This window comes from Lygodium microphyllum, chromosome 7, assembly GCF_053477565.2.
Source record: "Lygodium microphyllum isolate KBCC chromosome 7, Lygodium_microphyllum_v1.1.10, whole genome shotgun sequence".
NCBI classification, from domain to species: domain Eukaryota; kingdom Viridiplantae; phylum Streptophyta; class Polypodiopsida; order Schizaeales; family Lygodiaceae; genus Lygodium; species Lygodium microphyllum.
In genome coordinates this window covers 151,991,448-152,063,536 of record NC_141141.1, presented here as the reverse complement: position 1 = coordinate 152,063,536, position 72,089 = coordinate 151,991,448, and positions in this window count along the sequence as shown.

The window sequence follows — 72,089 nt, the reverse complement described above, 5'->3', positions numbered from 1 at the left end:
GACTACTCAAGTTCACTTCTCGAGGTATGAAGGGGACCTTTAGCACTTACTTTGGAAGTGAGCATATTAGAAGTGTTGGCATAATCTCTTTTGCATCTATCTAACACTTTGAAAACACTTCTAAAGGTGTCCAAACAAGTGAGTTGAGTTGAGCTTCCCGTTAGTGAAGACTTGGTTACTCCTTCTCAAGTGCAATGGCCCTTGTGATGTGTCAAGGTGTAGGGAGTTTCTTTCACTAAGCTTTTAACCATGAAATGTCCTCTTGCATGACTATGGTATCTTTTTGTTTTTCTCTACCCCCTCGTATTTTCTTGTTCATTCTCCTCTCTCTCTCCCTCCCTCCCTCCCTCCCTCCCTCTCTCTCTCTTTCTCTCTTTCTTTATTATGCTTCATATTTATTCCCTCTCTCTCTCTCTCTCTCTTGTTCTTTCTTTCTTTTCCTTTCTTCTCCTCCCTCTCTTCCTCTCTTTCTCCCTCAATGCACCTCATTAATCTCAACAAAAAATAACAAAAGAAAAGGAGAAAGAACAAGAACAAAGTAAGAGGGAGCAATGTACTCACCGCAAAGGCTTGAAGATTGATTCTTTGTCTCCTCTTTGTGACGGCTCCTCTTCGTGATGGCACCTCTTCACCCTTCATACACTTCCTCCTCTTCTTTGCGAACGGCGGCACGGCGGCAGGGAGAAGCTCTCCCTCCTTCTCTTTCTCTCTTTCTCGCCCTCTCCCACCCTCTTTCGCTCTCTCTTTGGTAAACTCTTTCAGAAAATGTCGCACTCGGGTTTTGGCCGCATTTTTTTGTTTGAGTACCGTCATTATTAGCGACACCGCTAATTTTTGTCGAAAACCGGTGTTGCTATTCCCCCATTCCCTTGTAATGCATCCATTATGCATGGCTAGGCTTCCCCTTATATTATTAATACATAATTGCTCTTGAATCAAGCAACAAAAGTGCAAATGGTCCATACATACTAGCTAGTGTGACTGGCGTTGCTAGCCACGGCCATTGTTGCGCTTCACATGGTTGGCATCATTACAAAGCTCGCAAGACTATGCCTCACTCGCTTCGTATTTTTATCTTTATTTTTTGTGCACCTCCATTTATGGATGTTAAAATTACAAAGTAATGATTTTGATGTGAGCAACACAGTTTATCAATTTTTCGTGGTTATTGACCTATAAACCATTAGATATTATTCAAGTATGTCTTTCATAACATAGAACACATTAGACATATGCCTACATGCACAAAATGTATTTCAAACTTATGAAGCTCAATAAAAGATGCTTAAATTTCATGTAGAGTTTCTTAAATAAAATTTGGTCCACTATCAATATGTGAAATGATATGTAGCATTTAGAAACTTGAACCCTCATAGGTAGCAAATGCAATTACAATGTCTAAAAAGCCTAGTCTACCATGCTTGACCATTCTAATTTTCTTTTCACTCTAGCCTCCTCTATAATGTGCAAGAGATGCTTTAATAGTTATGCAATTAGTGTAATATTTTCTAAATCTTATTTTATGATCCCACCTTGCATACTTAGCATTGTAGATGACTCCTTCTACATGGTCTATGGTATGTTAAGAGTCCATGGCATATGTAATTATCTCAATCACCATGCCATGCAAATATTGATAGTGTGCTAAACACTCGGGGAGATTAATCATAAATATATGTATGTATCGTGTGGGTTCAACATAAGGGATTTTTAAAATATCATTTTTACACATTTTTTACAGACAAAAATGTCCCATATAAAGAGGTTACTTATAGATTGAATAGAAAAAAGTTATGTTTTATTAAGAAAAAATTCACAGATAAGGATATTTATAAATAGGCCTTGAATGCACGTAATATAGAGGGTATACATATAGTTTATTCCTCAAGACTAAACACTACACTAACCTTCTAGTATATACTACCCACCCTATCCCTAGTCCCATTCCTTGACAAAACAATGAAGTGCTTATCTCAGTAACACACCATAATGGCCATGGCCTCCAATCATGGGAGCCTTTAGCACCGCTTTTACCCCCCCCCCCCCCACCAAAACTGTATTGTGGTGCCTTATTAATGTTTCCTCCACATATGCACATTCCAATGTTAGGTGATCCAATGTTAGCTTTTTAGACTAGTATTATGGGGTCCATAGACAACCCAAAGGTTAGGAAAAAGATCATCCTCATGCAAATCCTAAGGGTTCACGAGAAGATCTATGCAATTTAACCATACACTAATGGAGCTAAATGCATCCAACTTGGTTCTACCATGCTGATGTGTCATGAAGGAGACCTAAAAGAGAGAGAGAGAAGGAAGAAGACTGCAGAAGAGAGAGAAGAAGAGAGCAAAGGAGAGAGAAAGACTAGGAAAAGAGAGAGAAAGACGGGAAAAGAGAGAAAGAGAGAGAAAGAGGGGGGAGAGAGAGAGGAAGCCATGGGAGCTAAAGGTGAAGGTGAGGAGACAGATTTGTATTTATCAAATGGTACCCTAATCAGGTCCTTGTACACCTTAAATACCCCATCAGTGTAACTAGGTATTCGCATGTGCTAACCTCGTGTTAACCCCGTGTAAGACCCTCTAATCCCATTCTTTACATTCCATCCCGACCAAGAAGGTTTTTGCCCTCAAAAACAACAAGAGGACGTATTGGTATGGCTGGGTGGGAGGGGGGGTGAAATCTTGTGGAACAGTAGCCTACGATCATGTATGCAATGTGAGCATGAGGGAAGAAGGTAACTCAATACAAGGATAGGCACCAATTCCAAACAACAAGGGCTAGACAACACTGGACCGAATGCTGTCCCGAACAAGCATGTAGTGGAAAACTGATCATAACTTGCCATGGGCAACTCCAAACGAGATGTTCCACATGTCAAAACGGAGCTCGTTGAGCGTACTTCTAGGCTAGGTAGGTAATGCATGGGTGCAATTAATACAAGCCCAAAATTGTTCAAAAACAGAAGGCTGTCTACTACAAAACATGTCCAAATCGAGTTGTCCTTCAGCCAAGGTTGCTGCCTCAAGGTGAGGGGACTGCAAAGGGGGAGTGCTGGTGTAGATAGAGCTTTTTTCAACCCTCGGGATCAAATGGATAACATGCATGGTAAGCATCACTGGCATATAGGTCATCCATGCAAGCGTGGGTCTCTACACTACCACTGAGGTTAAATGGAAAGTGGTTATCCTTTCCATGCATTGGGTTACCATCCACAAGTAAAGCTAGAATGGTCAATACCATTAGCTGTTTCATCGAGTCTGCCATAAGCATCATATGATTAAGCTTGGTCTGCACTTGGATGCTGTCAATAACACATGGGGTTGCATAAGCTCAAAAGTGTACTACATCAACCCTTATATGTGACATGTGTACAGACTGAAGGGTCTCCTGAAAGGACATGTTTTCTTGATCCGTAATATGAGCACGGTCTTTAAGATCTACATGATCTTCTTTCTTGAATGAAAGTTCATCTTGCTTTGGACCCATATCAAAATGGTCTTCAGCAAGCCTATCCTTGGCATAATGATATTCGAATACAAATAGGAGTTTTGCATTCTATGCTCTACATTTGTCTTGATGATCACAAGATATCGGCTTAGCACATTGATAGCATAAGCCCGCAGCATGCAGTTCCCGTATCGTATCACTTGTAAGGTGCTAATGTGTTTAGCCTTAGATAGCAATCTACACACATGCTCATCACCATTGGTCAGCTTAGTAATAGTTCTGACATGCTACTCATAGTCATCTTGCTGCTCATGTACAAAAAATGGCTGCCCATGACCATAATGCTCATGCTATCCATATGGAGGGTCATACCAATGTGGCTGCTGCTCATAATGATACTCATGCTATCCATACTGCATATGGTGATAATAGCCCTGCTCCTCATGTACATCTATTTGATGCTGACTATTACCAAAACTTTGGCCATATTGTTGCCCATAAACATACTGCCCAAGATTGCATAGTGATTGTCCAACATGACGACAATGGTGTTCTTGCATCCTAGACTGACCATAAATATGATGAGTGGCAAGTCCATGAGCATAGGTATCGGCATGATACTGGTCATAATCACTAGCTTGCTACTCTTGCATTGCATAAGAATCTCCATATGCATGTTGCTGACCAATGCTGTATGAGCAGAATTATGCCCAGAATTATTTCAGTGACCTACTGATCTCAGAACTTGATGGTGAGCAAGTAGCTGCATTGCATCTCTAGCCAACATGCCCAACACCACCAACTGTCATGAAAGGGTCTTCACACACCCTACGCTGGAAATGCCTTACAATTAGGCCTGTGCTGAATTATTCTTGCACCATGAAGGTCGAGCACCCTTTTGCTAAAGCTTCCACACAAGTCCACAACCAAATAAATAGGTTCTAACATTACTGAATCATAGGGTGAGTGGCTCCACAAAGATTCAATAGGACCCTGGGATGGTCATAACAAGGAAGGCAATAGTGATTTACACCTTGAACGAGTAAAAATCTCAAAAAAAAATTAATATCACCAAGCCACTAGGACAGTTATAGAATGATGAAAACCCTGTCCATAGTAGCAAATCATTGGGCATCCACTGTGGCTACTATATCTTCCACTGATACATCTTTGCAAGTTCTCTTTGACTGTGTTCATTACTCTGATGAACTTGCTTTCACATTGATCCATAAGAACAGTCCACAAGAGGAGAGAGCAGGGAGGGGAGAGAAAGACTAAAAATAGATCTCTTTGTTTAATGCATCAAATTCAGTGATTTTTGGAGCGATGATGGGCGATAAAATTCGAGGTCATGCGCCAAAGCATTCTTCCTAATTCCCATGATTAAAAAAATGCATTTTTAAAACATGAAAGGATGCGCCAAAAAAATAGCACTCCTCCCCAAAATTTTTCTTTTGTGTTTATGGCCCCCTTAATCAAGTTATTAAGGCTTAACATTAAAATATCTAGTTCAATCCTCAAGTTTTCACACTATAGGCAATTGGATTTTTCGCTTTTGAGGGGGCAAACGAGCTCGAATTCGAAATCCGTCTGGACAATGGCTTGGTAGCATTGAAATCCATGATTCTGGCCTCCATTGCGCAGTTTCCGGCTCTCAGATCATGTAGCTGCTTCATAATGCAAAATCTTGCGAGGATTAAATGGGGGATCAAATGGACTTTGATTGAGGAACCGAGACTTGCCTTGGCATCCTGGCATAAGACTCCATCTAGGAAAACTCCAGCTCTTCACAATCGTTTCATTTTTCATGAAAATTTGACCTTTTATGGCCTCCCGGGCTCTTTTTGTTCAAAAAATCCACTCTCAATGGTAGACATTCTCACATCTTACAACATGATAGACAAGTGGGACAGCTAGAGGCTCTTTTTGAACCAATTTTATGTAGGTCTATGAGGGTTTCTAGACTAATAGATAGATACATTTTGTCTTTAGACTATATCATGTTCACGAATTGTGTTGAATCTTCTTATTATGATGATGCTATGACTAGGGATGACAATCATATAGCTATGTAGTTAGAGATGGATTCTTTAGCAAAAAGAATGCTATGTGGAGTTAGTTTCTTTGCCTAAGAGAAAATATGCATTTTCATGTAACGAATCTACAACCTGAAGGTATCTCCATCTGATGCATTGCCTAATGTAAGATTGGTGGCCAAAGGATTTGACAAGGATAAGGGGAGTGACTTTGGTGAGATCTTCTCACTAGGAGTCAAGATGACCACCCTTTGTATAGTTCTTAGTTTGGTTGTAGAGAGCATATGGAGTTGATTTTGACGGATGTAAAGACTCCTTCCTTGCATGGGGAGTAAGATGATGATATTTACATGCAACACTTTGAGGGATATTAAGGCAAGGAGAGGTTATTTTGTAAGCTACATAAGAGCTTGTATGGTTTGAAACATGCTCTATGTGAATGGTTTCATAAGTTGAATGCCTTTATGTGGTCTCAAGTTACACTAGGAGTGAGAGTAATTACTACCTATACATGAAAAATGCTAGGGATGCTGTGCATATGGATGCTTTAAAGAAAAGGTTGCATGAAATCTTTGACATCATCAACTTAGGAAATGCTGATCACATCCTTGCTATGCACATTATGCAATGTTGAGATAAAAAGATACTATAATCTCAAAAGGAATATATTGGGAATGTATTAGGGTGTTGTGATATGGAGAGGGGAAAGGTTATCATTGTTCCATTGCCTTCATATTTGAAAATTATCCAAGAGAAGACGACCCCAAGTTAAATGAGTAGAAGGGTAAAATGGCTAAGCTTCCTTATGTATTTATAGTTTGTAGCGTAATGTTTTTATGGCAAACCTTGGCATGAAGCATTTGGGAGGTAGTAAAGAGCATTAATCTCGTCAATCTTTGCCTTGCTTTCTCTTTGCCATCATCCTCATTTTCCTTCTTGCCTTTTTTATTGTTCTTCTATTTAAAGCAATCCTTTTTTATGCATTCCTTCTTATTACAAAAGTAGCATACTACATTCCTTTTGCAATGTGACTTGCCTCTCTCACAGGAAGAAGGGTTTCCAACAATGAATATTTAATTACTTTATACTTTGCTATTTTTACTTTTGCAAAAATGACTCTTAAAAACAAAAAACTATGAACCCCATGATAGCAACTAAAGCAAATCCAAACAACAAACAAAGCATAACTAGTGGACCGCAAGTTTTAAATTAATTAGATTTTATATGGAGCTTCTAACTTTTGCAAGTTCAATATAATCCTCATTTTTCTTAATCAAAAGATGTTGAGGCAACAACTGAATCAAAAGCAAGATAGAAATTCACTAAAAAATTGGGCTTGATCCTTGCCTAGAATGAATGCTAGTGATATGATTAACATATATGACAAAGACAAACACCACTTGATTGAAAGGAAGAGGGGCTTCAGCCACTCAATTGAAGGTAAATTATGATATGGCTAAAGCTATTATTAGCAAAACAAAATATAAGAACTTGAAACCCAGGAAAATGTTGAGATGGCAAGCTCAACACATGTGGACATGGATGATGGACCGCCTGGTTAGATGGGTCCACACGTCTACACTTAGCACGTCGGTGGTCATTATGACTCACACATGGCCACTGACTCATTACTTATTGTATTCAGGTTGTTACACCTATTTACAGCTGGCATAGTTATAGCGCCAGTCGACTAGTGTAGTCGGTTAAGCATTGTTTGACTTAGTAGGCCACTTTCCTTTATGTTGCATCTTATCTATACTTTGTGTACATTGTAAAGAGTGTGGAAGAAGAAGAAAAAATCAGCAAGAAAACGTTTTGGCCTCCATCTCTCTTCTTGTCTCTTGAGTGAGCTTCTCCTTGTGCATTCTGTGTGTGTTCGGCGCAGCATCTTGAGCAACTCCCCCCACCACGCAATTCTTGACATGGTATCAGAGCCGCACCACTGAGAAAGGCTGATTTCGAAGGTTGAAGCAAAGGAGAAGAAGCAAGGTTCAAGCAAGCAAGCCACGGGTAAGAAGCTCTCCCATCCTTCCACTCTTTCTCTTGGATAGTGCCTGTCGAGGCACCGGAAGCAGGGCAGAGCAAAAATCTCGAATTGCAGTGAGATTTGGTGTGTGCGAAGAGCGCTGTATATTCTGCAGATTAAGCCCTATAGGGCTTGTCCGCAATTATTTTGGGCATTTGAGGCCGTTTTAGGGCCCGTTTTAGAGCCACAAGGTTGCGGACAGCAGTTTCAGGGTACGCTGTGACTTCGACTGTATTGACCAAAAGTGGGTGCGCAGGTTACAGATTTCAGATCTGTAAGTTCAAAGGCGTTTACCAGTGAGTAAACACAAGGTTTATCTACAAACTGGTTGCAGATTGCATGTATTGTTGAGCAGACAGTGAAAAAGGCTGTCTGGTGTATTGCTGTGCACTACAGGTCGAGGGTTGCAGAAGATTTGCTTGCTGTTTGGTATTAGTTTTGTGATAATGGCAAAGAATAGTGGAAGCCCCATCATTGAGAAGCTCGACAAGAACAACTACCCATCATGGAAGTTTCATGTCACGAACTTCCTTATTGGAAAAGGCCTCTACGAGTTTGTTTCAGGTGAAGAAAAGGAGCCGGAGGTGAGTGATCCTCCAACTGCAGAAGAGACAAAGGCACGAAAGGAATGGAATGCAAAAGACAAGAAGGTCATGTATTGGTTGTCTGCAGTAATTGACAATAATATGCTGGGACACATTAGAAATGCAGAGAATGCATATGCAGCTTGGACCATACTTGAAAGTATGTTTTCTATAAATACAAAGGCATGAAAGATTCAACTCAAGCAAGAGTTGAATACATTGAAGAAAGGGAAGATGTCTATCAATGAGTATGCATTGAAGGTAAGGAGCATTGCAGATGCATTGGCAGCGATTGATGCAATGCCCGATGATGATGATTTGGTGTCGTCTACCTTGGGTGGACTTAACAATGAAAAGGCTTGGAAGTCTTTTGTAACTTCCGTATATGTCAGAAAGCCAGATTTCGATGAGTTGGTCTCCCTTATGATCACTGAAGAGATCAACATGCAGAGTGAGACATCTAAAAGAAGTGGTGAACAGGTCCAAGCTTTCTACTCCAGTTCAGGAAGGGGACGTGGCATGTTCTCTTCAAGAGGCCGTGGTACAGTACATGGTAGTGACAACTAGCAAAACAGATTGAATCAGCAATTTGGCGATATGTAGGTTTCAGGAGGTCGTGGTAACTTTAGAGGCAGGGGGAGCTTTAGAGGTAGAGGTGGATGGCAGAACAGAGGTTCTAACAACTTTGGTATTGTGTGCCACTACTGTGGCAAAACAGGTCATATTGCAACCCAATGTTATGCTAAGAAAGATGATATCCGTAGTGGTAAGTTGCAGCAAGGAAACTATGCATCGTCTTCACGACAGAATGAAGACAAAAATGAACGTCTGTTTGTTATGTAGCATATGCTAAATGCTGTTACAGGAAAGGGAGCACATGATGATGTTTGGTATGTTGATTCAAGTGCATCCAATCATATGACCAGCCATGCAGAATGGTTTGGAGAGATGCAGAATTTGTAGAATGCAGGTTATATGCAGACGGGTGATGACTCATGCCACCCAATTTCACACATTGGAAAAGTTCCCTTGTCCTTGCATGATGGTAAGTCAAAGAGTCTTTCAGATGTATTACATGTGCCATCTATTACAAAGAACTTGGTGTCAGACGGTCAAATGGTAGAGCAAGGGCTGAAAGTCAGATTTAATGCAAAGGGCTGCTTTGTAGAAGATTTCAATGACAAGTGTAGGTTGGTAGCAAAGGGAAGTAGAGTTGGACGTATGTTTACTCTGGATGCTAGAATTCCTACTATGAATGCTGCTATGTATGCTAAAGGAAAAGGTGTTGTTGCAGATATTGAAATTTGGCACAAACGCATTGGGCATGCAAATGTACAAAGGCTGAAATTAATGCAGTCCAAAGGGTTGGTTACAGGTTTGCCTACATTTAAAGTTGCAGAATTTCATAAGGTATGCAAAGCATGTCAGTTTGGTAAGCAGGCAAGACAACCCTTTTCACATGACAGAGATGTAAGCAGAAATATCCTTGATGTTGTGCATACAGACATTTGGGGGCCTGCACAAAATGTATCTCTTGGAGGCAGTTCATACTTTGTCACATTCATTGATGATTGTTCTAGAAAGCTGTGGGTATATTTTATGAAGGAAAAGAGTGAAGCGTTTGAGCACTTTAGAACTTTCAAGGCTGCAGTTGAAAGAGAAATAGGCTTGAAAGTAAAGTGCTTGAGGTCAGATGGAGGGGGAGAGTACCTCTCAAATGAGTTCAGTGATTTTCTGAGGTCTCATGGGATAAAGAGACAGTTCACATGCAGGTATACCCCACAGCAAAATGGGGTTGCAGAAAGGAAAAACAGGCATATTGCTGAAGTTGCACGTGCCTTGATGGCTGAAAAGAATATGCCTAAGCATTTTTTGTCTGAGGCTATTCATACTGTTGTTTATATTATGAACAGAACTCCCACAGCTGCAGTTCATGGTATGACCCCCAAAGAATGTTTTACAGGTGAGAAGCCTGATGTTTCACACTTGAAAGTGTTTGGCTGCATTGCGTATATTCATGTGCCAGATGAGTTGCGGAAGAAACTAGATCCAAAGGTTGAAAAGTGTGTCTTTATTGGATACTCTTTAGAGCAGAAAGGGTATCACTGTTATAACCCTGCCACGTGTAAGTTCAGAGTGAGCAGGGATGTCATCTTTGATGAAATGAGCAGTTGGTATGCATCTAGTGGTGATGCATTGGCTGATGATGATGATCATGACACTCATGTGTAGGCTGAAAAGCAAAAATCACGGACTCTTAGTGAACCAGAGACATCATCTGGTAGTCCTTGGTCTGGGAGACTAAGGAGTACCTCTACATCTTCTGGTGCATCTAGTAGCACTACAGGTAAAGACAAAGGAAAGAATAAAGTGTTAAAAGGCATTGATGCAATTCTTGATGGAGACTCCAGTGGCTCAAAGAGCTTGGATGATGAGCTTGGCATTCCTTCAGTGAGGACTCCAGGTGTGCAGAGAGCACACGTTAATGCAAAGACTCCATTGACTGATCCAGTGGTACGCAGGTCTAGCAGGGTGAGATACCCTGTTAAAAGATTTGGTTTTGAAGGTTATGCAGCTCATCATTATGCTTATATGGTGAAACTAGTTGAGGATGTTGAGCCCACTTGTTTTAAGGATGCTGTTGGTCATACTCATTGGGATGCAGCAATGGATGAGGAGATGGCTGCATTAGAGGCCAATAAGACTTGGGATCTAGTATCATTGTCGAAGGGTAAGAAAGCTATTGGATGTAAGTGGGTTTACAAGATTAAGCACAATGCAGATGGTTCTATTAGTAGGTACAAAGCTAGGATAGTTGCAAAAGGCTATGCCCAGACATATGGCATAGATTATGATAAAACCTTCAGTCCAGTTGCTAGGATGGTAACTGTCAGATGTGTGATTGCTTTGGCAGCAGCCAAAGGTTGGAGGTTGCAGCAAATGTATGTGAAGAATGCCTTCTTGCATGGTGATTTGCAGGAAGAAGTGTATATGGATCAGCCAGCAGGTTATGAAGATTTAGAGCATCCCACGTATGTGTGCAGGTTGAAGAAGGCGCTCTATGGGCTCAAGCAAGCACCTAGAGCATGGTCTGACAAGATCAAAGAGTATCTTGTCAATATTGGCTTTTATGTTTCTGATGCTGATCACTCACTTTATGTGAGAAAGGGAGATGCAGGTTTGGTCATCATAGTCATCTATGTGGATGACTTGATTATTACAGGTGATAGTGATAGTGGGATTGCTGAAGTCAAGGGCTATTTGAAGATGAAGTTTGAGATGAAGGATTTAGGTGAGCTAAGGTACTTCCTTGGCATTGAGGTGATCAGATGTGATGATGGTATATGGCTGTCCCAAAGACAGTATGGCTTGGATATGTTGTCCAAGTATGGTATGACAGCATGCAAACCACTTTCAGTTCCGTTGGAGCAGAATGTAAAGTTGAGTGCTGATGTTGGGGATGAGATAGAAGACCCTACTATGTTCAGGAGGATAGTGGGGATTTTGATCTACATGACCATTACAAGGCCAGACTTGAGCTACATTGTTGGTCTGGTGAGTCAGTTTATGCAAGTACCTAGAAAGCCACATTTGGATGCAGTCAGACGCATATTGAGATATGTGAAGTCCACATTACATTATGGACTTTTCTATGAGGCAGGTACAGAGGTACAGGTGTTTGGATACACAGATGCAAATTGGGCTGGTAGTATGTCTGATAGAAGATCTACCAGCGGATACATGTTCTCTCTTGGTAGTGCAACAGTTGCTTGGAGCAGCAAAAAGCAATCTACAGTTGCTTTGTCGAGTACAGAGGCTGAGTATCGAGGTGCTGCTGTTGCAGCATGTGAGGTAGTATGGCTGCAAAAGTTATTGGCTCATTTGGATGTGCAGGTGGAAGGTCCAGTTGTCATTTATTGTGACAACATGAGCAATATACAGTTGGCTAGGAACCCTGTGTTCCATGCCAGGACAAAACATATTGAGGTACACTACCACTTTGTGAGAGAGAAGGTACTAGCAGGTGAGATTGACTTGGTGTATGTCAGCACACAGGATCAGATAGCTGACATCTTCACAAAGGCGTTGGGTACAGAGAAGCTTCAAAAGTTTCGAAGCTTACTTGGAGTTGCAGAGATGCAGTTGAGCTTGAGGGGGAGTGTTGAGATAGCAAGCTCAACACATGTGGACATGGATGATGGACCGCCTGGTTAGATGGGTCCACACGTCTACACTTAGCACGTCGGTGGTCATTATGACTCACACATGGCCACTGACTCATTACTTATTATATTCAGGTTGTTACACCTATTTACAGCTGGCATAGTTATAGCGCCAGTCGACTAGTGTAGTCGGTTATGCATTGTTTGACTTAGTGGGCCACTTTCCTTTATGTTGCATCTTATCTATACTTTGTGTACATTGTAAAGAGTGTGGAAGAAGAATAGAAAATCAGCAAGAAAATGTTTTGGCCTCCATCTCTCTTCTTGTCTCTTGAGTGAGCTTCTCCTTGTGCATTCTGTGTGTGTTCGACGCAGCATCTTGAGCAACTCTCCCCACCACGCAATTCTTGACAAAAAAGATACCAATATGTATAGGTGTAAAATCTATTTGTGTTTAAACCATCACCCAAAAGGGTTTTACTTATTAATTTGTATGTCCATGGGATTTTTTATTTATGGTTATGTTATAATATAGCTATTTTCTTGTCGGCTATTTTGATTTTATTTTTATTGTCAAATTGGTTACATCTACAAACATGTATAAAAACCATGTGCTTAATCCTTTTGCATGCTCAATTGATTAGAGCTATGAAACCAACTATAGGTAAATTAACAATTAATAGGTGTTTTGATATTTTTAAAACCAGGTTAACTTTAGCTTTTATATCTTTTTGTGGTTATACGAATCATAAATTTCCAAAGTTATTCAAATTCATTGAGATGGCCTATTGCCTTATGCAAAGACGTAAGTACAAAGCTTGCGTTGGCATAAAAAAAGATATGGTCTAAATTTATCTCTTAGAATCTAGAATATTGGATAAATTTAAAAGCTTTTTCACTTGACTACTTTTTGATTTGACCCTTTGAGGTACCCACATTGATTGTGATACTCAGAGTGTCATTTAGTGTTGGCATAGAACCATGTCTTTCATGCAAAGACAAAACACATTGAGGTGAAGTATTACTTCATCTGGGAGGTGCTTAAGGACAAGCACATTGAATTTCTGTCAATATCCATATAGAAGATAGCCCTAAAGAACTTCTTACAAAGAGTTTATGTTCTCTGCACTTTGCATACTATAGAGTGCTAATGGGCATTGGACAATATCTTCACTTTCTTCTTATACTCCCATAAAGGCACATTGGCCTTTAAGTGGGAGATTGATGGGGTAAAAGCTAATGGCCTATAGTCACGCAGGCACCCCTTGTATACATACACACTGTACAATCATATATACCTGAAGATAACTAATAATAAGTCCACCATTCATTTTGTACCCACATAACTCTCTTATGTTCTCAACCCTGTTGCATCCCATATCTTCTAACTTACATTCCACCATTGCTACCCCATTTACTATACACATAGCATGACCACACCACCTATACATTGTAGGTGTTGGACAACTGGACACCCATCTCACTGCCACTTTATTGTTTATTCTTTCAGTGACTATTGAATAAGGGAATGATGGTCACACATTTTGATTGTTGGAATTCCTACATCTTGTATCTCTATCTTGCTCTTTTGCTCCATCTACCAGTGCTTCCATCTCTTCACTTGCTCGTGCTTCCACTCAGGCTTCACCCTTTAAGAGTATTCTCTAGGCCTAGGGAAGTTTGTCGATTGATCTAGTGCACTTTAATCTAATAGTTGTGTATGGATTTAAAGTAAGACCATTAGGAGTGCTATGGGATTGGCTGATTAAGTTGCTAGAGTATAGTTCAAGGTTAACTTTATTGTAATGAAAGTGGTGGACTATGGCATGTTGCTTAGCTGACCATGGATGCACAATGCACATCTCATTGAAGATTGGGCAATAACTTAGTCTTTGTGAATACTAGAGCGAGTGTCAATGTAGTTAATCAATATACTCTAGGCCTAGACAAGTCTTGGATTGAATTGGTGCATTTTAATTTAACTATTGTTGATGGATTTAAAGTACGACCATTAGGAGTACTATGGGATTGGCCGATTAAAATTGTTGAAGTATAGTTTAAGGTTAACTTTGTTGTAATGAAAGGAGTGGTCTATGACCTATTGCTCAATTGGCCATCGATGTACAATGATCATCTCATTGAAGAATGGGGCAATGGCTTACTCTTAGTCAAAAATAGGAAGGAGGTAGTCCACATAGAGATGAAATATTAGAAAACATCATCCATTGATCTAGATGCTATCTCTGCACTATAATGAATAGACTCTAATGACCCTCTGATCTCACGGTCCTTGGCCAGATATATTTGCTCCCATGAGGATGAGAAAGATTGGATACACATTCTTGTGACCTTGGAACTATCATTCACTAAGGACGAAGTATATCACTCTACCTATGAATACATGAGTAAGAAGGATGCATAAGATACTTTAGCCCTTATTATTGAGCCTTCCATAGAATTAATCTGCATGCATCTCTTTATGATGACCTATGACTTAGCAACCACAACTTTTCAAGGCTACCTTATCCCAAATGACCTGTGTTGCATAAAATCCTTGGCCAGTGGAGGCCGTGCTTTTGTAATCGATCATATACTGATCGAACAATTTCTAAAGAATTAATGAATAACCCACATGATAATGGATGAACTTGCACCATCTTGTTTGATTTTCATAATAGCCTCTTTGACTCATTGATGCAAGAACAAGGCATACACATTGAAGAAACAAGTGACTCTGAGGATAATCTATCCATTTAGAATGATGAAAATTTGAATTCAGGTATAGTAGACTATGATATTGACACAGTTGCACCATTAAGCAAGTCCTTTTGGATCCCAAACCCTCTCAAGCAGAGAGTCTACTCATTGATGCATGCATTATATGATTGAATTTGGAACTAGAATGGCTTGAATACCTCAAGGTACTCAACTACAAACAAATGGAGCATCAACTCATTGACTTATACCAATAAACTAGTATTAATGGTCAAGGATAATGAAAGATAAATCCAGGAGGACATCACCAATTTCGACTCCGATACAAAAGGAAATTGCAACTTTGACCTAGAGTTTTCCCAACCAACCCAATTTGCTAAATCTATAGCCAAACTCCCAGTCGATCTGAGAATTAAGCACTTAAAACCTACTAACCACAATGATGATTCTAAAACCCACAATTAAAAGAAACCAAGTGACCTTCCCTTGTGATTTACAAGTTTCAAGAAGAGTGATCGACTAGTTGTATTACTTTGGGTGACGAAGCATGAAGGCATATCCAATGGACCCATTGAGGAACCAACAAAAGTCAAGGAGGTTAGTATTGCAAAACCCGGGGAAGCCCGTGAGCCTATACATTGTTGAGGAGTGCTATTATTTAGCAAGCTCTTCATTTGGAGCTTTTTAGTGCTTCTTGAAGCTTTTTGGTCATCACTTGAATTTTCTTGGTTATTTTATATAGCTTTTTGTTTGATTATGCTATCGCTTTAAGTTTAATTATTTTGCAATTGCAAACTAATTAGATCGATTATGTTAGGATGTTGAATTGCAAACTAATCGCAAAATCTTGAATGCTTTGATCTCCAACAAAAAAAGGTATGCAACTACTTCTAAAGCATGAAATTTTAGCATAATTTTATAAGTTTATGTAGTAATCCCAATTTAAGGGAGATCCAAAATCCATAGAGTCATACATAATTCCCAAGCATCATCAAGACCCATGGCATGCACTACCAATGCAAGGCATCATATTAAAAATAATGCAACTACAAATCATGTGAAATCATCATCGTCACTAGTGTGAATAGATGGCGGCGGTCCGCATGACACATCAACCAAGCACTCGTTGTAGAGGCTAAAATCACCCTCAAGGCACATGCAAAAATGATGCATCTTTGTGCGTGCTCTACCAAGGCCGCCACAACCTGAAAAAATATCCAGCACATAGTCGAGATCCTTTGTGAACGTAGCAAGGAGCCACCTACAAAAGAAACCATTTAGTAACATCCATAACAAAAGCATGGCGTATCTCAATGCAAAGTATAAACTAGTCTAAGAGTGTATAACACACCTATAAAAATCAAATGATCTTTCTACACCCCCTCAAACCTGTACACTATCCACGTAAGTGTACTCAAATGATGTGCCTTGGGGGTCTATCTCGAAGAGGAAGTTACGAGAGCCAGGAAACCTGTATGGGCTAACCCTCGCGCCAGCCTCTCTATCATATGAAGGGACATTCATCCCTCAATAAAACAATCCAATAGTAAGGTCTGTGACCTAGCAATACACAATCATCTTGTTAGCTACTTAAAATTTTATTTTAAAAAGCTACAGGTTTGTCTTTAACACACTTACCTCCTCTCGAGTATGAGGGTGTCTATATCCACCCTCACACACGAGAGTCCATGTGTGATGGAGCTTCAATCCAATGGCACGAGCTTCTCTAGGAACTTTTCAAAAGTGTTATGCAAGTCCCAAAGTCACCAAGAACCCCTCATCTGCCAAGAATCTATGGGCTAGGTCCATGACACATTTAACAAGAGCACTAGAAAATGTATTACATTCGAAAATCCCTTTCAAATGTAAAGATGTATAAGACCATGCAATATCACATGAGTTTATAAACTAAACTAATGCAAGCACATATACCTTCTGCCTCAAGCCCAACAACAAGCAAAGATGTAGGAAAATCCACAAACAACAACTTAGCAACCTCATATGATGGGACACCATCATGCTGTTAAGAGTTGATAGTACTTCCCTACATGAAGCGTTGAATGCTAAAATTGAAAACATAATAATAAAACATAAGCAACCATTGCAATAGATGTGTATATAGAGGATGGTGAAAAATATACCCATCCAATGCAAAATCGTTGATCGATGTCATGTCTACCAATAGAGCATCTATGATTGTAATAAAGTTAGTTCTCACAACAAGCCAAATAACTGGAAACTTGTGAAATACACTGTGCTTGCAAAGAAATAAAAGAAATACACCATGTTTGCAAGGAATCCATAGCCAAGGAAGCTAGGCATGAAATAATATTGCCATGGAAGGTTGAGAATCATAGATGTATGCTGCAACATGATTACTCACCTCATGTCAAGGTGGGACATGGTATGCACCCCATATCTATGAATACTCACCTCATGTCAAGGTGGGACATGGTATGCACCCCATATCTTGGTGGCTAAGAGCATGCACCCTCTTGGTTGGTGGGAGGAAGGAACCTTAAAGCATGTATTGCTTTAAAATGGAAAAAATCTCCCTCACATGTTACATCTCCACCTTTTATACTTAACCCTAGCCTACTCTAGTAGACTAAAGTGACTTATGCTTTATTACAATGATAGTTTGGTATTGAAATCCTATCATCAAAATAAGGTTTACTTACAGATGTTGACGTTGGTTAAATGTTAAGCATAGCATGTAAAGCTAGAAATCTGCATACCTGTCTTACGTATAGTGGGATGTCTACAAGACTCTTGTATAGGCTCTGATGATTGAGTCTTGAATGACATAGCCCAAGAAGGTGTAGTATGTCGCAAAGATCCCTCAAAGTGACCCTTACTTTTTGCCTTTTCTTTCCAAATCCTATGCATGTCAAAACCATCTTTTTTGCCTGAAGTTGTGAAGAAAAATAGGAAAGAAAGAAAATTATTTAGTGTTTAATGTTTAAAATGTATATTATCTTCAAAAAATAGAAAAAATATACTTTAACGTGACTCCAATTATCCAAAAAATGATACTTGATTCATTCACCTTCTAATTCATCATCCAATGAAACAACTTTCTCTTTGTGTTTAGACATTCGCTTCGTTGTACCAACCTCATTTGATTCACTGATATTACCTAGGCGCAACGTAAAGCCAACAAAATAATACTTTAATAAATTGACTTGTCAAATGAAAACCCTAAACTCTATCATTCATGCAAATTGGCTTACCCTTGCCATGCTCCAATAATGTAGCATCTATCATCATGGGGATATACTTTCGTTTTCTTGTGGACTTATTCTTCACTATAGTATCAACAGTTGCATCACTAATGGTACCTAAGTAGTGTGAAGTCAACAAAATACAATATTATATTCATGCAAATCAGAAACAAGACTACTTGGATCAAACTAAAACTTTGCATTCCATCCAATATACCCTGTTCCATGCTACCACCACAAGTTACCTTTATCCCCACAACATGAGGGACCATGTCTATTGTATTGGACATTTCTAATTTGCAAAAACAACAAAGTTAAGAAAACACACGTCTAAAAAGTTATGATAACTTTCATGTTTTAAAAATACATTTTTAGAAAGTTCCATTTCCTTCATCCTCTTCTTTGTGCATAGAAATTACTCTATTTTGTTCCAAGAACCCTGCATACAAGGCAAGTATTACTAAAACAAATAGCTAAGAGTAAGAGTTACCACATATTTACTATGTTTGGCTCTCAAAGTACTTACTCTCTCTTAATTCAATCTCTTGCCATGGAATGTCATCCAATGGATAGTCTATCCACCTTTGAAAAACACATATTTTCCACTTCGACAGAACCCTCTCAAGTAGTGCTTTTGAGAACATAGGATTTTCACATCCCAAGTCCATCCAATCCTCCACTAGAGGAGGGAGGCTTTCTAGCACCCCACTTTCCTGTAGAGACTACACAACCATCTTTTCCAAAAACATAAGAACAAACAAAAAAAGCACTCTTAAGTTAGAATACCTTTGTACATATGCTATTTGGAAAATATGATTTCTTTATACTAAAAATACATATACACCACCCTCTTGCTTAATTGTGTGAGCTTTGGAACCTTCTCAGAGTCTCCAACATTCTTCATCTCACCAAAAATATTTGCAAATGCCTTTAAAATATGTAAATGTATTTGGCCATTAAAAAAACATCAAAGCCTCCTAGAATCTCAGTTCCATCAACTTATAAGTTCCTGATCAATAAGGAGTGTTCTCCAATCATATGAAACCAATACACCTCTTGCTTCATGTGGCTGTGAAATCTCCTTACATCCGCAAAGTGTGACATAGTGGAGTCCTTTGCCTTTCTGATAGTCATGAGAAGTAAAATCTCCCTTTTCCTAATATATTGGTTATTGAACAAAACATAACTACAATATTTTTGAACCAAATTAAGTTCAATTCCAAAAAATAAGAGAACATTAGTCCATGAGGAAAACATACCTCTTGGTAGCAATATTAGCACTACAAATGGCATACAATTTGTCCTTGGTAATAGCCATCATGTTCTTTTCATCCCAATTTAATGCAAATAAAACATAAAAGAAATCCTCTACATGCGCAAGATTAGCTATTCCAAGGTACTTGTATCCTTTGTCCCTCAACTTATCTTACTCTTTGTTTATGAATTGTTTTCTTTTTGCCTCATAATTTTCCTTTGTCAATGCAAGCTCCTTGAGGCGGGCCTCCTCTTTGAGTATGGTAGAGTTATAGTCATCCTAAATAAAAAACCAATACATTATTCTTAGTTATTGTTAAATTCAAGATACCACAATTTGTTATGTTGGAAACTACAATACTATACCAAATTTTTTACCTTCCACACCAAAAGCGATATTAGCAAATGTGGGTTCTTGTACTATGGATCATTGCCATGGTTACTTTTGCCTTCAATTTCATACTCTATTTCAGTCCACCATCTTTGAGAAGGGCTCATCCTTTCCAAAATGCTTTGTTTATCGACGATGCCAAACTTTTGGAACATGAAAATTTCATGGCTGACATGTACTCTTGTTACACTACAAGATTGAAATTTGTCTTTAAATTTTAAGATTCACACATAAATAAAATCTATTCACATTCGCATAACTAATAAGTGAAACCTATTGGCATTCACACGTAAATGAAACCTATTGGTATAAATAAAATCTATTGAAATTCACACATAAATTATCTTTATATTTTGAGATTCACACAAAAATAAAAACTATTGGCATTCACACATAATTGATCATCTTTAACCCATTTGAAAAACGTAATAGTGATAAGTATACTTACACATTTGACGTATCCAATGCTAACAATAGTTCTCATTCTTTCTTCTTCTCCACTTGAATGGATTGACATAGAACTCTAACATGTTGCGAAATATCTTCACTATAAACTACATACGTTAAATAATAAAATGAATAATTATTCAAAGAATGAAGTGTCATCACAATAAACAAGAGAAAGCAAGACAATACATAGTTACCTTCCTTTATCCTCTTCATCCATGTCTTCAACCTATGATTACCGTCCCATACCAAAAACTTGCACCCTCTTAAATCAACTCGCTGATAAGTCAAACCTTTGGTTAACTTCTCTCCAAAGAGGGCCCCACTCTTCCAAATTTTAGGGAGATACATCCATTAGCTCACCAGTGGGCCTTCTCAAAGAATTAAAAGATTTTTCCATTGTTTCCATATATGAAGTATTATTGAAAGATGAAATCAACCATGTAGCAGAACTAGATGCAAGCCTTATAGCCTCATAGGGCACAAGTCTACACAAAGGGATAGGAGGAGGATAAGTGGACCTCCTTACAAAAAATGAGGTCAACATATCTAACATAAACCCAAACTTGGCATTCTCTCTAATGTGTCTATCGTGCTCACTCACCTCTTTCTTTTCTTCATTAGCAACATCCTCATTCACCTCTTCATTTTCCTCATGTACAATTTGCAAATCTAAAGACCTCCCTTGTGTTGTTTCACCACACTCCATGGTGGTAGTGTGGGTGCTCATAGGATGAGCATGAATGTCATTGCGTGCTTCATCCATGCTATCCTCAAGCGCTTCATCATCAATGAAATGACTTTTTTTCCTTGTTTTTCCACCCTTGTTATTTGGAGATTCAAAGAATGCACGAGAGGATGGTTCTTGATCAATACTTACTAGTCTATTGGATAGACACGATCTTAACTTTGTAATTGGAAAAAGAATTTGAAAATAGAATATACCATTTATATGAACATTGAAAGATTTTCTTACCCATTAATAATATAATATGAAAATTTAAAAGAGTGATTTAATGACTTACCTGGATGGCCCCTTTGCTTTGACCTCTCCTACCACCACCATGTCGCGACCTCTAGCCATGCTCAAAAGCACTAAAAAAAACCATAAATCATTTTAAAAATGAAGACAACTTAACTAAATCACATATTTTATTAATTAATATCCACAAAAATATGACATTTTGACAGAGACAATACAATTTAATATCATTTGTTATTTGGTTTTAATAAATGTATTAAATTTTGTTAATCATTTGAACCTCCTTATAACTTTTTCACCCCTACACCCCCAAAGAGGGGATACTCGCATCCCCTTGTTCTTGTTTGCGTAGACGTAGACAATGTTGAGTGTCTGACAATTCCCAATCCATAAAAACCAAATCATGTCACATTTATTTCTTTAGAATGATTTGCATATGATTTAAAAATGGTTTAATTTTTCATGCCTTGGACTTGCACACTTTACACCCACTCTATATGGAGGGGGGGGGGTGTAGGGGGGCATCAGCCCCCCCTACTAGTGTCGCTGGGGGGTTCCAAGGGGGGTTCTATATGGAAGCGAGGGTCTCAAGGCAATGCCCCCAAAGCCAAAAATTGTATGTAACTTATCTATAGGAGAGCTTTAAGGGGAGGTTTACGGAGGAGTAGTGGTTTAGGGAGAAGGGGCTACTGCCTAGATATGTGACGGTGATAGATGGCCATTCTTAAACCCTCCAAAGTTACTCAAATTTGTAGATGACTTTAGGAGCATACGACTTTAAAAATGTTGCTTAGGCAACGTGGTAGATAGAGAACACCACCTGCAACCGTGTCCTGGCCTTAGATCTTCATGAGGCCTCCGACATAGAGGTCTCAAAACAACTGTGCCTCCTTCCACCTTTACTACTTTTTCCCCCCTACATGATGACACGGCTCGAGAGACTAGCTTTTTTTGGTAGCCTGGTCAAGTTAAGGCTTGAAACTTTACATCTTTGGTAAGGGCTTTTACATCCACTATGGGAAACAAGATCCACTATAGGAAATAAGGATCCACTATGGGAAAACATTCTTTGTTGTCAACAGCGAAAATTTCTTTATCTTCTTCATGCTTCTTTGGCATCCTTTGCTTTTCTCGATCTTCTGGATGTCTTTGATCTTCTTGGACTCCTTGGTCTTCACGCTTTTCATATTTGACTTGTTCTTCATTATCTTTTGCTCTCATCTTCTTTGTGAGGTCCTTTTGGTCTTCTTTCTCAGTGAGTTTGAGATGGGTACATTGCTGTGACTTGACATGACTTGTTAAAGTATTTCATAAATCTTATAATACATAGCTTTTGGGATTTCATATGGCTTGACATTACATTGGATTTTCTTGTGAGATCATACAACATCTTGTCCTTAATTTTGCTTACTTTGTCACTTTTTAGTTTGCTTGTAGCTTCTTTGACTTTGACTTTGCTCTTCTTGTCCCCCTCAAGCAAAGGTACCACCAACTTTGAGTTTTGTATAATGACCAAGGAAATTGGAATGTCTTCAAAAACTTCAAATGAAATCATTGATATGCTCTTTTATGTAGACATATAGTGTAAGCGAGCAACATGAGCCATGTTACTCTTCAATAGAAGTATCCCTTTATAGTTCTTTATATTTAGCATTTCCATGACTGAGAATCAGCTGTGATAAATCAGTAAATGAGTTGGAAAATTTGTGTCAAAGGACACAATAGACTTTAGTGTTAAACAACACTATTTAGTATCAAGAGATACTAGCTTGTTCTTGAATCTTCCAAGATGAATCTTGACATTGGATCACTTTCTTGCTAATTTGTTATGGTTTCCTTGCCAGATATTGAGTGGCATTGACAAGCTTGAGCTAAAGAAAGTAAGGGTAAAAAGATAATCTTGAAGTTTTTTTATGTCAAGCTTGATGATGCTTGATGTTAGGTGAGCTGCTTGATCTTTAGGTGGGTAGCTTGATCTTTAGGACTGCTCCAAATCTTCTTCTTGAAGTTCTATACTTTCTGAAGACTTCAAATCTAAGTGTCAAAGGCTTCAGTGAGAAGAGACAATGAAAATGTCAAGCTTTGAAGCTTTGGCTATGGCTGCCCACAGAGATGACAGTTAGGGTTTTGCTCTATGTGAGCATCAAAGGAAGAATTTTGGGAAACCCTCTTGGGTGAGGCTAGCCCACTTGGGGGCTACCAAAGCCCTATGGTGGCAGCAAAGATTGTGTCATGTGTAGGGAGTACAGGCGTACGGACAACTAGCAGGAGCAGTTCAGGGCAGTGCAATGAATTTCATCAATATCAAAGCTAGGGAGCAACAATGTTATTGATTAAGGTGCCAAAGAGGAGCGTAAGAAGTCAAGGAAGATATGCCTAGAAGGAATATTGTGGAGATATGGCTTGTGGAGGGAGATCTGAGAGCTCTAATGGAGGTAGGTACAGTCCGGCTATGGCTACCACAAGGTGATTGTGAGATTCAAGTGAAGAACGGGGGTCATACACTCGCATTTTGTTGGACTAAGATGAAGAGGAGCTGAGAGGAGTGAAAAGAGAGCTATGCCATGCTCAGCTGAGCTCTAATACCACGTCAAAAACATGGATCTAGAGCATGGCAAGAGCTATGGACAATGAAAAATGAATATACAACTCATGATGACATTGACTTAGATAGAATAATTGTTACACAAGTGAATTAGGTTCCAAGATAGATTTGCTTGGACTCATAAATACATTTATATGTAAGATGGACAATGACATTGATAGTGACTCAGGGAAAAGAGCTAATTTAATCTTGTGAGAGATTGAGAGAGAGAGAGAGAGAGAGAGAGCAATAATTCCAAAGAGAGCAGCATGCCAAGAGAGCAACAACAACAAAAATCTATCGTATCATTACTCCCAGTGATTCCAAGTATGCTTAGAACCTTCCTTACTAATTGAGGAATAAGGACATGATCATAATTAGGTGCATATGTGATTAATTGATTCATTTGTCATCAATTTTTTGTCATTTGGCATGTTCTTTTGCTACTCGAATGGCACCCTAGGCCTCGAATGACCAAATCCTAACTGGTCCTTAGGCGAGGCCAAGTCACTTTAGTCCACTCAAACAGCTCTCACTTGGACTCAGATAGCTTCCACTCGAACGGGCAAATTGTCCACTCGAACGGCCCTCACTTGGATGGGGCCTCAGACAGCCGAATTGTCCACTTCGATATACCTTCTCGGACTCGAACGAACATCCCTGTCTAAGCTAGATGATGTGACCACTCGGACATGCCAAATTCATCACTCAAACAATAGAATATAGGACTCAGATGGTCAAAGATCTGTAACTCGGACGTCTAAATTGGAAGACTACCTACACCAAAACACATTTTTAGGGACCCCTTAAACATACCAAAGGCTATGAACTAACTACCGAGTGACCCTAGCTAGATCACAAACTTGCAACTGTGACCATAGAGCTAATTAACAGGAGAATTTACCATGATAAGCCCAAGAATCGACCAAATCAATAGATCACTTGTGGTTTACTTCCCAATAGAGACACTATTTGATTGCCTAGTGTGATCGCAACTCACATAAAAGTGCTACAACCATACAAAACCAACTAGCAAGGTTTGTGTGTATGCGTGTGTGCATACGTGCATGCGTGCATGCGTGCGTGCGTGTGTGCGTGCGTGTGTGTGTGTGTGTGAATGAATGACTCCATTGAAGGTTGCACATTGCATTGTAGACATTGAAGTGCATGAGAAAAGTTGAAAGCCTAATTATACACAACTCACCTTGCATTGCACCATCCAAGTGTGTGAGTAAGCATAAACTTACAAAGTGATTTAATTAAGGAATATACTAAAGGAAAATTTAGATGAGGAACGAACCCACCAATAGGACTTGCAACACCTTTGGGACTGCAAAAACAAACCTAGACACCCAACACTGAGAAGTGAACAGTCTTAAACCAACTAATAACCGAGTGAAGTAAGGAACAAACGACAACTAGAGACATGTCCTTAGCTGACATAATCACCCTCATTTACACCTTAATGGTTCAAGAGACTACCAACATGGCAAGTATTAGCACGAACATGGACAACCAAGACCTTTACCTAGGAGAATTTCTAGTCGACATATAGCAACTCATATCACGATACGACTGTTAAACAAAAAAGCACACCATGGGAGATCGACAAATGAAATCATAGCTAATGTCGATGAGGAGAGGAGGCTAGAAAGAGTTGACATGTAACACTTAGCCAGCTACAACTAGGAGCAACATGCTCGGAGGCTATGCTAGGGGATAGAGCCCTAATAGAGCTTAACGAGCTCCAACAAGTTCTAGCCATTGCAGGTAGAAATAGAGTAGGAGAAAATGCCAGAGAGCATTAGAGGCTGATCTTACATTGAGTGAGCTTCTCACAAAGTGACTATTAGATAACACTGTCGCACAGAGCAAAGAGAAGCAACCCTAGCAACTTCGTTGCTAACTGGACTGGGAATCACCCCAAATGTTAGAAGCCACACCAAGATACCTATGCTTTCAAAGCAACTTTAGAAGTATCAGATAGGTAATGATCTTACAGCTTCATTGAACAATTTGAACATATGTGCAAATCAAATAGCCATATGGACCCCATTCAGCATGCTCAAGCTTTTGGATTTTGCCTAAGAGACAAGGGATGAACTTACTTTACTAGCCTAGACAACATTGAGCATAACAACTTCAATATCCTAAAGGATCTTTTCATTTAGAGATTTTCCAAAGCAGGTGATTCGAGCAAATCACAAAAAAATATTTGTCTAACATTTTGTTGATTTTTTTTACATTTGGAGGTTTGAAATAAAGAAGAGGGTGGAAACAACCTCTTGGGAAATCCAAGAAATCACTAGATGGAAATATTTCATGGACCGGTTTACCAAGGGGGGATGAAGAGTAAAGATCAATGGAGGAAGATGAAGGGAAAATGTGTAATGTGAAAAGAAAAGACATGAAATAGATTTGGAGCCATCCAAAGGGCATGTGAGGCTCATAATGTCATGGCTTTGGAGCCTTATGATAATTCAAACAAATGGGACCCTTCTTGGAAGCATTTTAGTGGAAGAAAAATCAGGCACATGATTTTGTAGGATTTTTTAAAAATACTTCCACTCCAATCCAAAAAACTTTTCAATATGAAAGTTGTAGTGCGTGAGCTGAATTTTTGTCTGGTATTTTTTTATAATTTTTTGGAGCTACAAGTCGGGAGATATGGCCAAAATGGTGGATGCCAACTTTTTCCAACTCTACGGTGGAGACCACCTCCCAATTTTATACACACCCACACTTTCTTCCCACACTTAACACTTCCATAAAACATCATTCATTAGACTCCCAACCCTTTCCCCTCTCTTCTCCTATCAAGCTAATAAACCATTAGAATTCCCCTCCTAAATCACCCTCAAATCATCCTTAATTGTAGTAGTAATGTATGAATTCTCACTACTCTCTCTCCATTATTACTAGATATGATCTTATTTTATGAAGATTCTCTATTTTTTTAGGAGAGATCTTGTACTCAAGCTATGGGGGGGAGAATGGAGACAACTCACCTATGATGGAACTTGATTAAGTACAAAATTGGTCAAAAAAGCATCTAGATGGAGCTTCCACATTGGTGGAACCGCCTTAATGCAGCTTTGGTAGCGTTAATTCCTATTCTATCTTAACCTCCTTCCTAAACACCCTCAAGGCCTATATAAAGAGGCCTTCTCCTTTGTAATTTGCAAGAGAGAGCCAAGAGGCCTTCTTCAGCCCTATTGAGCCTTCCCCATTCTCTCTCATGAGCTTATGCAGTTCATTCCCTTACTATAGCTTATGCATGCTCTACAGTGTAATAAGCCCATGCTACTGGTGTCCATATTGTGTATATTGGTTATGTCTTGAGGGTTCTCCATCTGTTGTGCCCTCTTAAGTTTTATTGATTCATCTATTTTTTGTAGCTCTCTCTCTCTCTCTCTCTCTCTCTCTCTCTCTCTCTCTCTCTCTCTCTCTCTTAGTTTTCCTCTCTTCTCCCTCACAAGCTCCTCTCCCTCTTGCATAACGTCCTAGTCTGCTCTTCCATGACTAGGTGGTGCCCTTAACCCATTCACTTTGTGGCAGAAAGGAGTTTGGCATAGTATAGAGGCTACCATACCGAAATTCCTTTGTCATAAATTGGTGCCCCCGCTGAGGACATTCTCATCCACAATTCTCTACCTCCTTATACGGGATGATACAACACATAGTGGTGCATCCTCTATAACAAGTGCTCCAAGTGGCTCTTCTCCAATGCTTTAACCAACTCTTTTTGAAGTTGGTCAAAGTCCACGACTCCCGCAATGTTCTCCCAAGGAAGCCCAAGAAAGGAAGTATGCCTATTGGATGACGGCACGTATGCGTGTAAAAGGTGTTCACCTTAGAAATTCCATTCTCTCACAATGGAAAAAATCATGTTACCATCAATTGCTAGGTTCTCATAATTGTGGTGAGTGTTTTGCAAACAAAGTGAAGGCCCTTTCGGGAGACGAGGGTCCAAATCATCAAATCCCTCTCTCTCTCTGGCCTAATCACATCAAAGGAGGACAACTATGCATGAACGATGTGGAGTTTTGTAGAGGTGCAAAGTATGGAGACTACCTTCAACTGTTGCTAGCTCGAAGGTTGGGTGTGGTTGAAAAGATGGCCATCACACCTTATGAAATATATGTCATCGAGGATGGACACACTAAGGCAAGAACAATCACTGGTGAGCAAATTCTCTATATAGCAAAGTTGGTGGGTTCCAAAAAGAAACACTCTGGGAAAAATCCTTTATAATTCAAGAAAGTGCATTCTCTCTACTCCCTTAAGTAGTCTCCACTTATAAATAATAATAATGGCTCAAATTTCTACACATTCCACTCTGTACAAAACATCCAAGTTAATGTATGCATCAGTAGGAAGATTTTCTTCCAGCAACGTCTTGTCATGTACTTTGGGGCTGAAAGATTAAGGGAGATTCTTGTATCACCACAAACCTATAATCTTCCCAATGCTAGACTACAATGCATCCTTCAATATACATGTCTTTATTTTATTATAATAGTTTCTCATGAATCATTGCGATTTGTATGGACCAATCCAACCTCTTGCTATGCAAACTGTGCATATTGTAGCCAGCACAAAGCTTAGATTCCAAGGCATTATTAGAATCATACTGGGGCCTAGACGTCTTGCTGAAATCAATGCATCTGTGAATCCATTCATCCTTCCCCTCATAAAATACAACTTAAGTCTAGATGTGTTCATCTTTGTACTCTACTAAGGCAACATGGCATTTTCAAGCTTCTTTCGGCGCAATGGGGAAAATGCAGTGGATTTCTTGGACAACCTTGAGATGGCCTTCGTTGTCTCTAGGATGGATGATGAAGCATTAAAGTTGAGGGCTTTTCCTTTAGTGCTCAAGGACGAAGCTAGAATGTGGATCCAAACTCTAAATCCGGCCCAAAGAGCTGAATGGGAGGGATTGAAGGCAGCTTTCTTGCAGAGATTTCAACAAACTAACTCAGCTGAAGAGTTATGGCAACGGCTTTTGGCCCTCCATCAAAGTGATCCTTATGGTTATGCAACTTATGAGGAAGGGTTTTTGAAGCTTTGGGGGAACTGGTCAAACTCATTGAATCCTGGTGAGAGAGCTCCAAACTGCCTTTAAAAGGATTGATTTATTTCAAGTTTGTACCCCTTGCTCAGGGAGAAGGTAAAGGTGAAATTTCCAAACACTTTTGAAGATGCTTTGAGAATCACTAGGGAAAAGAATTGAAAGATTCTTTACCAAGCCCAAGCTAGCCAAGTAGTTTTGGGAAACAACATCACAACTATGGAGGCCTCTCAAGTTCCCCCAAATGTATCTAATGCACCAAGCCTTGTTAGAGGTCAAGAAGACACGATCCAACAAATAAAAAATCTTACTAATCAACTAGAGGGTTTGAGAGTGAATCTTGTGCAAGGTGCAAGAAGACCTATAGAGGGGAATGGTGGGAATCGACCACAAATATGGCGACAAGCAAGGGAGATGTTGTGTTACAACTGTGGAGAAAATGGACATGGCATGTACAATTGTCCTCACCCTAGAAGATATGATCACCCTGCCAGAGATCCTCGACAACAAGTAATCCCTCCTCGTGCTAGGACTCAAGAGCAAGAGCAGTCACGACCTGCAATTTTACAACCACCTTATGTTCAAGCTGAAATCCTTGTTGTTCAACCAAATGTTAATGTCATAAAAATAGAGGAGGTGGTCAGGGATAGAAGGCTCCAAGAAGAAATAGCGAGAGGTAAGTTGAAGGTAGATGTAGTAGAGACCATACCTATCAAGTGGGTATATGTCCAAACTGAGGCAAACAAGGAAGCAATCAATGAGGCAAGTACATCACGGGCACCTAGAGATGAAGGAAAGAAGAGAAAGACTCGAACTAGGTCTAAAATTGATATTCTCAACTTCCCTTTGGGTTCTCAAACACAACCTTATGATCTTAGCAGATGTGAACTCTCAAGGGCCAACAATTACTTGGCCACAACTACTTCATGCCTCTCCAAAGCTATGATGACAATGGTCAAAAATGGTAAGCACAAGGGCAAGGCAAGGTAAAATGGTTAGTGCAATCAAGGCATATGGCCTGAAAGATATAGTGCCTTTAGTGGAGGCTCAAATCAAAGGTCAACGGATTTGAAAAACATACATCGATAGTGGAGCAGAGGTTTGTGTCATGACAGAAAAGCTTATGCATCAGTTAGGCTTAGAAGTAATGGAATCCTCAACCTTTAGGGTAAAGATAGCCAACAATGATACGGTCACATGTGTGGATGTAGTGAAAGCTTTGAGAGTTTCTATTTTTGGAATCACTACAGCAATGGATGTTTATGTGATGCTAGTAAAGGGAGAAGGATATATCCTCATCCTAGGGAGACCTTGGCTTATGGGTATCGGAGCTAGGCAAGATTGGGCAATAGGGTATCTGGAGTTGAGGTCACGTAAGGTGGGTGGCCACGATCAAAAGGTGGTTTACAACTTGAAGAGTGGGTGTCAAGAGAACCTTGAACTAGAAACTTCTGTTGATGAGTGGAGCTCAAGTGGATGTTCCTCTCATCGGTAGAAGAGGAAGAGAGTTCAAGTGGGGAGAGTGATAGCACTCTCGAAGTTATGGGCGTCATCTTAAAGGAACCTACCTCATTAGAAGACAACCCAAGAATCCAAGGAGAAGATGTGTGGGATGCTTGCCTAGAGAAGATGATATCCAAGGATATGAAGGATCATAAGAAAGGGAGGGTTATGTGAATGTTCTCAAGAAGCATGCATTATTGTTTATTTCTAATTATACTCACATTACATGTGTCATTGTAGTGAAGCATCACATCCAACTCAAAGAAGGAAGCAAACCTGTAGTACAAAGATTGAGAAGACTGGGAGTTGTGCAACAAGATGCACTGTTGACAGAGGTGAAGAGACTCTTGAATGCAAGATTCATATACCCAGTGGAAGATTCAGAATGGGTCTCCCTAGTAGTAGTGAGGCCAAAGAAAAATGGTAAGTGGCGAGTATGCATAGATTACAAGACACTAAATGTTGCAACAAAGAGGGACCACTTCCCTCTCCCATTTCACGATGAAATCTTGAATGAAGTAGCGAGACATGAGCGGTATACAGTGTGTGATGGCTACTCTAGCTACTTCCAGATTCGCATTGCAGAGGAGGATCAAAAGAATACCACTTTCATCACACCATGGGGCTGTTTTGCCTTTCGGTTCATGCCCTTTGGTCTCACAAATGCCCCAGTAACCTTTCAACGATTCATGAATATGGTCTTCCAACCTTACTTTGGTAAGTCCATAAGGGTTTTCATAGATGACTTTTGTATTTATAGCTCAAGGAACATACATCTATGCAAGCTGGATGAAGGATTTACTCTCTTAGCTAGGTTGGGTGGACAACTAAATAAGGATAAATGTCACATTGGGGAAAGCAAGGTTACACTACTAGGGGATGTAGTGTCAATTGAAGGAATTGAGATAGATCCAAAAAGGGTAGAAACATTGCTAGCTCTACCTTCCCCAACCTCCATCAAACAATTAGTCTCCTTCTTACAAAAGCTAAGATATTTGGGTAGATTTATACACTTACTCTCTCAGGCTATATATCCCCTGCAGCAACAACTAACACGCCAAGAAACACTTGTATGGAGTGAACAAAGTGAAGGATATTTTAAGGAGATAAAGAAAATGTTGGGGTCACTTCCTATAATCCTCCAGCCTTGTTGGGAAGAAACATTCTTTGTAAACCCTAGCATGGGAGAAGAGGCCATTGGTGCTGCTCTCCTACAAAAAGATCCAAAAACATCCTTCATGAGGCCTGTGTATTTTGCCAACCGCCTCATGAAAGCCTCAGAGAAGGCTTACACCTCCATGGAACAACTAGTGTTGGCCCTCATGTTTGCAGTAACCAAATTTCGGTCATATTTACTTCCAAAGAAGTTTGTGATCATCACTGTGGAGGATATGTTTCCCTATGCACTACAACATATGGAAATCTCTAACAAAATAGCAAAATGGGTGTTTCGACTTCAAGATTTTGATTATATAGTGCAGGTTAAAAAAACAACTCGAGCATGCCTGGCTAATATTTTGATAAACAGGTGCTATGAGAAAAATCTCAGGGTGAAAAGAAGGACCTTCCACCACCCCCATCCATAAAGACTCTTGTAGATGCTTATAGCCTCTACTTTGATGGTGCATACAAGAGAACTAAGGATAAGGCAACCGCAAGCATTGTTGTTTTCTCTCCTTTAGGAGAGAAAATCTATGGTGAAGGAATCATCTTGGAAGGTGTCCACCCTAACAATGAGGCAAAATATCAAGCTTTAATTCATGGTCTTTGTTAGTGTCTTAGTAATTCAATCGAGAGGTTGAATGCTTTTGGAGCCTCCATGCTATTGGTAAGGCATATGCAAGGTACATGGGCATGCAAAAATACAAACCTCTCTAGTAAAATGAGAGAGGACAAATCTCTTATGAGAAGATTTAGGGAGGAACAAGTACATCATGTGCCAAGAGACTAGAAAAAGGATGCCAACCATCTAGCATCATCAAAGCTGAATGAGTCAATGGTGGGAGCAATGGCTATCAAACCCCCACTTCAGCGAGGCAAGGAATACTTAGAAGATATTCTACACCTCTTAGAGCAAGGAGAAGCTCCCAAACACCTGATTAAGGGAGAAAGACAGTGGCTAGCTGGGAAGGCTACAAGATATCGCATGGTAAATGATAGTTTGTATTGTCTGGGTAAGGATGGTGTGCTTAGGAAAGTGCCTTCAAAGTGGAAAATTGAAGAAATCTTAAAATCTTGCCATGATGATGTGTGTGGAGGCCACTTTGCACACGACATCACAAGTAGAAAGGTTCTACAAGCTGGCTTTACTTGGCCCAGTCTACACTGAGATGTCAAATATTGGTATCAAACATGTGAAGAATGTCAAAAATCAAGACCACGATGGCTCATAGCAGAACCCCAAACCACAATCAAGGTCTATGGACCCTTTGAGAAGTGGGGAATTGATGCCATAGGGCCTGTACCACGCACTCCATCAGGAAAAGAGTATATTATCATGGGGATAGATTACATGACTAGATGGGCCGAGGCTATGCCAACTAGAAGAATCACTGCTAAGGAAGTGAGTAAATTCATCTTTGACCACATTTGTTGTAGGTCTGGTAGCCCTCTTGAAATACTATCAGATAGAGGACCAGGGTTTAGAGCTAATGTGGTGGGTGAACTCATGCAAAAGCTAAATATTCAATGACGACACTCTACCCCTTACTACCCTCAATGCAATGGATTGGTGGAGAAGGTAAATGGAATGATTTGTAAAATCATCAGCAAACAGGTACATTCAAGGCCCCGGGATTGGGACAAGCACCTTAGTGGAGCTCTATGGGCTTACAAAACCTTCTTCAAAACCATGTTAGGGTTCACACATTTTTGTCTAGTTTATGGACAAGAGGCTCTTTTGCCTATTGAGGTGAAATTAGCTAGCCTTTGGGTATTAGGTGGTACAGTAGGCTCTCAAAAGGAGAAGTTACATCAAAGATTACTGGACCTAGAGAGGCTACAATTGGATCGTGAAGAAGCCATCAACCACTACTCCCAGGAAGCTAAGAAGCGTAGAGAAAAGTTCAACAAGAAGCTAACAGATAAAAACATCAAGGATGGATCTTTAGTACTTCGATATGATAATCGCTTTGATAAAAGAAAGGATGGTAAGTTTCTCTATCAGTGGGAGGGACCGTTTTGGGTCACAAAAAAATTCAACAATGGCTCCTAAAAACTTCAAGACATTGAGGGAAAAGTGCACAAGACCAGGGTAAATGGATGGCACTTAAAACCCTATCACATCAGGGTGGGGTCAGCTCAAGATACCAAAGAGTGTCTAGAGGCATAAATATCTCTAGCCATGTTGGGCGGGGGGGCTATATGATCCGAGGAAATCACAAAAAAATATTTGTCTAACACTTTGTTGATTTTTTGTACATTTGGAGGTTTGAAATAAAGAAGAGGGTGGGAACAACCTCTTGGGAAATCCAAGAAATCACTAGATGGAAATATTTCATGGACCGGTTTACCAAGGGGGGTGAAGAGTAAAGATCAATGGAGGAAGGTGAAGGAAAAATGTGTAATGTGAAAAGAAAAGACATGAAATGGGTTTGGAGCCATCCAAAGGGCATGTGAGGCTCATAATGTCATGGCTTTGGAGCCTTATGATAATTCAAATAAATGGGACCCTTCTTGGAAGCATTTTAGTGGAAGAAAAATCAGGCACATGATTTTGTAAGATTTTTTTAAAATACTTCCACTCCAATCCAAAAAACTTTTCAACATGAAAGTTGTAGTGCATGAGCTGGAGTTTTGGCTGGTATTTTTTAATAATTTTTTGGAGCTAACGAGTCGGGAGATATGGCCACAATGGTGGACGCCAACTTTTTCCAACTGGGGTGGAGACCACCTCCCAATTTTATACACACTCACACTTAACACTTTCATGAAACATCATTCATTAGACTCCCAACCCTTTCCCCTCTCTTCTCCTCTCTCTCAAGCTAATAAACCATTAGAATTCCCCTCCTAAATCACCCTCAAAACATCCTTAATTGTAGTAGTAATGTATGAATTCTCACTACTCTCTCTCCATTATTACTAGATATGATCTTATTTTATGAAGATTATCTATTTTTTAAATAGGAGAGCTCTTGTACTCAAGCTATGGGGGGGAGAATGGAGACAAATCACCTATGATGGAACTTGATTAAGTACAAAATTGGTCAAAAAAACATCTAGATGGAGCTTCCACATTGGTGGAACCGCCTTAATGCAGCTTTAGTAGTGTTAATTCCTATTCTATCTTAGCCTCCTCCCTAAATACCCTCAAGGCCTATATAAAGAGGCCTTCTCCTTTGTAATTTGCAAGAGAGAGCAAAGAGGCATTCTTCAACCCTATTGAGCCTTCCCCATTCTCTCTCTTGAGCTTATGCAGTTCATTCCCTTACTATAGCTTATGCATGCTCTACAATGTAATAAGCCCATGCTATTGGTGTCCATATTGTGTATATTGGTTATGTCTTGAGGGTTCTCCATCTCTTGTGTCCTTTTAAGTTTTATTGATTCATATATTTTTTGTAGTTCTCTCTCTCTCTCTCTCTCTCTCTCTCTCTCTCTCTCTCTCTCTCTCTCTCTCTTAGTTTTCCTCTCTTCTCCCTCACAAGCTCCTCTCCCTCTTACATAGTGTCCTAGTCCACTCTTCCATGACTAGGTGGTGCCCTTACCTCATTCACTTTGTGGCATAAGGGAGTTTGGCATAGTATAGAGGCTGCCATACCGAATTTCCTTCATCAGTAGGATACTCAAAAACCTCATTGTCAGGTTGATGAATGTTAGCCAAAACAACAAGGAGGAAATCTGAGACTATGTCAGTCACGTGAGAAGTCTTTACAAGAGGATTCCAGCAACGAAATGATCTAATGAGAGAGCTGTCACCACTATGTTTATCAATGGAATCCAAAACAAGGAGCTCTATAAAGCCTTACCTAGTAAATCCAACTATAAAGGGATGTGTTAGCTACAGTCTTTGAAGAGGCAATATGTGTGGATGACTTGCTGAGAGAGAGTATATGATGATGCGATGCACTGCCAATTGCCAAGAAGGTTCCCATACCAATAGCCCTATACTCAGCCCTACTATCTAGGGAATAGGTAGCCCAACCTTGAAAGAGGAGCTCCATTAGCTCTATCAATGCCCAATGACTCAAAGCTAGCTACTCCTAAGATTGACATCAACCCCACGAGAATCCCAAGGCCACCTAGACCCCTAATGACCCATCCACCGAGCGATACTCTGATACACTTTGTAGAGAAGCCATTGGAGGATGAAGCATATGTTAATCTCTATGTCTTCTATGATGAGGAGGGTATCCTATATTAATGGACTTTAGACTAGTTTCGATAATGGCTTTAAGCAGGGAAAGAGGTGGAGGTCTAGGAGGGGGCCCAAAGCAACAAGAGCCAAGTCTAGCATGTTGGACTTGTGGATATCCAAGGCATACGCCGATTTCCCTAGATGGAAACCCTCCACTACTACATCAATTGTGCCATCAATACCACTTGGACTCTTTGGTTCAAAACACCTAATAATGAAGCCACACCAATCCCACTAAACATCATAACCCGAGCTCAAATGAAGTAGTTGGCATCTCATTACCTAGACCTAGAAACTTAGATGCAACATCTGATGGAAAGAAGAGCCAAGGAAGAGGATGGAAGCCAAGATAACACTCAAAACTAATAGTGCCACCACAATGACCAGAGGGAAATAGATTACAAATTCAGAGGTAGAAACATTTGCTCCTAAGATAGTGGAAAAGGCAAGTGCCAAGATCGGAGAATACCCCAAACCAAAACACCAATTAGAAGTTGTGGACAAAGTCAAAGAGTGAGTGAGTTGTGGATAAAGTCAAAGAGTGAGTGAAAGAAGCTCAAGGGCACCTACAAGATGCAAAGCCTGTCTTAGAGGATGAGATTAATAAACTATCTAATGTGAGTCCACCAGTCTCCCCTACACACTTAAGATTAAGAGGCACTTCAATACCCCATGTAGTACCACACAAGTAGAATCTAGATGTTGCAAAAATATGAACCACCCAAGAGCATTGGTAGAAAGGCCTTGAGTTAGAGGAAAAGGAAAAGGTTGGCAATTTGCTCACAACACTTATATCAACCCTTGTAACCTTGCCATTAGGAGAATTGCTTAGGCAAAACCCCATGCTATGGCAAGTGTTGAAGCAGGATAGAAAGACCTAGCGGGCATAGAGTGACTAACTTGTCGGACCTTGATGCAAAGTTACATATACCAAGCTTAATCCTGAATTCATTGTCTAGATCCCTATAAGTGCATGCCTTTTGGAAGGACATGGAAATGCACACAATCTTTTGTGTTGTTGCATTAGATGATGCCACATAGAAAGGAATTATGGATACAAGAGCATAGTTTGCTTAGCTATGCAATTCTGCAAGCTTGGGGAAACCCACTAGTGGAAACTACACGGTTTAATGTTACACTAGCAAATGGAATGAAAGTCAAGCCATTCAGAGTATTAAAAGATTGGCCTCTAAAGATAGCAGAAATCTAATTCTCAATTAGCTTCATAGTCATGAAGGGAGTAGACTAGGATATTTTGTTAGGGCAGGCCATGGATGAGAAATGCTCAAGTGGTAGAGGATTGGGGTAATGGCCTCATATTCTTGGGAAATATAATAGAAGTTGTTTGAGCAGAGATAGACACTTGGAAAACCTAACCAGTTGACCTTGATGCTATCTCTACAATACTAAAGGGTGACTCATAGGAAAAGTGCAAACATGGATCCTTAAGTAAGTATATTTCTTGCCCTAAGGATGAGCATAATTAGATGCATGTATTGGCAACCATCAACTTGTCATTCTCAAATGATGAGGATAACTATAGGCAAGTTGTAGAAGTAGCTAATAAACCCAACAGATTCATAGCTTTTCGAGCGACCCAAGAATTTGAGTACCAACGCCTTTTAGGAGATAGAGAGGGAGTGCTCTAGACCAATAGGAGAAAAGCCTCTATAAACAAAACTTCTATTTTAAAAAAGAAGAAAAACCATTTTACAAAAAGATACATATATAATAATATTACAAATTTGTATTATCAATTTCTATTTTTAGCCTCTTATATTTGTGATTATGATATTCTTTGCATTAATGACATACAGTCTTGACCACTTTTATTTAATGATATATTTAAATTAATGATAATGACCTGTTAATCTAAGTTCAAATTATTAAAAAGCTTGGCACTTTTTTTTCCTCCTTTTTTTTATCCCTCTCATGTTTTTCCCTCCTTTGTCGTAGCCTAGTCCTCTGTGTGTGTGTGTGTGTGTGTGTGTGTGTGTGTGTGTGTGTGTGTGTGTGTGTGTGTGTGTGTGTGTGCCATGGATACACGAATTCAACCTTCAACAAGTACATGCCCCCAAATCACATCTATATTAGTATTTAACTCATTCCAAAAAGATGGAAGATGGATTCCTACTATCATTAACAAAGGTGGTTTGATCACCACGCCACATGCAAAAAGTGGAAAAAGACAAAGATATGAGAGCTCATTCATCTCTACTTGGAAGGGTAGAATCTGACATTTCAAGCTTGGAGTAAATAAGAATAGCATAAAAGAGGTATTGGTGCAACATGTGTTTATGCATAGAGAGCTATATTTGGAATCTAGAACTTCAAATCTTCCTATGCATAGACCAAATTGTAAGAATTTGATTCTTAAAGTATTTCTTTTCTTGAACTTGGTTTAAGATTTTCCATTATAACATTTGTTGTTTGTCTTGTAAACCTCTAATCTTGAGGAATGGCAACCAATCGAGTCTATTATTGATGTTATGCATGGCTCAATTGGAGAAGAAATGTATAATGGTAGAAAGAAGACATAGCTTGCAGAGAATGGAATATTCTTTTATGACCATTCTTATATTTTTTCCATGCAGTGCAGCCAATGGGGATCAATATCCCCCTTCCTTTGCTAGAATTTTCAAGCTTTGAGTGGCCTTTGCCAAGTCCAACTACTAGTGAAGGCTACATATATGTATATGTATATATATATATATATGTATATGTATATATATATATATATGTATATGTATATATATATATATATATATGTGTGTGTATATATATATATATGTATGTATATATGTATATATATATATATGTATGTATGTATATATATGTGTGTGTATATATATACAAAGAGCATTAAAACGTAATATCTCAAGTAGGCTAAGAAAAGTTCAAATTAATGATAATGACCAGTTAATCTAAGTTCAAATTATTAAAAAGCTTGGCACTTTTTTTTCCTCCTTTTTTTTATCCCTCTCGTGTTTTTCCATCCTTTGTCGTAGCCTAGTCCTCTATGTGTGTGTGTGTGTGTGTGTGTGTGTGTGTGTGTGTGTGTGTGTGTGTGTGTGTGTGTGTGCCATGGATACACGAATTCAACCTTCAACAAGTACATGCCCCCAAATCACATCTATATTAGTATTTAACTCATTCCAAAAAGATGGAAAATGGATTCTTACTATCATTAGCAAAGGTGGTTGGATTACCACGCCACATGCAAAAAGTGGAAAAAGACAAAGATATGAGAGCTCATTCATCTCTACTTGGAAGGGTAGAATCTGACATTTCAAGCTTGGAGTAAATAATAATAGCATAAAAGAGGTATTGGTGCAACATGTGTTTATGCATAGAGAGCTATATTTGGAATCTGGAACTTCAAATCTTCCTATGCATAGACCAAATTGTAAGAATTTGATTCTTAAAGTATTTCTTTTCTTGAACTTGGTTTAAGATTTTCCATTATAACATTTGTTGTTTGTCTTGTAAACCTCTAATCTTGAGGAATGGCAACCAATCAAGTCTATTATTGATGTTATGCATGGTTCGATTGGAGAAGAAATGTATAATGGTAGAAAGAAGACATAGCTTGTAGAGAATGGAATATTCTTTTATGACCATTCTTATATTTTCTCCATGCAGTGCAGCCAATGGGGATCAATATCCCCCTTTCTTTGCTAGAATTTTCAAGCTTTGAGTGGCCTTTGCCAAGTCCAACTACTAGTGAGGGCTACACACACACACACACACACACACACACACACACACACAAAGAGCATTAAAATCTAATATCTCAAGTAGGCTAAGAAAAGTTACTTTATTCATGCCTATTAATATATTTGTTGACTTCTTTTCTAATGCTAAGATAAGTAGATCAAAGGCCATGCTTTTAGTGAAGAGACTAACATACAATCATGTCATACAATTTGTTGATGAGGCATGGGATACTAGGACAAAATGAAAAATTATATGTAAGATAAATCAAGACTCTATAGCTTGTAAATATATGGTTGCTACTAAAAATTTCATCCTTAGCTTTTATTATAGTAGATGGCATTATGTTGGTGGTAGTTTGGTTTCAAAATCTTTATCATTTTAGCAAATATCCTATAGTGGATCTTGATGTTTGATTCAATGAGGACATCATCGCAATCCTAAAGGTTAGATCATCATGTATGCTACATCAAGTGAAGATGGATCTACAAAATAAAGATATTGAGCTACCATACTCATTTGTGTTCCAACTTAATGAAAGTAAGTTTTAATATCATATTATATCCACTTAGGTGTATAGCTAATTCCACTTCCCGATTAATTGTTATAAGATTCGAGATACACGCTCGACTTTCTTATATACTTAAAAGATATATAGTAAATATAATGCTGGCACAAAGAGAGAACATATGAGAGAAAAGAAAGATGTAGAGAGAGAGAGAGATAGAGAGATTGACAACACACTAGGGACTGGAAGATGGGACAGTCCCCCCTGTTGGGAACAAGATCATGGTTCCTTGCATGGTATACAACTGGCTAACACTTGAACAACTTAGAAGTTGGTACCTTTTGAGCCTTCTTGAGTCTCTCCTACACAGTATGTGTAGGGCTTTCCTCTTGGAGCTTTATTTCAACAAAGCTTCCGCAACACTTGCACATTCTCTTCTCCTCTTGGAACTTGATTTCAGCAGAGCTTCTGCAGCACTTGCACCTTCTCTCCTCCTCTTGAAACTTACCTTCTCTCCTCCTCCTTATCCGCCTCACTCAAAGTGAGGTCTTTTTACTCTTCTTGACCCAAAAGTCCTTCTTCCTTCTAGGAAGCTTCTCAGCAATTGGATGCTTTGCACCTTCACTATCAATTGGTGCAATGGTGTTTCCTCCAGTATCACCATCTTTTGCAGGATTCAATCCTTCATAAGTAGCTTCTTCCCTTGCCCTTAAGCTGTCAATCAATTGACATACTTTGAGAATCTCCAACATGCTATGATACTCTGTCAATTGAGCATGTAATTGCTCGCTTGTAGGCACTTCATCAATTGCCATCTTTACCTTCTTCTTGCAAGGATCGCCTTTACTTTGAGAAAAGCAAAGAGACCTGCTTTGATACCACTTCTATAAAATCTGAGATACATGCTAGAATTTCTTATAAACTTAAAAGATATATGGTAAATATTATGCTAGCACAGAGAGAGAACATATGAGAGAAAAGAAAGATGTAGAGAGAGAGAGAGAGATAGAGAGATTGCCAACACACTTTGGACTGGAAGAATCCCCCCCTTTTGGAGCTATATGATTGACAAGGAGCAAGCTCCTTCGTTACACATAAACCAGTTCTTAACTTGTAGATCTTGGGAACAAGATCACGGTTCCTTGCATGGTATACAACCGGCTAACACTTGCACAACTTGGAAGTTGGCACTTTTTGATCCTTCTTGAGTCTCTCCTTCTCTCCTACACAATATGTGTAGGGCTTTCCTCTTGGAGCTTGATTTCAGAAGAGCTTTTACAACACTTGCACCTTCTCTTCTCCTCTTGGAACTTGATTTCAACAGAGCTTCTGTAGCACTTGCACCTTCTCTCCTTCTCTTGGAACCTTCTCTCCTTCTCTTGGAACTTGATTTCAGTAGGGCTTCTATAGCACTTGCACCTTCTCTCCTCCTCTTGGAACTTGATTTCAACAGAGCTTCCGTAGCACTTGCACCTTCTCTCCTTCTCTTGGAACTTGATTTCAGTAGGGCTTCTATAGCACTTGCACCTTCTCTCCTCCTCTTGAATGCATGAAAAGTGATGCTTCCTTCACCTCTCCCACACCCAAGAAGAGCCTCCTCTTTTATAGGCTTTCAAGAGCTTCTCTTCTTGGAGAGAGCCTTGAGTGTCAATATTGGAAAGGTTGATCTTCATGCAAGATGTGGATGTTCCATGACCTACTATGCAACAACCAATTTTGAGATATCTCTATGTGCATTGTTTGAATGGAAAAACGTCTAGCACGAAAGTTGTAGATCTTGTTGTTTTCGATAAGCTATGTGGGCCGTTTTTAGAGATCGGTTTTCTATCGCAAGATATTTTTAAAATGGATTCACCATGTCTATTTTTAAAAAAACATCTTTTTAAACTGTACTCTTAACTTGTAGTCCATGCAACCATCTTGAGCCATAGATAAGGAGAGTTCATTATATTTCCTTGGGCCTCAACCTTAAGATTGACTTTCCACAAAATCTTGTGTCATCTTAGACCTTAGTAAGAGAAAATCACTTCTCCCCTCACTTCTAGAGGATCACGTCTCTTGTCTTTCTTAGTGAGAGAATTACCTCTCTCGTTTTTCTTAATGAAATAAAATACCTTAAACCTTGACTTGTAAGGGAGAGGATGACCCCAAGTGAATGCAATGCTCATTACACACAAGTAAGCATTCCCAGGTGTCCCCGGATGCACACATAGATACATATACACAGTCCTAATACACTTCCTCTTCTTCAAACTCAATCCATCTTCATTTATGTGTAACTCTTTGGTTCTTGTGTACACTCTTATACTTGGCAGAAACTTCCTTCCCCCTTCATAACTTGTACTGCATGTACCAAATATCCCCGTCACAATGCTTTGATCACCCCATTAAGTGATGCACTAGGAATATTGGTCTCTAAATGGTCTCGTGGCCATGCTAGATCATCATCAACACTTAAAGAAAATTGAGTCTTTAATTTATTGACATAAATTTATTAAATAGAGAATGTGTAATAAGCAATCAATTTAGTGATATTAATAAATATTTTTGAAATATTTTTTGTAGATATCAATGAGGAGAGAGAAGAGTATACAATGCAAGGATGTTGAAGAAAAGATCTCTTTATTATCAATATAAAATACATGTATAAATTTTGTGCAAAATTTTTGTATGCCATCTCTATGACTTATATACACAAGGACTTACAAGCAATATGGAAAAGCTACTTCTTTTTTTAGGACTTTTTCTAGGAGAAGGGACATTCTTTGAGGAGTCCTTTTGCCTTGCTTTGATGGTTTGGTTGCATTTGGTATTGAAGGCATAGCTTCACCTATTGCAATTACATGCACCTCCTCTTCTTCATTGTCCAAGCCCCCATTATTGTCCATTCTTATGTGTTATATATAATTGACCATTATGTATTGCATGACCTTTGCTCTTATATATACCAAACATACTCACTTGTATAGCAATACCTTGTAAATTATCATACATTTCTAAGAAAAGATTTTTAGTTCATTGTTATTTTTTACAATGGACTATATTATTATCATCAATGGACTATTTTGCAATGGACCTCTATCTTAAAGTTTAGTATCTTTCACATTACCTTTATAAGTTTATCATCATTGAGATAAATAAACTTAAGCAATCTTCTGGCATTTGCAATTACTCTCTAGTCACAAGAGTGACCATTATCTTGATGAGGACACTACAACCAACAATATAAAGTAAAATTACGAAACTTATTTATGGTAGTTTATAGAATAAATTTTCTTAATATGTTCTAACCATTCAAATCAAGGTCTTACCATAATTTGTCTATATTGCATTGTTTCAAGTAAATTAGAAGGTATGGGAGACTTTTTCTCGAGCACTTCAATCAATCTTTTTATAGCTCCATACCAAAAAGATAATAAAATTTAAAGTAATTATAAAAAAAGATAAAAATATTTAAAATACTTGGTAAAAAAAATGTTGAGAATCAACTAATGTAGGGATTTGATGTTGCTTTGTTTAAAAGTGAGAACATTACAAAAGTGGAAGAAAAGGAGATAGAGATGAGTGTAAAGATTGAAGTAGGCCCTCTTGAATGTGTCCCAACATTTCCTAGTTACCTTATCAACAAAAAGAGATATGTATTGCTAAATAATATTCAACACTTTTTTTATCTCAAAGAATATTAATGCTTAGTAATAATTGCAGCATGAAGTCAAAATGACAAGATTTTTATAGGCTATGAACAAGAATTGCTAGCAAATCTTGATGTTGAGGGAGAGAATTTTCAAGACAGATCTGTAGCCTTGCATTCATGTATTAATTGGATCATGGAATATAAAAAGGAGGGGCTACCTATAAAGGAAGGGTTCTTACAAATTCAGCAGAGACTTGATAGTGATGACATGGGGTATAAAGAGAAACTAAAGTCTCCATCAGAGGAGAAACTAAAAAGTTCAATCAATATTTATTATGATAGTCTTCTTGAAGAATATGAAAACCCTAAGGTATGGAAGATAATTCTAAGATATCCATTGTGGGTTATATTAGAGCATGTTATGCATTATAGACAAATATTATTGGATATTTATCTATTGACATCTTGCACTATTATGGTTTATTATGCAAATAGAAATTGAAGATGCTCTTTCCAAGCTATAGGAAATAAGAGTTCTTGAAATGTTGAGGTCTCATTGAGTGGGATGAAACAAAAGATTCCTCTAGAGGACTTAGTGAATTGCTTGAAACTAGAGACTCTTCCATTAATAGAGTCAAACTAAAAGATGTCAAGGGTTTCGTAAAACCCATATTTTTCCATCTCTTTGTCTAGTTTATAACCATTCTAGAAATCTTTGATTTACACAAGAGTTTAAATATCTCTCTTTTCTTCTCTTTGGGTGATAGTTTGTATAGTCATTGCCAAAGATGATGTATTATATGATGTGGTTGTGTCTTTGAACTTGAATTTGTGCCAAATTTGTCTATAGAACCATTGGAAGAAATATAATAAAATGTTTGCTTTGTATCTTCCACCTCCATGTCTTGTGTACTTAAAGTATTTTTTTCTTGCTTGATAATGTGAATTTTCCATACCTTGGGTGACTAGATAAATAGAGATCCATATTTCGTGATAAAATATGAAGCATGGTTATATAAAATATGCTGCATAGTTAACAAATAAAGAAAGTCAATAAAAAAACCTTATATGAGTCAAACAGTAAAGAGACATATATATGCAAACTTCTTACCATATATTATAGTGAGTAAAATATTGATTATCCCAATCTTTTTCCATTTTCTTTTTAAAAAGTTTCAATTGGTTTTTGAATCCTTTGAGATCATCATCATTCCATTCAATTTTATCACAAAATTTTTCCTACTTTATCTAGTGTTTCCCAAACATTGACTTTTCTATTCCAAGCTTATCCATTATCACCATGATCCTTAACTGCATTATGCAGGGACTTCCACTTATTGTATCAAATAGTTGAGCCACCATTCTTAGAGTTTCTTTTACCAAGTCTCCCATGAAAGCCTAGGAACCTTCTAACCTTCACTCCACCAATAGATGGCTTTTTGGGGACACAATTGCCATCCTTAGAATTTTGAAGATATGATTCAATAATAACATTACCACCATGAAAACCAATTGTAGATAAGACTTTGTCAATCTTTGTTATAGCACCTATTCTGGCTTATAATGGCTTTAGCTTCCATGCAAACCCTATATAAATATGAATTAGATTTTCAATTATCCTAAAAATTGCATGAAGTGTATAGATATGGGCATTCACTAAAGGAATATCTAGGACCGTCGACTTAAATTGTGGATCCTTGTTGTGCCTAAAGGGAGCTCTATTCTAATTGCTTGCGTTCAACTCTATGGCTGGGGACATGCAATATAGGAAGGAGATCTCGAGTTGGCTCCCTTTGACACATTATACATACATTTGAGTAGCTTTAAGTCACCAGCTATGTGATATTCAATCTTATAGCTCCCAAATCCTTCAACAAATAACTCGTCTCCTGCCTGTTGTATCTTCATAACATCAGATATTTCTATTTGATTAAAAAACCCAATACAATATATCAAAATCATCTGTATTTACTTCGAATGCTCCTATCCACCAGATGTTGTGTTCAAATTGAATACTAAATGAAATTGAGTGATTGCAATGACCTGATGAAAGTGCTCTATTCATCAAGGTAATAAAGACCCTCTCTAGTTTTATGCATTTTAGAATCTCACTTTCATGAAGTTTAACCACTTTCTAGCCACTCATTGTGCATTTTCTAGTAACAAGTCATAGAATCTGATCATTAAACATTGTAGGGTGAGCAAGTCAAGGAAAATATTGTTAAGTTCATTGAATACAACTTCCTTTTTCTTACCCTTGAAGCTAGTCTTGACATGGAAAGACCCACCCAAAATCTCCATCAATTTGTTATTCACTCTAGATTGTATGATAGTTCTAACCATAGATGGCCTTGGAAGTATGCAATTGCATACCTATCATTGCTTCATATCTGATTGTAAAAGCTAGAAAAGTTGCATATAAGCATCTTGACTGATACAAATACTATCTAGTATCTTCTGTACTAACTCAACATCCAAAGATTAATCCTTTATAAATGACTCTAAACATTGTTTCTTTGCCTTTTTAAATTTCTTCTTCTCCGAAATATATTTTGAAACTATTGAAAAAAGAAGATGATAATAAAACTAAGATGCTTTTAAAGAATCTCTTTCACTTGCATTCAGTTGAAGAAGAGACCTCAACAAAATTAATATCACAAATCAATATAATTAATTATAAAAAACCATAGTTAATATTTTAAAGTAAAAAAATGGTACCTTGCTGCTTGGATTCTTTTACTAAAACCATCTTCTCCTCATTTGAGACTCTCAATATTTTTAAGAGTTTTTTGTCAATTTCGAAGGCCCAAAATAGTTTGCTTTCATTGATAAGATTTGATACATTTCTCCCACGAATGAATCCTCTGTTGACAGCCCTTTACCTTCTATAATAACTCATTGTTATGTTCTGATAAAAGATAGTTCTCCAATTTGAGGACATCCTTTTCTACAACCGAGTTAAGTATATAGCCTAAAAGCCCATTATAACCATTACCAAACAATGAACCTCATCAATGAAGAGCTATTATAGAAAGGCAGAGTACTATTTTTGCTAAGATCTTTGGGATATAGCCTACCATCTAATCAAAGATCAAGATTCTTACTTCCTTCAAACCTAAGTATATGTTTCATTGACTCTGTAATAGTAGTGGGTTTTTTCTCTTCTTTATTGGTTCATACTCACTATCCAAATCAATATGAAGATGATATAGAGGTATTTTACTAGAACTGGTATTTTACTAGAACTACTACAGAGATAATTGGATGATTGATCCATAGTTAAGGATGTGATTAGAATATTGGATTGAAAAACTATGTGAATTAGAAAGAAGAAGGAAAATGAAGAAGAGATAGTTAGCAGGGGAAAGAAAGAAGAGAGTGAGAATGGAGGTAAGTAATCAAACATCGAACAAAATTCAATTGAATATTGTTTTCGCTTTAATGAGGATAAGTAAGATCTTCATTATAATAATCTTTGTCACCTTTATGGCGGCCTATATTTCTATGTTTGATGTGACCACGAGAATACCATGACAATGACTTATTAATAATTTTTGATATATTTGCTTATCAAAATATAAAAGTTTTTAAAACTCTAAAAGTGATTTTATTTCTAAAATATTTTCTCTCTCTAGGATTGCTTACACAAGGCATTTTTGAGACCTCAAATCTCCCTTAATATTTAAACCTCTTAAGGATCTCATAGAGAACCCCGAGAAGTGGCAATGGACTAAGCTACATGACCTAAAGCTATTGTACAACTGGCCCTCATTGCGGATGAGAAAAGTCCTATGAACAGGAACCATGGGAATGACAAATAATCTCAGTATGAGGATTTGGATGATGAGTATAAAGACTGCTATTCCAATGGTGATAAAAGTGAGGAAGAAGCCAAAACCATAGAATACAACACAAATGGATGAGTGATTAAGCATATAAGAGCAGACTCTAAACCTTGAGAGACCAGTGGTTTTAGGGTGGAAAGAGGAGTCATCAAGGTAAATTGTGATTGTGCTTGGTTAGAGCACCTGGACATAGTGGAATTGAAGTGAGCTAGATTAGTTCAATCCGGGACCACACCACTGCTTAGAGTGGAATTAGTATCAAAGCTATGACAACTAGGGAAAACTCCTTCCAATGAAGATTGTGAGTTCAACTCTAAGCCAGAAGTTCTGAGAGTGATCTAGAAATTCCATGACCACCTAAGACCAAATGCACCAAAGGGGACCTCCCAATCCCATCTAAGGCGCAAGAGGCTCAAAGAAAGAAGGAAACAGTCCAAGTCCTCATAAGCTGAATGAAAAAAGAAACCACATGGCTTATCCAAATGCTTCATTGAATATAAGGCGACTGCATACTGGTGTTAGTAGGAGCCAAACAAGTAAGACATGTTAGTAAACCCATTGAAGGACCCGCTAAAGTTAAGGAAGTCAACTTGGCAACGAAGGGGACAAGCCATGGCCCATGTACATAGTTGATGACTTAACTGAGCAAGAGGCGGCTAATCTCATTAATCTCTTATGAGAGTATGTAGATATATTCTCTTGGTCCTTAGAAGAGCTTAAAGGAATCAATCCAAGTTTTATGACCCACAACATTCCTATGACCCCCAACACAATATCAGTCAAACAAAGACTATATGTAATGAATCCAAAGCATGCTCAGGCTTTGAAGGAGAAAATAGACAAGTTGTTGAATGTTGGATTCATTTACGAGATTGAGTACATGGACTAAGTATCACTCATAGTAATTGTTGAATGTTGGATTCATTTACGAGATTGAGCACATAGACTGGGTATCACCCATAGTAATTGTCCTGAAGAAGGATGGGAAGATTTGAGTGTAGGTGAATTACGAAAAGGTCAACGTAGTGACAAAGGGAGACAATTATTCATTACCATACACTAAGCACATGCTTGAGAGAGTGGCAAGGAAGGAAGCCTATAGTTTCTTGGATAGCTTCTCTAGCTATAACCAAGTGCAAGTGCACTCAAATGATAGGCATAAAACAACATTTGCAATGGAATGGGGTGTGTCTGCTTATATAGTCATGCCATTTGGGATGATTAATGCATCTACTATCTTTTAGTACCTTATGTGTGTCATTTTCAAGGTCATGCTTAGAAAGTGGGTAGAAGTATTTGTTGATGATTTGTGTGTTCATTCCAGTTGGAAGGAGCACCTAGAGGTAAACTTTGCATAGTCTTTGAATAGTGTAGAAAATACAATCTCTCTCTCAATCCCTTAAAATGTTAGTTCTAGGTAAAGCATGGATGTATCCTAGGGCACATGGTCTCAAAATATGGCGTTGCTACTGACTTTTCCAAAGTTAGAGTGATAATCTATTTACCACCACCAACCAACTACAAGGGAGTTCAATGCTTTCTTGACCACACGGGGTACTATTGATAGTCTGTGTTGAATAACGTACTCATTGTATGACCACTTTACAAGCTCTTGATTATATTAAAGTGGATTGAGGAGTGTCAATACACTTACAAATAATTGAAAAATGCACTAATGACCATACTTATTCTACAAGTCCTAGATTGGTCCATTACCTTCCACGTGCACATTGATGTATCAAAGTTCACTATGGGAGCAGTTTTGTGCTAACCTAGAGAGCATAACTTGGATTACCTAGTGACCTTTGCAAGTAGACAACTCACTGACATGGAAATGAACTACTCCACAACAAAAAGGGAAGGGCTAGCTATGGTATTTTTTGTTAAGAAATTTTGGCATTACCTTTTGACTACACCCTTTACTTTCTTTGTTGATCGTCAAGCATTGCTTTATCTTGTGAACAAACCCTGCGCAATAGGATGCATTGCTCGATGGTTACTTCTATTATTAGAATTTGATTTCTCTGTGGTAGTGTGTAAGGGAAAACAACATCAAATGGCAAACCATATATCTCACATAACCACAAGAGAAGCAACTGGGATGAGATATTATAGATGACCTACTCAATGCATACCTATTTACAATGTCCAACAAAGAAAGAGATTTGTTTTAGAGCAAACAGTACACCTTATTGGGTGGATGACATAGTCCACATCCTAGAACATGGATTACATGAATGTCCAATTGAGAAGGCAAGGCTAAAACATCTCATTCAACCCTATCAATTGATTGTCGACCAACTCTATCAATTAGGGCATGATGGATTGTTGAGGAGATGTGTCTATGAGCATGAGATACATGATGTGCTTGTAGAAGCTCATGGCACAATTGATGGAGAATACTTCAATGGGGACTCTATAGCATGTAAGGTACTCCAATCTCAATTGTGGTGGCCTACACTACTTTGCAATGTAGCTAAGTTTTTAAAGCACTACAAACTATCTCACCAAATGGGCTAAAGCTCAAGAAACTTGAAAAAATGATGCTAGGACCATTGCAAAATTTATTTGGGAGAAAGTGATCAAGGCACATACTTCATCAATGAAGTGATTTCCCACTTGTTATCCAGTATTATTGATAATCCATTGAAAATACTCGCCATATTACCCTCAAGAAAATGGTCAAGATGAAGCCACAAATAAAATCCTAGTGACTATCCTAACCATGGTGGTGCTTAAAGCGTTTGGCGTCAAAAGACTCAAGGTCTCTACCTCACACAATGACTAGGATAATAAGCTACTTACAACATTATGGGCTTACAAGATAGCCTTATGAAATGGCTATAGGACAAACACCATTCAAGCTGACTTATGGAGCTGAAGCAAGCTTACCATTAGAGTTCTTCATTCCAAGCTTGAGAATAACGATCCAAGAGGGATGGGATTAAAAGAAAGCATGGACAAATTTCCTAGTAGAACTAGAATGCCTGAAACCCAACTCATTGCAACCCATGCCCTAATCCATGAGAAGACATAGCACAAAAGTTGGTTTGACAAGCATGTCAAACAACATGACTTTGAATAAGGTGACTTAGTGTTGTTATACTTTGTAAAGGGTTGCAAACAAAAGATGAAGCTCAAGGGGTTGGGATCTTTCAAAGTCTATGATATTACTAGAACAGGAAACGTGGAGCATGAATCCCTAGAAGGAGAGGGTATAGAGTTTTTCAATGGTAGTTACATCAAGAAGTACTACCCTCCATCACACCCATTGTACGAGCCTCCAATGATAACACTGCCCATAAACATTAGAGTGGCAACTATCACAAGCATGGAAGATGAGGATGAAGAAAGACTAGCACCAGTCTACTTGTGTCTAATGATAATCGCCCAAAAGGCATACACCTTTGATGCATTAATCGATGAGGGATCCGATAACAACATCCTTACTTATGATAATTGGACCATCATATTGGTCAACCCCAAGTGCAACCGACTAATGCCAAACTCAGCCCCTTTGGGGGGCAGTCCTATCCACTACTAGAAAAGTGCAAAGTAATGGTTTCTATCAAGACTAAGAGCCTCCCGATCATCTTTTATGTATTTCCTAACAAAAAACATATTGGCAAGGAATCACTTTTGGGTCATGCTTTCAAGAAACAAACTTAGTGCAACATTGACTATGACTCTCAATACATCCACCTTACCATAGGCAATATTAGGATAGTCATGGATTTCAGTAAGGATATTGTGGCTTCACCAATGTCCACAACACCATTGGTAGTTAAACCTAGTGTTAATCCTAAGGAGGGTAGTAGTGAACCCATGCAGCTAGCCAGTGTGAGAAACTCACAACACTTAGAAGCCCCAACCAAAGCTACAATCCAAATAACCAAGTGGATTTCCAAACGTAAATCATAGCCTACCGAGGGTACATCCACAAGATTGCATAGCTCTTGTATCCCATATACCAGACCTAAAGAAAAAAGGTCACGTTACTACACAAATAAGCAAAGGACCAAACCGTGATGGGTGCCAAAATCCTTATTGCATGTTCAAGGCTTCTATGATGGCAACACCTTGGTGTGGTTTCCTAAATCCATGAATGGCACACTTTCCCATCCACCGCAACCTTCCAACCAACATACATGCATGCCCTCATAAGCCATCAACAAGAAGTAAAAACTAGAGCAAGCAAAAATATACTCAACCCATGAACACTCAATGGGTCTATCGCCCGAAATTCCAACCCACTACCGATAGGCCTTGCCCTTATACCTCCAATGCACCACCTATTACATAAATAGAGACCCAGATATCCCCTAAACCACAAGCTCAATCACAGGCTACAAATAACAAACACTCCAATGACCATCTCATATAGTAGAGGCAACCACAGCTAAGCAGTCTAGTCGTGTCAAATCCCAACCACCCATAGGCCTTAAACCATCTTATCAACACCAATCCATTCTTGAATTGGCATCCGATTATATGACCAAGAACACAGGAGATGACTTAATGACTTGTATCAGACAATTGGACTCAACTTCCACATTGTTTGCTAGAAGCTATGAACACTTGGACCTAGGCATGCTTGATAAATAAATAGCAAATGACATATGCTCTTTGCCTTGTTATTGGGAGGAATTTGAATTCATATTCACAAAAACTCCCATGATTTGAAATCTTCCAAGAACAAGTCTTAAACCAATGATTGATCATGTCCTTCAAAAAAAGTAGAGTTTGATTGTCACTCGATGAACTTGATGAGTTGAAAAGCTAGCTAAATCCAAATCCAATTTCCTATGGAAATTATACATTCTCCGCATTCAATGGGAACAATAGGGTTGCCAAATTATGAATAATACACAGAGCAAAGACGCACCGTCAAGACTTTCAAATGTAACCCAACTTATGTGGCTCCAACTTCATTTAGAGTACTTGCCATGACATGGAAAAAACCATTAGAAGACAATGTCATGTTGAATCCATACTTAGATAGGATCCTAACTAAAGAAGAACTTCATGTTGGTAACAAAATGAACTCAGGTGATCTCTTGATTGACGTCTTGATGTATATCACACATGTGGGAATTCGCCCTCCCAAGACATGAACCACCATGCTACATTGGAGTATAACCCAAATTTCTACGATTAGCTCTTGCAACACTAGAGTACACCAAGAGCATATCAAATGGCTATATCCCTTCATTCTCCAATCCTAAGAAGAATTCTCATTGTTCCAAGAGGAGAGGGAAGATGAAAGGTATGAATCGAAATATGATTGAACTCCAAAGAGAAGGATGAATTGCATTTTCATTCAGTGGAAAATTCTTCATGTAGTTCTTGCATGGAGTGTATGAATTGATTTATGTGAAAAAAAAAATCATTCCTTGGCTTATACATTTCACTATCTGATAAAGTTCATTCTAACTACTTTGTTTTTAAAGAAAAAATTGTCATTCAAATAGAACTCATTGTGAAGCTATTGTGTTATCATAGGAATCCAAATGGTAAGGCTTCCATTTTCTGTAACGTACCCACCTATCCACTGTCCAAGCATGTTTTTAGCAGTCCCATCGAGATATGAGTCTAAGCAACACCGCTCGACACTCCCATGGAATTACACGAGGTTTGTCACCTAGGGTTTCTCAAGGCCTCACAATGAAATGTTCGTGGGCAAACCCATTGGGATCGACCTGAAATCTGGGTTTCTGGTGGTCAAGCTCTCTTGTCAGCATTCTAGCGTCAAAACTTGGACATCCTACTTTACGTAGAGATACCCAAGCCAAAGCAGATCCATGTTGCACTTGGTTCAATTAGAATGGGAAATGAGAGGGATGCGCTACTCAGCCTCTCTGCCCATAGGGCATAGTCCCATTTCGATCCCCTAAAACATGAATTGGGGTTCTAACCTAACAATTGCTAAGGCCCGAACGTCAATAAAACCTTGTGAGAAGCCTCCTAGTTCTCTGGGACCACTCTGCCATAGGGCGGCGGGACCCGTCGGGGGTCTCGCCGACCCACTTCCCTCAATAGGCATTCCTTAGTTATCCAGTAAGGTCCTACATTCACGTGTGACATTTAAAACCAGCTTTCTTAATTAAACCTTTTAGGAAACATGGTTCATTTGCGTAATTCATAGCACAAACACGAATACAGAGTAAGCAACCCTTTTGGCAAATAAGTTCCTTAACTTATCTTCAAGTTAATCTTTGTCTCCTACCTATACAAGAGAAATTATATGCCCCTTCTGCCCCCTCTGTAGAAGTATCATGTCCAAATCACATGGCACCATCATTTCCATTCTTTATCTAGAATAGGATCTTCCAATGCCACAGAGGTTGCAGTCTTCAAATCCATCTTGGACTTGGCAAGGGGTGTCTAGAGCTCCACCTGACCCGCAAGCTGTCTAGGAGTGAAACATCATTCCTGTGGTTGGCCTTTTCACCACTCGACCTTCGGTCTGTGAATCTAGCAGTGCCCTTCTCGGGTTAATTCGTGGTGCGATCTTGGAGATCATCCACCCATGCAAAAGATCCTTTCCTTAATTAATTCATTTAAGAATCAAGCGCAGTCAAGGCAATCAGCCCTAATATCATCTTCCAAGAAAACATTCTTTATCCTCATGGCAATTTGTCATCACAGACCCCCGCCATGAATTTACCATCAATCACAAGCATTTGGAATAATAATCCAAACCACAATCCAACAATTAGTTGAATGTAAAAGCATTTAGAGTGTTTTTCGATCAACCAACAAAACCAATTGTATTTTTCCCAAACAATACAAGAATAGACGCGATAACAATTCCATCGCATATTCACTCTCCCCCTTGGGATCAAAGAGCGATTCTATGCAAATTTTACTTAACACTTGTATGCACAATTCTTAATGTCATTCTTATTATGATTATGCCATTCATAACCCCTGACCGATTCTTCCTTGTAATTGCTCTATCAACAAATAAGCCATATGCAACTAGGTGCAATTAACTTCCCTTGATACATCCACTTCACAAACTCCATCTTTCGAATATTTGCGATAAATTTATCATTTTCAATAATCCATTCTCGTGTAGCATAGTAGGGGCCTAGCAACTTAACAACTTAGAAATGTATTATGAATATTTGGTACTATAGTTGTATTGGCGGTGATACCCTCACCCGAAGCTTTGTTGCTAGCATGCAACATTTTTCGCTTAGGGGCCATCGTCCGCAAGTAGATTAGAGAGATAAAGAAGGAGGAATGAATTTGAGATGGGACAGCGTAAGAGAAGATGGCTTAGTCAAAGACCGAGATAGGGAAAATTGAGCTAACTCTCTCCCTCATAGCTTCTCAGGGTAATTCCTCTCTCTCTCTCTCTCTCTCTCTCTCTCTCTCTCTCTCTCTCTCTCTCTCTCTCTCTCTCTCTCTCTCTCTCTCTCTCTCTCTCTCTCTCTCTCTCTCTCTCTCTCTCTCTCTCTCTCTCTCAACCTCTCGGGGTCTCCTTGTGCTTCCTTGTGCCTCTCTAATTGCTCCCCATGCCTCATATTTATAGCTAAACAAGAAAAGAGGAAGTGTGGCTAAGAAGAAGAGCTCTTTGTGGAGGGGATCTTGGAAAAATCAATGATCTGATGCTCAAATCATAAATTTGATGGTTCCATTGCTTCGAAAGGGGGGTAAAACTCTAAGACACTTGATTAGAAATCTTTCAAAACACTCCTTTTTCTCCTTATTCGAAGTGTTGTTTACTACCTATAAACTGTGATCGTAGTGTGCATGATTTCGCCAATCTCTCTCTCTTTTTTATTTTTTATTTTTTATAAAATCTCCAAAACTAGCTAAAACATTACTTGCTTTTTTTAAATATGACATCCAGTTCTAGAAATCTCCATATCTTTTTAGGATAACATCTAAAATATGCTAGTTTTGCCCAAAATCTAATATTTTTGGACCATCCATACTATACACATTAAGACTAGTGATTAATATGGCTCATAACTCTCGTTCACGTTGTAACTTCTATGAAGGATGGCTACAGTCCTTGTCAATTTGAGAGAAATGTCAGATTACGACTCTCAGTTTTTTCAAATATTTTTAATTAAATAAAAATTTTAGTTATTAATGTTAGTTATTTTTTACTTTAGTTAGTCTTTAGTTAGTAACCTTACTAACTTATTAATTGACCAACTAACTTGCGAACTACCCAACTAAATTTTAATTGCTTGAAAGTATTACATACTCTAATAATTTTCAACTATGGACAATCGGCTTTGCTTGTAATACTAAAGAATACTCCCAAGCTTCGACATTTTGGTAAGACCTAATCTATATTAGTTGAGAAGAAACAACTTAATAGAAATTCATTGTAAGTTATAGTTGTCATTTCTTGCTAAAGTATCTCTCATCACTTGTTAGTTCTAAGCTCAAAATTTGCGCAACTTGTTTTACTCTGGTTAACTGTAGTTACAAGAGTAAGGTTTAGCCCAATACAAGTTGTACTACATGTTGATAAAATTTCTAGGATTTCTAATCATCCCAAAGAGGTATAGTGGGTTCTAGGTCTTCTTCTTTATCTGATTTCTCTATATATCCAAAGATTGCACTTGTGTAGCTTCGTTTTCTTGGAGGCTCAATATCTTCTGGGCTTAAGTCAAGGCTTAAGTCAAGATAGTATGCTTTCGGACGTGCCCTAGCTCATTGTAGTGGAAGCATCTAAGTTTGGGACATCTCCTACGGATGTGTCCTATCTCTCCACACGTGTGGCATCTCTTGTTCTGATCTGGGGAATCATCTTTGTCATAATTGTCCAATTTAAGTTCTTGGATGATTAGCGTTGCTCGAAGTAATGTATCTTGCAAGTATGTTGGATGCATTGTTTCAAGACGATGGTTCAGGAGCATTTATCAATTTGGAAATATGTTACTTACAACTGGTACCATTGTTGGATGGGCAATGATGTCCTCGCTCGATGCCTTCGTTGCGGGATTGCCATTCACATGTGACATTTTCCACTTGGGGGACATTCTTGATCTTCGTCTTCCCTGGATGTGAATTGCACAAGCCTTTCGTGCCTTTTTTTCTTGATTAGTGGGCCCAATTTGGGAAGAAATAAACTGCAGTGGGGGATAATTTCTCATAAAAGGGGAGTAGGTGTGTGTGGCCACCCTCTTAGGAGGAGAAAGGGAAGAGACCCTTCTAAGAGGGTATCTCTTTCTCTCTCTTTCCCTCTCTATCACCTCTCTCTCTCTCTCTCTCTCTCTCTCTCTCTCTCTCTCTCTCTCTCTCTCCCCCCTTCTCACCTCTCCCTCTTCTTCTTCTTCTTCTTCTTCTTCTTCTTCTTCTTCTTCTTCTTCTTCTTCTTCTTCTCTCCTCTCTCTCTCCCTTTCTTTTCCTCTCTCTCTCTCCCTCTTCTTCTTCTTTTCTTCCTCTCTTCTTCTTCTCCTCTCTCTCTCTCTCTTCTCACCTCTCCCTCTTCTTCTTCTTCTTCTTCTTCTTCTTCTTCTTCTTCTTCTTCTTCTTCTTCTTCTTCTTCTTCTCTCCTCTCTCTCTCTCTCTCTCTCTCTCTCTCTCTCTCTCTCTCTCTTCCATCCTATCACCCTATGTCACACTACCTGTACAATAGCAAGTCGTTGCCTTTAGGGCTTCCTTTTTTGCCCCCTTCTATGATAGAGGGGATTATATAAGGGAGAGGAGGGGGGGTCATTATTAGGGGTTCTCCCCTCCTCCACCTGGGCAAGCAGGAATGCCCTGCCATTTTTTTGCATGGTAGCGGGGCCAATCCGGCCGCACGCTTTGGTTAGGACGGCTATGGAGGGGTGGTAGGCCCGTGGCCTCCCCCTCGACACCATCACCATCATATGCTTCTTCTTCTCCCTCGTTGTCATCTCCGTCTCCCTCTTTGATGTCTCCTTTCCCTCCATGTCATTGCCCCCTCCCTCGATACATCGTCCACTCTACATCGTCTACTTCCTCCCTCGTCATCTTCACGTTATCTCCCCCTCCCTCCGCCAATTTGTTGGCATTGATAGGGGGTGTAATAATTTTTAAAAATTTGAAATATTTAATTAGTTTGGGGGGATTATGATCTGCGGGGGAAATATTACATCCTCTCCCCCTAAAAGAACTTGAGATGTCCTCATCTCAGAAGAATTGGGGATTTTGTTCTGGAACATGTGGGGTAGGATTCGTTACACTTTCATTGCTCACTCATAAGCATATGGTATTTCAAAACAACCACTTATTGTATTAGATATATTCAAGTCTGGATTACAAGAGAAGAGTTTATTGAAGTTACATCTCAATGATATCTTCTAGGTTTTTCCTAAGTATCTGGTATATTCTGGATCACTAGGGCTTGTACACTTTCATTCCTTGTAAGTTCAAGTTCTCTTTGAGTTTAGTTGGGACGATTGACGTAGTTATGCCCAATGTTGTGGCACTCAAGCATCGGTGTTTAGGGTGCTTTTGACACTCCCTTATGAAATGACCTAACTCCCTACAATAGAAACAACGCGGAGCTTTATTACATGGGGTCACAAGGTTCTTGGTTGTCCTTGGTAGGAATTTCTTCTTTAGACCAAATTGTCATAGGATCCTTTTAGCAGATCAAAGTGATCCTTTATCTTGGAAACTATGTTCCTTGATTGTCCTGTTTTTAGTTCGGGACTGAGCTCCATGGACAATCGACTTTGCTTGTAATACTAAAGAATACTTCCAAGCTTCGAGATTCTAGTAAAACCCAATCCATATTAGTTGAGAAGAAATGACTTAAGAGAAATTCATTGCAAGTTATAACTATCATTCCTTGATGAGTATCTCTAATTATTTGCAAGTTGTAGGCTCCAAACAGATGCAACTCATATTACTCAGGTTAACTGTAGTTACAAGAGTAAAGTTAATTCCAATACAAGTTGTATTTCATGTTGATAAAATTTCTATGATTTCTAATCATCCTCAAGAGGCATTGTAGGTTCTAGGTCTTCGTCTTCATCTGAATCCTCTATATATCTGAAGACTGCACTTTTGTAGCTTTGTTTCCTCTTGGAGGCTCCATATCTTCCACATGGCAGTCTACTTGGATGTGCCCTAGCTCATTGCAGTGGAAACATTGGCGGTTGGGACATCTCCTACAGATGTGCCCTAGCTCTCAGCACAAGTGGCATCTCTTGTCGTGATCTTGGGAATCATCTTTGCTACAATTTCCCGATTTAAGTTCTTAGATGATTGGATTCGCTCAAAGTAATGCATCTTGCAATTCTGTTGGACGCATCACTTCAAGACAGTGGTTCAGAAGAGTGTTCAAGCCATGACAAAACTTGGATACTTGCTACGCAATATCCATAGGCGTTGTATATTTTAGTAGGGTCACAAACTTTAAGAAGTAAGCTTCCAGGGTTAATTCTAGCTCCTTGAGTTTGAAGAATTCATTCATCCTCAAAGTCGGGTAGGGTTGCGGAAGGTATGTTCTATCCATGACATCTTTCAGTTGAGCCCAAGTGATAGTGGCTTTAGAAACACCTTGATCTTTGCACCATTACTTCCACCGTATCCGAGCATGGCCAACTAACTTAAGTTTGGCTATCATTGCTTGATTGGTAGAGGCAATTCCTAAAGCAAAGAAATAGTCATCCATTGACTCAATCCATATCTCCACCTCTACTACGACGTCTATCCCTTCTCCATCAAGCTTGGGTGCCTTAATTTGATTGAGAATGAATTTCTTCTCTTGCATGTCGGTGTTCATGGATGCAAAAGGTGCATCACAATCAAGTCATACCACTTCAGTTACTGTATTTTAGAATATGCCTAGGAACCTTACATTAATCAATCACGTATCATTACGAAGTTTCGCTTTGATACCAATTGTAACGTTCCCGGCTATCTTCTATCCAGGCACGCTTTTAGCAGTCCAAGCAACACTGGCCGACACTCCCATGGAATATCATGGGGGTTTGTCACCTAGGGTTTCCCAAGTCCGCCTTGCAACTGAACGATCTCAATCGAACCCACTAGGATCGACCTGAAATTTGTGTTCCTAGTGGACAAGGTCTCCTGATAGCATCCTAGCGTCAAATTTTGGACATCCTACTTTATGCAGAGATACCCAATCCAAAGCAAATCCATATTGTACTTGGTTCAAAGAGAATGGTGATGCAATTTATCCTTTTTAATGTCCTATTTTGGTATGGCATAACATGGGTCTAATGCATCTCATGCGGGAATCAAAGTAAGCATTTATTAATTTGGAACTACGTTACTTATGACCGGTACCACTGTTGGATGGGCAATGATGTCCTCGATTGATGCCTTCGTTGTGGGATTGCCATTCACGTGTGACATCTTCTGCTTGGGGGCCATTCTCGATCTTCATCTTCCCTAGACGTGAATCACACAAGCCTTCTGTGCTTTTTTTCTTGATTAACGGGCCCAATTTGGGAAGATAAATAATTGTGGTGGTCGATAATTTTGCGAAAAAGGGGAGTAGGTGCATGTGGACACCCTCTTAGGAGGGGAAAGGGAGGGGACCCTTCTAGGGGGTCTCTCTTTCTCTCTCTTTCCCTCTCATTCACCTCTCCCTTTCTCTCCCTCTCTCTCTCTCTCTCACCTATCCCTCTTCTTCTTCTTCTTCTCTTCTTCTCTCCTCTCTCTCCCTTTCTCTTCCTCTCTCTCTCTCTCCCTCTTTTTCTTCCTCTCTTCTTCTTCTCCTCTCTCTCTCTCTCTCTCTCTCTCTCTCTCTCTCTCTTCCACCCTATCACCCTCTTTCACTGCCCATGCAGCAGCAAGCCCGGCCTTCAAGGCTTCCTTTTTTGCCCTACTCTGTGATAAAGGGGTTTATATAATGGAGAGGAGAGTAATATTGGGGAGGGGGGTATTATTAGGGGTTCTCCCTCCTCCACCTGGGCGAGCAAGAATGCCCTACCATTTTTTTGCATGGTAGTGGGGCCCATTGGGCCACAGGCTTTGGTCAAGACAGCTAGTGGAGGGGTGGTATGCCCGTGGCCTCCCCCTCGACACCATCACCATCATCTGCTTCTTCTTCACCCTCATTGTCATCTCTGTTTGCCTCTTCGAAGTCTCCTTCCCCTCCATGTTGTGAGGTGCCCGCCCATCGGCGTTCTAGGCACTCTTTTAGCGGTCTATCGAGAAAAGAATCTAAGCGTCGCTGCCCGGCACTCCAAGGGAATGTTCCGAGTTTTGTCGCCTAGGGTTTCCCGAATCCGCCTCGCAATGGAACGTTCACGACCGAACCCACTAGGATCGACCTGAAATTTGGATTCCTAGTTGTCAAGGTCTCCTGTTAGCATTCTAGCGTCGGGTATTGGACATCCTACTTTACGCAGAGATACCCAACCCGAAGCAGATCTATGCCGCACTTGGTTCAAAGAGAATGGGAAACAAGAGGGATGCGTTGCTCAACCTCTCTGCCCATAGGGCATAGTCCCATTCCGGTCCCCTAAAACGGCATGAATCGGGTTCTAACCTATCAATACCTAAAGGTCGAATGACGATAAAAACTTGTGAGAAGCCTCCCAGTTCTCTGCGACCACCCTGCCGTAGGACGGACCCGTCGGGGATTCCGCCCACCCGCTTCCCTTAATAGCTTTAGTTTTCTAATTAGGTCCTACCACATTTATGTGTGACACTCAAAATCAGCTTCATTAATTAAGCCTTTTAGGGAACAAGGTTCGTTCGCGTAAATTATAGCACAGACACGAAAACAGAGCAAAGCAATCTATTGACAAACAAGATCAAACAAGTTCCTTAACTTATCTTCAAGTTAATCTTTGTCTCCCGCCCATACAGGAGAAATTATGTTTCGCTTCTGTCCAACAGAAGTATCCCTTCTGCCATGCAGAAGTAACTGGTCCAATTCACATGGCACCACAAACTCAATCCTTTATCTAGAATAGGATCTCCCAACATGGCCACATGTTAGGGGCCACGAAGGTATTCAACTCCATTCTTGACCTAGCAAGGGGTGTCCAGAGCTTCAACTGACCCACAAGTTGTCTAGGAGCGAAACATCATTCCCGTGGTTGGCCTTTTCACCACTCGACCTTCGGCCCATGAATCGAGCAGTGCCCTTTCGGGTTAATACGTGGTGCGACCATGGAGGTGATCCACCCGTACAATATATCCTTCCTTAATTAAATCCTTTAAGAATCAAGCACAAACAAGGCAATCAGCCTAATATCATTTTCCAAGAAAACATTCCTTTAATCCCATGGCGACTTGTCATCACAGACGCTTGCCATGCATTTACCATAAATCACAAGCACTTGGAATAATCATTCAAACAATAACTAACAACCAATTGAATGTGAAAACATTTAGGATGTTGTTCGATCAATCAACAAAACCAATTGCATTCTTTCCAAACAATGCAAGAATGGACGATATAACATTTCCATCGTATATTTGCTCTCTCCCTTGGGATCTAAGAGCAATACCATGCAAACATGTTCTTAACACTTCCTTCCTTCGGCTAGGGCATATGTTAAGGGTTCAAACACTATTCATGATGTAAGTTCTATAGGTCACTTACCTTGATTGATAACCCAACCCTGAATTTGGATTGGCAAAAGTCATCCTTATCCAACGGATCTCAAGACATCCTAGTTTTTAACCCTTATGATCAATTTCTTGTACTAGCTCTTAGTCAAGTCATGAGGTAACTAGAAATTTATCCTCATATATCAAACATGTTATAGGCATAACGTATAAATACTTGATAAGATAAGTGCGAGATGATCTCAAGTAATTAGACTCCAATAGGCCTCGCATTGACCTAGAATCTAGTTTTTCTTAGTATTCGGCCTGTTAGGCTAAGTACTTTTGAAGTATCTAAACTTTAAACTAGTACTTCTCCATTCATGATTCTTAATTTCATATTCTTTAGCAATTCTGCTATCTATAACCCTTGACTATATTTTAATCTAGCATTTCTATGCCCAATCTTTTAATGTCGTTCTTTTGGCGACTATGCCATTCATAACGCTTGACTAATTCTTCCTTGTAATTGCTCTACTAGCATATAAGTCATATGTAACTAGGTGCAATTATCTTCCCTTGATATGTGCACTTCACAAACCCCATCTTCCGAGTAAGCGAGATAAAGTTATCCTTTCCCATTACCTATACTCGTGCAATAGTATGGGCCTAACGTATCTCATACGAGAATCAAAGCAAGCATCAATCAATTTGAAAATACATTACTTACGACCGGAACCGCAGTTGGATTGACGGTGATGCCTTTGCCCGAAGCCTTTTTGCTAGTTGTAGGATTGTCATCCACACGCGACATTCTTTGTTTGGAGGCCCTCGTCCGCAAATAGACTCAAGAGATTAAGAAGGTAGAATAGATTCAAGATGGGAGAGCGTAAGAGAAGATGGTTTAGTCGAGGATCGAGATAGAGGGAATTGAGTTAATTCTCTTCCTTGCAGCCTCTCGGGGTGACTCTTCTCTCTCTCTCTCTCTCTCTCTCAAGCTCTCTTTCAAGCTCTTCCTCACAATCTCTTGGAGGGGTATCCTTCTCTCTACCTCTCTCTCGCAGCCTCTCGGTGTCTCCTTATGCTTTCTATGCCTCTCCCATGCCGCGTATTTATAGTGAATTAGAGAAGAGGGCTTGTGGTTGAGAAGTGGAGCTCTTTGTGGAGGGGGATCTTGGAAAGATCAGTGATCTGATGCTCAGATCATAAATCTGATGGTTCCATTGGCTCCGAAAGGGGGGTAAAACTCCAAGACACTTGGTTAGAAAGCTCTCAGTTCACTCTTTCTTCTTTTCTCTGTTCGAAGTGCTGTCTACTGCCTGTAAACTGCGATCGCGGCCGCGCGCGATTTCGCCAGTCACTTCTCTTTATTTTTCTTTTTATAAAATCTTCAAACTAACTAAAATATCACTTGTATTTTCTTTTAAATGACATCCAGTTCAAAAATCTCCATATCTTTTTCTTTTAGCATAATATCTAAAATATCTAAATTATACTAGTTTTGTCCAAATTCTAATGTTTTTGGACCTTCTAAACTATACACATGAACTTAGTGATTAATATAACTCATAAGTCTCGTTCACCTTGTAATTTACGTGAAGGGTAGCTACGGTCTTTGCCAATTCGAGAAAAATATCGAATTTACGACTCTTGATTTTTCTAAATAAAATATTTTAAATTAAATAAAAATTATCAATAATTAATGTTAGTTAGTTTTTACCTTAGTTAGTCTTTAGTTAGTAATCTTACTAACTTATTAATTGACTAACTAACTTACGAACCAACCAACTAACTTTTATTGTGCGGAGATATTACATCCTCCTCCCCTTAGAGAAATCGAGATGTCCTCATCTCGAGAGAAACAGGGGGTATCATATTGGAATATGTGGGTTATGGAACACCACGCTTCTGTTGCACTACTCTGATCTGTCACAAACATACGGTCTTTTGAAAAAAACAACCTATGGTATTTGATATATTTGAGTCTTGGTTACAATAGAAAATTTATTGTAGTTACATCTCATGGATATCTTCTAGGTTTTTCCTAAGCACTTGATATATTCTAGATCACTGGAGCTTGTACGGCTTATTTCTTGTAAGCTGAAGTTCTCTTCGAGTTCCATTGGGACAATTGATATAGTTATGTCCAATGTTGTGGCACTCAGAGCATCGGTGTTTAGGGTGCTTTGGACATTCCCTTTTGAAATGACCTAACTCCTTGCAATAGAAACAGCGCGGAGCTTTATCACTTGTGGTCACAAGATTTTTGGTTGTCCTTAGTAAGATTTTCTTCTTTAGACCAAAGTGTTCTAGGATTCTTTTAGCAGATTGGAGTGATCCTTTATCTTGGAAACTATATTTCGAGATTGTCCTGCCCTTAGTTCGGGACTGAGCTCCATGGACAATTGGCTTTGCTTGTACTACTAAAGAATACTTCCAAGCTTCGACATTCTGGTAAGACCCAATCTATATTAGTTGAGAAGAAATGACTTAAGAGAAATTCATTGCACATTATGACTATCATTCCTTGCCAGAGTATCTCTAATCATTTGCAAGTTCTAGGCTCAAAATAGATGCAACTCATATTACTCAAGTTAACTGTAGCTACAAGAGTAAAGTTTATTCCAATACAAGTTGTATTTCATGTCGACAAAATTTCTAGGATTTCTAAAAATCCTGAAGTGGTGTAGTAGGTTCTAAGCTTTCGTCTTCATCTGATTCCTCTATATATCCGAAGACTGCACTTGTGTAACTTCGTTTTCTTGGAGACTCCGTATCTTTTGGACTTAAGTCAGGGCAGTCTACTTGGACATGTCCTAGCTCATTGCAATGGAAACATTGACGGTAGGGACATCTCCTACGGATGTGCCCTATCTCTCCACATGTATGGCATCTCTTACCCAGATCTCGGGAGTCATCTTTACTAAAATTTTCAGATTTATATTCTTGGACGATTGGATTCGCTCGGATAATGCGTCTTGCAAGTCTGTTGGACGCATTGCTTCAAGACGGTGGTTCGGAGGAGTGTTTAGGCCATGGCAAAACTTGGATACTTGCTGCGCAATATCCATAGGTGGTGCGTATTTTAGTAGGGTTACAAACTTTGAGTAGTAAGCTTCCAAAGTTAATTCTAGTTGCTTTAGCCTGAAGAATTCATTCATCTTCATAGTCTGGTAGGTTGGCGGAAGGTATCGTCTGCGTACAGCATCTTTCAGCTGAACCCAAGTAACAGCGGCTTCAGAAACACCTTCATCTTTGCACCATTGCTTCCACCATAATCGAGCCTGGCCAACTAACTTAAGTTTGGCTATCATTGCTTGATTGGTAGAGGCAGTTCCCGAAGCAAAGAAATAGTCATCCATCGACTCAATCCATATCTCTGCCTCTGCTGCAATGTCTATCCCTTCTCCATCAAACTCGGGAACCTTAATTTGCTTGAGAAGGAATTTCTTCTCTTGCATGTCAACATTCGTGGGTGCAGAAGGTGCCTAACAATCAAGCCATACTACTTAGATTATTTTGTTTAGGATATGTCTACAAACCATACATTAATCAATCATGTATCATTACAAAATTTCGCTCTGATACCAGCTGTGAGGTGCCCGCCCATCCGCGTTCTAGGCACTCTTTTAGCGGTCTATCGAGAAAAGAATCTAAGCGTCACTGCCCGGCACTCCAAGGGAATGTTCCGAGTTTTGTCGCCTAGGGTTTCCCGAATCCGCCTCGCAACGGAACGTTCACGACCGAACCCACTAGGATCGACCTGAAATTTGGATTCCTAGTTGTCAAGGTCTCCTGTTAGCATTCTAGCGTCGGGTATTGGACATCCTACTTTACGCAGAGATACCCAACCCGAAGTAGATCTATGCCGCACTTGGTTCAAAGAGAATGGGAAACGAGAGGGATGCGTTGCTCAACCTCTCTGCCCATAGGGCATAGTCCCATTCCGGTCCCCTAAAACGGCATGAATCGGGTTCTAACCTATCAATACCTAAAGGTCGAATGACGATAAAAACTTGTGAGAAGCCTCCCAGTTCTCTGGGACCACCCTGCCGTAGGACGGACCCGTCGGGGATTCCGCCCACCCGCTTCCCTTAATAGCTTTAGTTTTCTAATTAGGTCCTACCACATTTATGTGTGACACTCAAAATCAGCTTCATTAATTAAGCCTTTTAGGGAACAAGGTTCGTTCGCGTAAATTATAGCACAGACACGAAAACAGAGCAAAGCAATCTATTGACAAACAAGATCAAACAAGTTCCTTAACTTATCTTCAAGTTAATCTTTGTCTCCCGCCCATACAGGAGAAATTATGTTTCGCTTCTGTCCAACAGAAGTATCCCTTCTGCCATGCAGAAGTAACTGGTCCAATTCACATGGCACCACAAACTCAATCCTTTATCTAGAATAGGATCTCCCAACATGCCCAGATGTAAGGGGCCACGGAGGTATTCAACTCCATTCTTGACCTAGCAAGGGGTGTCCAGAGCTTCAACTGACCCACAAGTTGTCTAGGAGCGAAACATCATTCCCGTGGTTGGCCTTTTCACCACTCGACCTTCGGCCCGTGAATCGAGCAGTGCCCTTTCGGGTTAATACGCGGTGCGACCATGGAGGTGATCCACCCGTACAATATATCCTTCCTTAATTAAATCCTTTAAGAATCAAGCACAAACAAGGCAATCAGCCTAATATCATTTTCCAAGAAAACATTCCTTTAATCCCATGGCGACTTGTCATCACAGACCCTTGCCATGCATTTACCATAAATCACAAGCACTTGGAATAATCATCCTAACAATAACTAACAACCAATTGAATGTGAAAACATTTAGGATGTTGTTCGATCAATCAACAAAACCAATTGCATTCTTTCCAAACAATGCAAGAATGGACGATATAACATTTCCATCGTATATTTGCTCTCTCCCTTGGGATCTAAGAGCAATACCATGCAAACATGTTCTTAACACTTCCTTCCTTCGGCTAGGGCATATGTTAAGGGTTCAAACACTATTCATGATGTAAGTTCTATAGGTCACTTACCTTGATTGATAACCCAACCCTGAATTTGGATTGGCAAAAGTCATCCTTATCCAACGGATCTCAAGACATCCTAGTTTTTAACCCTTATGATCAATTTCTTGTACTAGCTCTTAGTCAAGTCATGAGGTAACTAGAAATTTATCCTCATATATCAAACATGTTATAGGCATAACGTATAAATACTTGATAAGATAAGTGCGAGATGATCTCAAGTAATTAGACTCCAATAGGCCTCGCATTGACCTAGAATCTAGTTTTTCTTAGTATTCGGCCTGTTAGGCTAAGTACTTTTGAAGTATCTAAACTTTAAACTAGTACTTCTCCATTCATGATTCTTAATGTCATATTCTTTAGCAATTATGCTATCTATAACCCTTGACTATATTTTAATCTAGCATTTCTATGCCCAATCTTTTAATGTCGTTCTTTTGGCGACTATGCCATTCATAACGCTTGACTAATTCTTCCTTGTAATTGCTCTACTAGCATATAAGTCATATGTAACTAGGTGCAATTATCTTCCCTTGATATGTGCACTTCACAAACCCCATCTTCCGAGTAAGCGAGATGAATTTATCCTTTCCCATTACCTATACTCGTGCAATAGTATGGGCCTAACGTATCTCATACGAGAATCAAAGCAAGCATCAATCAATTTGAAAATACATTACTTACGACCGGAACCGCAGTTGGATTGACGGTGATGCCTTTGCCCGAAGCCTTTTTGCTGGTTGCAGGATTGTCATCCACACGCGACATTCTTTGTTTGGAGGCCCTCGTCCGCAAATAGACTCAAGAGATTAAGAAGGTAGAATAGATTCAAGATGGGAGAGCGTAAGAGAAGATGGTTTAGTCGAGGATCTAGATAGAGGGAATTGAGTTAATTCTCTTCCTTGCAGCCTCTCGGGGTGACTCTTCTCTCTCTCTCTCTCTCTCTCTCTCTCTCTCTCTCTCTCTCTCTCTCAAGCTCTCTTTCAAGCTCTTCCTCACAATCTCTTGGAGGGGTATCCTTCTCTCTACCTCTCTCTCGCAGCCTCTCAGTATCTCCTTATGCTTTCTATGCCTCTCCCATGCCCCGTATTTATAGTGAATTAGAGAAGAGGGCTTGTGGTTGAGAAGTGGAGCTCTTTGTGGAAGGGGATCTTGGAAAGATCAGTGATCTGATGCTCAGATCATAAATCTGATGGTTCCATTGGCTCCGAAAGTGGGGTAAAACCCCAAGACACTTGGTTAGAAAGCTCTCAGTTCACTCTTTCTTCTTTTCTCTGTTCGAAGTGCTGTCTACTGCCTGTAAACTGCGATCGCGGCCGCGCGCGATTTCGCCAGTCACTTCTCTTTATTTTTCTTTTTATAAAATCTTCGAACTAACTAAAATATCACTTGTCTTTTCTTTTAAATGACACCCAGTTCAAAAATCTCCATATCTTTTTCTTTTAGAATAATATCTAAAATATCTAAAATATACTAGTTTTGTCCAAATTCTAATGTTTTTGGACCTTCTAAACTATACACATGAACTTAGTGATTAATATAACTCATAAGTCTCGTTCACCTTGTAATTTACGTGAAGGGTAGCTACGGTCTTTGCCAATTCGAGAAAAATATCGAATTTACGACTCTTGATTTTTCTAAATAAAATATTTTAAATTAAATAAAAATTATCAATAATTAATGTTAGTTAGTTTTTACCTTAGTTAGTCTTTAGTTAGTAATCTTACTAACTTATTAATTGACTAACTAACTTACGAACCAACCAACTAACTTTTATTGTGCGGAGATATTACATCCTCCTCCCCTTAGAGAAATCGAGATGTCCTCATCTCGAGAGAAACAGGGGGTATCATATTGGAATATGTGGGTTATGGAACACCACGCTTCTGTTGCACTACTCTGATCTGTCACAAACATACGGTCTTTTGAAAAAAACAACCTATGGTATTTGATATATTTGAGTCTTGGTTACAATAGAAAATTTATTGTAGTTACATCTCATGGATATCTTCTAGGTTTTTCCTAAGCACTTGATATATTCTAGATCACTGGAGCTTGTACGGCTTATTTCTTGTAAGCTGAAGTTCTCTTCGAGTTCCATTGGGACAATTGATATAGTTATGTCCAATGTTGTGGCACTCAGAGCATCGGTGTTTAGGGTGCTTTGGACATTCCCTTTTGAAATGACCTAACTCCTTGCAATAGAAACAGCGCGGAGCTTTATCACTTGTGGTCACAAGATTTTTGGTTGTCCTTAGTAAGATTTTCTTCTTTAGACCAAAGTGTTCTAGGATTCTTTTAGCAGATTGGAGTGATCCTTTATCTTGGAAACTATATTTCGAGATTGTCCTACCCTTAGTTCGGGACTGAGCTCCATGGACAATTGGCTTTGCTTGTACTACTAAAGAATACTTCCAAGCTTCGACATTCTGGTAAGACCCAATCTATATTAGTTGAGAAGAAATGACTTAAGAGAAATTCATTGCACATTATGACTATCATTCCTTGCCAGAGTATCTCTAATCATTTGCAAGTTCTAGGCTCAAAATAGATGCAACTCATATTACTCAAGCTAACTGTAGTTACAAGAGTAAAGTTTATTCCAATGCAAGTTGTATTTCATGTCGACAAAATTTCTAGGATTTCTAAAAATCCTGAAGTGGTGTAGTAGGTTCTAAGCTTTCGTCTTCATCTGATTCCTCTATATATCCGAAGACTGCACTTGTGTAACTTCGTTTTCTTGGAGACTCCGTATCTTTTGGACTTAAGTCAGGGCAGTCTACTTGGACATGTCCTAGCTCATTGCAATGGAAACATTGACGGTAGGGACATCTCCTACAGATGTGCCCTATCTCTCCACATGTATGGCATCTCTTACCCAGATCTCGGGAGTCATCTTTACTAAAATTTTCAGATTTATATTCTTGGACGATTGGATTCGCTCGGAGTAATGCGTCTTGCAAGTCTGTTGGACGCATTGCTTCAATACGGTGGTTCAGAGGAGTGTTTAGGCCATGGCAAAACTTGGATACTTGCTGCGCAATATCCATAGGTGGTGCGTATTTTAGTAGGGTTACAAACTTTGAGTAGTAAGCTTCCAAAGTTAATTCTAGTTGCTTTAGCCTGAAGAATTCATTCATCTTCATAGTCTGGCAGGTTGGCGGAAGGTATCGTCTGCGTACAGCATATTTCAGCTGAACCCAAGTAACAGCGGCTTCAGAAACACCTTCATCTTTGCACCATTGCTTCCACCATAATCGAGCCTGGCCAACTAACTTAAGTTTGGCTATCATTGCTTGATTTGTAGAGGCAGTTCCCGAAGCAAAGAAATAGTCATCCATCGACTCAATCCATATCTCTGCCTCTGCTGCAATGTCTATCCCTTCTCCATCATACTCGAGAACCTTAATTTGCTTGAGAAGGAATTTCTTCTCTTGCATGTCAACATTCGTGGGTGCAGAAGGTGCCTAACAATCAAGCCATACTACTTAGATTATTTTGTTTAGGATATGTCTACAAACCATACATTAATCAATCATGTATCATTACAAAATTTCACTCTGATACCAACTGTGAGGTGCCCGCCCATCCGCGTTCTAGGCACTCTTTTAGCGGTCTATCGAGAAACGAATCTAACCATCGCTGCCCGGCACTCCAAGGGAATGTTCCGAGTTTTGTCGCCTAGGGTTTCCCGAATCCGCCTCGCAACTGAACGTTCACGACCGAACCCACTAGGATCGACCTGAAATTTGGGTTCCTAGTTGTCAAGGTCTCCTGTTAGCATTCTAGCGTCGGGTATTGGACATCCTACTTTACGCAGAGATACCCAACCCGAAGTAGATCTATGCCGCACTTGGTTCAAAGAGAATGGGAAACGAGAGGGATGCGTTGCTCAACCTCTCTGCCCATAGGGCATAGTCCCATTCCGGTCCCCTAAAACGGCATGAATCGGGTTCTAACCTATCAATACCTAAAGGTCGAATGACGATAAAAACTTGTGAGAAGCCTCCCAGTTCTCTGCGACCACCCTGCCGTAGGACGGACCCGTCGGGGATTCCGCCCACCCGCTTCCCTTAATAGCTTTAGTTTTCTAATTAGGTCCTACCACATTTATGTGTGACACTCAAAATCAGCTTCATTAATTAAGCCTTTTAGGGAACAAGGTTCGTTCGCGTAAATTATAGTACAGACACGAAAACAGAGCAAAGCAATCTATTGACAAACAAGATCAAACAAGTTCCTTAACTTATCTTCAAGTTAATCTTTGTCTCCCGCCCATACAGGAGAAATTATGTTTCGCTTCTGTCCAACAGAAGTATCCCTTCTGCCATGCAGAAGTAACTGGTCCAATTCACATGGCACCACAAACTCAATCCTTTATCTAGAATAGGATCTCCCAACATGCCCAGATGTTAGGGGCCACGGAGGTCTTCAACTCCATTCTTGACCTAGCAAGGGGTGTCCAGAGCTCCAACTGACCCATAAGCTGTCTAGGAGCGAAACATCATTCCCGTGGTTGGCCTTTTCACCACTCGACCTTCGGCTCGTGAATCGAGCAGTGCCCTTTCGGGTTAATACGCGATGCGACCATGGAGGTGATCCACCCGTACAATATATCCTTCCTTAATTAAATCCTTTAAGAATCAAGCACAAACAAGGCAATCAGCCTAATATCATTTTCCAAGAAAACATTCCTTTAATCCCATGGCGACTTGTCATCACAGACCCTTGCCATGCATTTACCATAAATCACAAGCACTTGGAATAATCATCCTAACAATAACTAACAACCAATTGAATGTGAAAACATTTAGGATGTTGTTCGATCAATCAACAAAACCAATTGCATTCTTTCCAAACAATGCAAGAATGGACGATATAACATTTCCATCGTATATTTGCTCTCTCCCTTGGGATCTAAGAGCAATACCATGCAAACATGTTCTTAACACTTCCTTCCTTCGGCTAGGGCATATGTTAAGGGTTCAAACACTATTCATGATGTAAGTTCTATAGGTCACTTACCTTGATTGATAACCCAACCCTGAATTTGGATTGGCAAAAGTCATCCTTATCCAACGGATCTC